Here is a 72089-nt window from a genome sequence, read left to right on the forward strand (position 1 = left end):
ATATTAAAAACCAGCAGGTTGAAGTCATCGTCAGCAATCCCTATGAGATCATGATTAACTTTTTTCTTCTTCTGACATGTGCTGGTCGACCTTGCTACATAGCGCCAAGACGTCAAGAATGTATGAGACGTACGATTTAGTAGACGTCTGGGCGCGAGTGGTGAGAGTCTTCTTGGCAGTGAGCTGAGGACCAGATGAATCGCCAAAAATATCACGGATCTTCGATTTGAAAAGATCCCAGCTTGTGATTTCGGCTTCGTTGGTTTCGAACAATGTCCGCGGCGTGCTGTCGAGGTAGAACACAACATTGGCGAGCATGAGCGTAAGATTCTAGCGGCGGGTAGCACTTACCCGCTCGTACCGGTGCAGCCAGGAGTCAACGTCGATCTTACCGTCAGCGGAGAAAGTTCCAGGATCCTGCAGGGGTGGCAGGGTGACGTAGGTTGTCGACTCGACTCGAGAGGCCGGTGGTGATGAGGCACTAGCAGTTGAAGTAGCCGAAAATCCCCGGTGTTGCGAACGCTGCGCGTCTCCATAGAGGTACGGGAGTCGTCCACCTCCACCAATAATGTTACGAGTAACTTATTTAATAAATTGAATAGGATGCACCGTGCTCGGCAAACAAGATGGCGACAATTCATCAACAACCAGCAATCAACGTCGTCTTTCTCTTTCTTGCTGCAAGGCTGTGTCGGCTGTTGTGTATCAATATTTTATCGGGATCAGGATGAATGCCATCCTTACTAATGATGTGGCCTAAGACCTCGATTGTCTTGCTGGCAAAAGGACACTTCTGTGTATTCAGCTAAAGGCCAGCCGTACCGAGGCACATGAGGACTTCGTCTAAATGGTGGAACTGTTGAGATAATGTTGGCGAGAAAACAATACTGGTGTGCAAATAATTTTCCACGTCAGGCGACGCACAATAGTGTCAATTATGCATTCGAATGTTGCAGGTGCGTTGCAGAGGCTGAAATGCCTTACATTGAAATCGTAAAGTCCGTCTGGTTTCGAAAATGCCTTCTTTTCTTTATCGTCCTCATGCATCGGTATCAGCCAGTATGCTGAACGTTGATCGAGACTCGAGAAGTATTGAGCTCCGTGTAGTGATTCAGACGCGTCATCTATGCGTGGCATAGGGTGTACATCCTTGCGCGTGAGCGCCCGGTTATCTACTCAGAAGAGCACAGCACCGTCTTTCAGGGGCGAAGCTCCTTAAAGCGGCCCCGGTCGTCCTTCGTCGTAGTCGTATAGCGTAGCCAGTCTTACGCTTTGGCCTGCAAGATGGTGCCAGTGAGAGATTTCTTCTGTGCGTTGTTGAACAATAAAAATTCGCAACGTGCGCGTTAAATAAAACCGAATTCTCCTGTCTCTCATTTTCAATAAGCAGCCATTGGCATGTACATTGAGTACTATCTGACAAGAAGGATTTGCAAGGTTATACTCGCTGGGCGTAACTTGGTTTTAGAAAGCTTTAGCGAGCATTGGGGCGCAGTGCCATAAATACAGCGAACTAGTATATACCATGAACTCGAGGTGGTTAAAGGTGGGAAGTAGACACGAAGCGCAAGCCTTAAGAAAGTGTGCGTGTGTCTCCTCTCGTTCAGTCTTTGGAATGTCCACTGGATGGTGGGGCTTCTATATAAGGAATATATGATGAAAAGATGTGAGAAGGTGGTACTTGGAGTGTTGAATAGATGAATGAACTGACACACAGACAGATGCGTGGAAGGACGCACGGATGGCTGCACGGACGGATGGATGCATGGACGGCCGCAGGGATGGATGTATGGACAAACGCAGGAACGGACGCACAGATGGACATGCAGACGCACGAACAGACGCACGCACGGACGGTTCGATAAACGCATGGACGGTCACACAGACGGACGCATATATGGTGAAAAGATGCGAGATGGTGGTACTGGGAGTGTTGACTAGATGGACGAACGGACACACAGACAGTTGCATGGACGGACGCATGGACTGCTGCATGGACGGACGCAGGGGCAGAAGCATGGACGAACGCAGGGACACACGCACGGATGAACGTGCGACGCACGAGCAGACGCACGCACGGATGGGTGGATGGATGCATGGACTGTCACACCGACGGACCCATGGACGGACGGAATCAAGAATGAATGTATGGACCGATGCTTCGCCCCGCTCTCCATCACGCACCGCGTGGATATGCTGCCATTTTTTTTTTCAAACTAAGACGACAGGTGATAACCAAGTGCTAGCAGAGCGGCGTCATATGTTCCGTCTCAACATGTCGTCAACGTTTTCTTCAATAACCTTCCGTTCAGCTACTGATACGCGATATGGCCGACGACGAACGATTGACGTACCCTCAGTGTCGATGCGATACATTGTGACGCACGTCTGTCCCAATACGAGTGCATGGACGTCAAACAAAGCTTCGTGCTTAGTCAGCACTGCAAACAGTTATTGGGATTGCGACGGGGTCAGGTCAGAGCTGATGGTAGTTTTGAGGGTGGAGGTGGATGGGGAACGTTCAACAGGAGGATCTTCAGGAGAAGTGTCTTGAATAGCTACTAAAGAGAAAGACTCCGGTGTAGCGACGCAAGCCAACGTTAAGCCCTTCGGAACCAGAATTTTTTCGGGCATCAGGTTTGTTGCGCAAACGAATGCGAAGCCACTGTCGAAACGTATCAGACCTGATGCGAGGGCTATTTGTCTGGTGAGACAACGTACGGAGGGTTGTACGAGCACATCGCCGTAGTTAATGACATCAGACAGAAGTGTAACAATTTGCTGACTGTGCGGAGGTAGCTCAGTGTCTTCTAAAGCATAAAAAAATGGCAGCATCTCCACGGAGTGAATGATGGAGAATGAGGCGAAGCATCCGTCCATCCATTCGTTCTTGCTTCCGTCCGTCCATGCATGCGTCTGTGTGACAACCCGTGCGTCCATCCACCCGTCCGTGCGTGCGTCTGTTGGTCCGTCCGCACGTCCATCTGTGTGTCCGTTCCTGTGTTCGTCCATGCATCCATCCGTCCGTGCAGCCATTCGTGCGTCCGCCCATGCATATGTCTGTGTGTCCGTTCGTCCACCTATTCAACACTCCAAGTACCACAACCTCGCATCTTTTCATCATATATTTCTCATATACAAGCACGGCCATCCAGCGGACATTCCAAGGACTGAACGAGAGGAAACACACGCACACTTTCTTACGGCTTGCGCTTTGTGTCTACTTCCCACCTTTAACCACCTCGAGTTCATGGTATGTACTAGCTCACTGTATTCACGACACTGCGGCCCAACGCTCGCTAAACCTTTCTATAACCAAAAAGATTACGCCCAGCTAGTATAAAGTAGCAACCCTTTCTTGTCAGATAGCACTCGATGTACATGCCAATGGCTGCTAAGGGGAAATGAGAGACAGAAGAATTCGGCTTTTAGTTAACGCACAGGCTGCAAATTTTTTATTGTTCAACAACGCACAGACGAAATTTCCCACCAGCACTTTGTAGGTCAAAATGTAAGACTGGTTACGCACTAATACTACGAATACGAGGAACGAACGGGTACCGCTATAAGGAGCTTCACCCCTAAAGCGAAATGGTGTGTCGTCTGCGTGAAACGAATAGGCGGTATCGTTCATGTGTAGGACGCGTTGCCGGCTGCAGATGGACGTGGGCGCCGTTGAGAGAAAGTCCCATTCTAATACTAGCTGTTGCGCACACGAATTAAGCACTGCAAATTGCACATAATGCAGAAGTCCATCAACGTAGAGACGAACAGTGCACATGGCGGAAGGTCGGATGGCGTCCCCTTGAGCAGCAAGCGACGTAGGTCGACCGTAGGTCCACCATAGGGTGTAGTAACTTTGCGGAGACGCGTACACAGGTCTCTGGGAATGACTGAGAGACTATCACCAGTGTCTATTAATGCTTCTACTTCTATGGCTTCCACCGAAACACATATCATATTATGAGGATGTTATGGACGATTTTGTTTTTACTTCGATAAATGCAGCATTCCCCCCAGAAGCTGCGTAATTTAGTTTTCAGGGCAACGGTTTTCGAACTGAAAGGCTGGTGGAAGTGGCGGCGCAGAGCGACAGAGAGGAGACCGCGAGCAATGCCTGGCACCACGGTAGCGAGGAGCCATTTCAAGAGTTGAGTGAGTGAAACAACTTCATTGACGATCCGGCATAAAGAGGGATGGGGTAGGGGGATTAAAGCGAGACACTAGTGTGCTCGGACGTCCCGGAGCAGCAACCTACTCGCGTCAAACCCGTGGGGGCGCCGCTTTCGGCCGCTGGCGTTCCAAGATGCTAAGCACGTGCTGGACCACGTCTCTTTGATTGCCTGGCTCTCGGCTGATAATTTCGCTGCTTATGGCAGTTGGCATTACTTCTTGGTTACCTGGCGGTGGTGCACAATCCCGGAGGAGGTGTCTCTGGGTGGCTCGCGCCTTCTTGCAGTGTTGGCATACATCAGTGGTGTAAACCTCCGGGCAAACGTGCTTTGCCCAGACGGGGGTCCATATGGCTTGTACTTGCAACTGCCGTCAAGCGTTGCGTAAGGACGGTGCTGGAAAGTGGTTGCTGTTGCATAGTTATCCTGTTCGTAGGTGTCAAACCCATGGCGCTCGTCTCGCTGACGCTTGCGACAGACACGTGCGATGTTTCCACGATATCCGCAATAGTAGCATGTAGGTCTCGTCGGGTGCCGTGATTGATAGTAGGGTTGGGTGTTTGGGCTGCTGACTATGGAAGCCAGGTGTGCTGGCGCTGATCGTGCAGAGTAAGGCTGGTTTTGCGTTCTGGGCACCACTGTGTGCATGCCGTAGTGTGTGCATGCCGCAGTGTCTGTGGGTTGCATATAAAACTGTCATGTAATCACTATGCAATGATGTACGTAAATAGCTTGCGCCGTAACATCTGATGTACATAGACGTCATGTAAGTTATGTATAGTGTGATAAGTGATTTTTTTACTAACGTTTCGTGTACTTTGTGTTAGGTCTTTTGTGTGTATTCATTATATTCTTTATTGTGTGACACTCTTTGCTATTCTTTGGTCCATATTACGATAGAATATTTTTTTCTCAACAGACTAAAACTACCACAGCTTGTGATTGCCCACTTATAGTATTGTACGTCGTACTCCAAATCTTCGAACAATTTGTTGTGAACCCACACTTAAAACCACGTCGTCATCGCCATAAACGTATAAAGTAGTCCCTATCACATGACACGGACCTTTTATTGAAAAACTGGCAGCTTCGAGTACGAATATATCCTTTGAACGAAGCCTAATTTGGCATTGTAGACTCCATAAACGTTTAAAAGGCCTTGCATGAACTCGAAGATTTTTCAGCTGTACGCGAGGAAGGCAACCACGGTGTTTTTTTTTTACACTGAGAAGCAAACTTGTCCGCCATATAGTGCCGCCATCTCAGTCGTACACTGCACAATAATCATAATTTCAATCTGGTGCCTTCAAATGAGTGAAAAGAGTTGTTTCGATGGTGGTCTGTTTTTTTTTGTCATGCGCTATATATTTTGATGTCATCAAACTACGACTAAGGCATGAAAATATTGCCCCGCCGCGGTGGTCTAGTGGCCAAAGTGCTCGACTGCTGACCCGCAGGACGCGGGTTCAAATCCCGGCTGCGGCGCAAGCATTTCCGATGGAGGCAGAAATGTTGTGGGCCCGTGTGCTCAGATTTGGGTGCACGTTAAAAAACCCCAGGTGGTTGAAAATTCCGGAGCCCTCCACTACGGCGTCTCTAGTAATCATATGGTGGTTTTGAGACGTTAAACCCCACATATCAATCAATCATACCAATCATCAGGCATAAAATTATTACCGAGCAGAACTTCGTTGTTCTCCAAGGGCGAACACTGAATATTACTTGGCGCCGTTTCAGCGCACGAATTTGCATTACATCGTGTCACGTGGGGCTAGTGTACATCTGCACGTTTTTTTTGGTTTTTTTTTCGCGTGGCTGTGCGTTTCTTACCGGTTGAATTCATAAGATGATTCTGGAAGACGTAGCGCCACGAGACGAGGGTAGAGACTATAGTTCACTATAGTATAAACGCCGAAAATAAATTAAAGTCAGCGCTGCCGCTTGCTGAACCAGCACAGGTTCGACCTATTTAATCTTCATGCAAGGACTAGCGTTCGGCGACGATGCCAATGTGTGGAACGTTTTCGGCAAGTGTGCCTGCGAAGCCTGTATACTGGTGGCGTTTTTACAGACAAATGGAGAAACAATGTCTGTGGCACACAAAAAATCACAGCATATCCACGCAGTGATTGATGATGAGTGAGTGAAGCTCCGGAGGTACATCGGAAAGCCGTGAATCCTCTGTTAATTTTGCTTATAAATACGCCATATCCACAAAGTGAATGATGATGAAGGAGCTTGCTCCGTCCGCGCGTTCGTCTGTCTGTCTGTCTGTCTGTCTGTCTGTCTGTCTGTCTGTCTGTCTGTCTGTCTGTCTGTCTGTCTGTTGTGCTCTAGGGGGGGCTACAACGAACAACTACGGTGGACAAGCCTACGCCTTAAAAAGCTTCGCCTCTAAAACGATGTTTTTAAGGCAGGAGAACCTTATCACCGAGGCTTGTCGGTTCACCGTAGTCCATTGGTTGTCAGAGGTAGACGCGTGGATGTGACAAAAAAATGAAATATCTATCAGAATAGCGACAGATCAATACGACAGACCTACAAGCACAAACTCTTTGTGGTAATCGGTGACATCAACGTAGACATTATGGAGCTTAGGACGTTAGCTTCAATCACTCATCAGGATTTTGCACCTTAGTTTTAGCGCGAAATACGTGATTGATTTTTTTTTCTGCGTAGTGTAAGCTGCTGCCTTCTCTGCGCCAATTAGAATTTCTGTCAGCATGACCAAGGAGACCTTGACATTGCAACAACAAGAGTCATCAAATCGAAAGCGTGTAGCTGTTTCCCGAGGTGCGCAGAAATGTTTGCTCAGCGGTGATTTGCTTCCCTGAACATATTCCATAAACAATGCGCTGGATGGTAAAATGTCCCCATGTCAGCGTTCCATCTAACCCTGCGGCTGCGCGCCCTTTTAACATTTGACCAGTGCATAGATGCTTCCAATAACTGCCGTAGGTCTTTGATTTTTACGTGACTGAACGTCTTGAAGGTGACCTAGTTTGAATGAACTCATGGTACCTGCAAGCAGGCCTCCCGATACGGATGCTTGTGAAGTCAGCAAGAAAACTTGACGTTAGTGTTGTCTTTATTTTCTCTCTTACGTTCTTATCTGCAAGGTCACCTCCCGACTTTATTCTATTCGGTTGTTCTCAAGTCCAGTACAGCAGAAAATGTTTCGCCTCATTGCGGCAGCCTACCACAGTTTTCTGTTTATCTTATGCCTACTTTAGTAGAAGAGGATCTAGCTGATGCAAAAGACAGCCACGCAGTGACATACTTTTCCTGCGTGTTGCCAAAGTCTACAAGGTGTAACCGAGTGGCAGAGCACCTCCTTTGCGTGCGAGAAGTCCCACAATCGAACTCACGCTCCTCCCTGTTTTCAGTTTTATTTTTTTCTTGACGACCCACGACGGCACTATGCACTGCTGCTCAGTGACGTTTTTTTGCGTTCTTTTTTTGAAGATTCCAGCAAATTTTTAGGGGCGAAGCTTCTTATAGTGGCACCCGTTCGTCCCTCGTAGCCGTTGTAGTAGTGTATAACAAGTATAACATTTTGACCTCTAAGGTGGTGCCGACGAGGGATTTATTTTGTGCATTGTTGAAGAATAAAAGATAGTGCTCAATGTGGATGTCAATGGCTGCTAAGGGGGAATGAGAGACAGGAGAATTCGGCTTTCAGTTAATGCGCACGCTGCAAACATTTTATTGTTCAACAACACACAGAAAACAAGAAAGGGTTGCTACGTTATACTCACTGGGCGTAACCTCCTAGGTTTTGGAAAGGTTTAGCGAGCGTTGGGCCGCAGTGCCTTGAATACAGTGAAGTAGTATATACCATGAACTCAAGGTGGTTAAAGGTGGGAAGTAGACACGAAGCGCAAGCCTAAGAAAGTGTGCGTGTGCCTCCTCACGTTCAGTCCTTGGAAGGTCCGCTGGATGGTGGTGCTTCTATATTAGGAATATATGATGAAAAGATGCGAGATGGTAGTACTTGGAGTGTTGAATAGGTGGACGAATGGACACACACACAGATGCATGGACGGACGCACGAATGGCTGCACGGACGGATGAACGCATGCACGGACGCAGGAGCGGATGCATGGACGAAAGCAGGGACGGATGCACAGGTGAACATGCGGACGCACGAACAGACGCACGCATGGACGGACGGAAGCAAAAACGAATGGACGGACGGATGCTTCGCCCCACTATCCATCATTCACTCCGTGAATATGTTGTGGTTTTTTCTACAGTTAAAACAGCCGCATTTCGTCAAGACTATGAAAATGTGTGCCAAGAGATTTTGCTGTTACCAAAATGTTAGTGGTGGCCGCCATTGTGTGAATAAAAATTCTGCAAAACGAAGCAACGCAACCAGAAAGCGAATGGTCAGTGTTCTGTTCATGGCAGATGTAAATGAATACGTGACGAAATGAAAACTAAAATACATGGAAACACAAGGAGGTGCACAATACCAGCTTGCCACTCAGTGCTCCTAACCAATGCGATCGTGCGTGATAGATAATTGTATGGGATCGCGACGACTCATTGGACGTGCGAGGTGAGGCTCACGGGACGGCTTTCAGCTCTCCCATAGTAGAGTACGAAGTACTTTAAATCATTAACCACTTTTTCTTAAGACACTTCGTGTAGCAGTTTAGAGACTGCTTTTCGTACTCCCATAGTAAAGTACCAAGTACACTAAACCGGTGAAATCTTTCTTCCACACACACTTTCGACAATCTATATGCCCGGACTGCTCCGTACGGGTAACAAATCAGTATGTTCTGAGGCAATGCGTCATTGCTCATAAATTCTGAATGGCCCTTCATGGTGAATTTTGCAGACTCAGGGCAAACTAGCTCGTTCCATCTGGGCGTTTCTCTCGGGGCCGCTTCGCCTGCCTTCTAATCGTTGCTGGTGCTTACTGTCTTTGGCGCAAACGTTGCGAGATGCTTGCAGCAGGCCGTCGCAGCAACACACCATTCCCGATCTTGGAGGGACTGTACACAGAGCTGCTATCTGTTTTGTCGCAGGAACTATTCTTTCTCGGAGAGGAAGATTTTCTTCGGCATGGGACTTGCCCTTTTGTGTTCGTCTGTGAGAGATGCGTGAAGCTTGTCTTTCAGTTTACCTGGTTATCATAGTCTGATGTCCTTAAAGCACCAGCAGTAATGCCATGTAAATACGGATAATGTATATATCCACCTTTATTTCTACTTTTATTTCCCATTTTGTGTAGAAATGCATACAAGTCCCACCGCTATGGCCTAGTGGCTAAGGTACTCGGCTGCTGATGGGCAGGTCGCGGGATCGAAGCCCGGCTGCGGCAGTTTCATTTTCCATGGAGGCGAAAATGCTGTGAGCTTGTGTGCTCACATCCGGGTGCACGTTAAAAAACCCCAGGTGGTCTAATTTTCGGAGCCCTATACTACAGCGTCTCTCATAACCATATGGTAGTTTTGGGACGGTAAATCTGACATATTATCCTGATGAAAGCTTAGCTGAAAGCTAAGCAGAGAGGAATGGCACGAGGAAAGATAAGCGTCAGTTGCGCTCCGTGGCCTTGAGCACTTTTAAATGCGAGCAGAGAGGAATGGCACGAGGAAAGATAAGCGTCACTTACGCTCCGTGGCCTTGAGCACTTTTAAATGCGAGCAGAGAGGAATGGCACGAGGAAAGATAAGCGTCACTTGCGCTCCGTGGCCTTGAGCACTTTTAAATGCGAGCAGAGAGGAATGGCACAAGGAAAGATAAGCGTCACTTGCGCTCCGTGGCCTTGAGCACTTTTAAATGCGAGCAGAGAGGAATGGCACGAGGAAAGATAAGCGTCACTTGCGCTCCGTGGCCTTGAGCACTTTTAAATGCGATGCAATTCTAGTGAACTTCGGCGACTGAGCGTATCTATCTATCTATCTATCTATCTATCTATATGTCTATCTATCTATATATATGTCTATCTATCTATCTATCTTTCTATCTATCTATCTATCTATCTATCTATCTATCTAACTAGCCACTTACGACTTTTAGCTCTCCTGGCCGTTCCAGCGACGGTATCGATACCAAACTTGGTATGGCATGACATGGCCGTATGATGAGCATACCTGGCTCTTCATAACATGAAAATCATGAAATTTAAATCATGAATGTCATGCTTGATCTTCCATTGTCTTCTTGCTCTTGCGGTGGTTTTGTTAATATGATAGGCTTCAAATCCTTGTGCGGTATAGCATGACTGCATGACTAACACAACCGACACACCCTAACATGAAAATCATGACATGCGTGTCATGTAATGATATGACTACATGCCACACTCACGATGTGCTTCGTAGCCGTTTCGCTAGCTTCGGATATACCAAATTCTGTATTACGGGACGTCAATGAATGACGGTGGTGTGTGACTGGTGCAAACACGATAATCATGAGATGCGTGTCATGTAACACGGCTACATGCTACACTCAGGATGCGCTCGCGGCCGTTTAGCTAACTTCACATGCACATATTTCGGTATTACGTGGCACAAACAGACGCTATAAGCAAATGACACGTCCTAACACGATAATCATGGCATGCATGTCGTGTAACAGCATGACTACATGCCACACTCATGATGTGCTCGTGGCCGTTTCGCTAGCTTCGCCTATCCCAAATGTGGTATTACGTCACGTGAATAGGTAATGAAGGTGTGCGACTGGTGCAAACATGATAATCATGAGATGCGTGTCCTGTGAGAACATGACTACATGCCACACTCAAGGTACCAATATACTTAAACATGACCCGGGGTGCGTGTGCACCGCCGTTTGCTGTGTCGCGTCACGCTGGCGATGCCACGCTAGGCGCAGATCTGCCTGCCATACACTCGCAGACGTGTGCCGCGCTGCGTTGCTTTGACGCAGGTGCGTTTGAGCGTGCCCGGCGTTCCTCTGTCATGAAACTGTCTGGGGAACGTAGTCGCCGCGATATGCAGCATGTCGCATTTCGCGCCGGTTGCTGCCGGGTCGCACCGACGGACGTTGGTCGGGCCGGTTCTCACGTTTTGCTAGTGTTGCGTCGCCTGGCCCTGCACGTGCGTGCGTCAAGGTTACGTTGGTGCATATATGCACCCAGCAGCGCACCTTATGAGACCTGAAGGCAGCGCCACAACACACAGCCTAGCGAGTAGACGCAGCAAAGCCGAGTCTTCCCATGCGTAGCCTAGCGAGACGCAACTAAACAGGACTTGCACGTGCATATCATCTTTTAGGGGCGAAACCCCTTATAGAGACAGCGGTTGGTCCCTCGTAGCCGGTGCAGTATCAAACAAATTTAACGTTTTGACCTCTAAGGTGGTGCCGGTGAGAGAATTCTTCTGTGCGTTGTTGAACAATAAAAAATTGTTCTCAATGTACATGCCAATTGGTGCTAATGGGGAATGAGAAACAGGAGCATTCGGCTTTTAGTTAACGCGCACGCTGCGATCCCCATTAGCAGCTACTGGCATGTACATTGAGCACTATCTGACAAGAAAGGGTTGCTATGTTATAATTGCCGTGTGTAACCTCCTTAGTTTTAGAAAGGTATAGCGAGTGTTGAGCCACAGTGCCATGAATACAGTGAACTAGTATATACCATGTACTCGAGGTGGTTAAAGGTGGGAAGTAGACTCGAAGCAAAAGCCGTAAGAAAGTGTGCGCGTGGCAACTCTCGTTTAGTCCTTGGAATGTCCGCTGGATCGCGGTGTTTCTATATCGGGAATATATGATGAAAAGATGCGAGATGGTGGTACTTGGAGTGTTGAATAGATGGACGAATGGACACACAGACAGATGCATAGATGGACACATGAACGGACGCAGAGGCGGATGCATGGACGAACGCAGGGACGGACGCACGAAAAGACGCACGCACGGACGGGTAGATGGACACATGGACGGTCACACTGACGGACGCATGTACGAACGGAAGCAAGAACGAGTGGACGGAGGAATGCTTCGCCCCACTCTCCATCATTCACTCCGTGGATATGCTGCCAATTTTTTGTTAAGCTTAGAGCAGGGGGGTCACGGCTGATTACGCATGTAAGCGCCCAGGAAGCGTTCTTTGAAAACGTGCCAAAAAGGGCACTGACACTTCTGCGTGTCACTGTGTTCAGCGAGTGTTTCATTTTCTTAGTATCCCTGGCAGTCGGTACCAACAATGCATAGGCGACCCAAAGAGCTTCGTCGCGCCCTCTGGTCCGCTGTAGGGTGGCAGTTGGGCCCTTCATGATGCGCTCGCTGCCGTATCGCAAACTTCGCATACACCAAATTTGGTATTACGGGACGTGAATGAACGACGAAGGTTTGTGACTGGTACAAGCTTGCTAATCATGACGCGCGTGTCATGTAAAACTTCACTACATGCTACGGTCATAGCACGCTCGCAGCCCTTTCGCTAGCTCCACATATACCATATTTAGTATCAGTTGACGTGAATTGATTGCGAAGGCAAGCGACACGTCCAAATATGATAATCGTGACATGGAAGTCATGTACGGCATAATTAACCTCCGCCTCGTGACGTTTTGCTAATTTTGAAGTGGCATATCGACCTTCCTGATTCGTGCTTCGCATATCAATTGCCACTTTACGTGGGATCTGCCAATTTTTTGTTCACTCTTCTATTTTTTTGAAGCGCGGCTTTTCAGTGCGATCGTGCCCGCATGCCACGACAAGTCACGGCTTCCCGAGGCGACCACTATAACGACCGAGCTCGTCATGCTCAGATCACTCAATGGCTGATAATACGGCTGTGTCGAGTGATTTTTGAGCTTCTTGCGTCACTTGTCGAGGGATGAGAAAACAAAGTTTAGGCGATTTTAGGCGCTATATTCCTTGGTTCGCGTGCTCTTGGGAGCTTCTATGCTACCAACCGGCAGATTTTTTTGACTATGCTCAGAACGTGTTGCAGGGCCCTTTTAACATAACTACTTTCCTAAAACTGTGACATCCTCCTCAAATACATTAGAAGTCGCCTAACAAGGATGAAATAAAGCGCATACAGACATTCCTAAATGATCAAGCAACTAGCGTCTCCCCTAAACGAAAAAGTGTGTTAACATTGCGCCGGGTTATCCCGAGATTATGGGCTCCGGAACCCCGTTTCAGAACATTGAAACTTTATTTCATTTCTTTGTTGCAAGTCTGAACTTGAGAAACCGAAACATTGGGTTACAAGAGAACGCGGCGAGGTAAACACAATTTCACTGAAAATGAAAAGCGTAACATTAAGAATATGAGGGTGGCTTAACTTTGAGGACAAACAGGGATTGAAAACATTGCAGTTCATATGAAGAGAAAACATGCTGGCAGGTGACCTTAATGCTTGGTTGAGGCCTCTGACATTGCAAATTGTGCATGAGGGTTCACGTGTTCTGCTGTACTTTTAGGGTAAACACTGGGCTTCACGCGCAGCAGAAGCGGCTCTGAAAGAGCGTTGTATATTGGCCCTTATCTAATGCAATATATGATCGAACACCATATGACATCACGGCTGAACTCGACCAGAAATATCGAAATCTATTTTATACAAGGCTATTTCTGAATACTCACGATACCGGAAGTGCCCAACCCGAAGTGCATGAAAGAGGAATGACAGTGCTTGTCTCATAAAAAAGAAACCGGGTATTGTATGTACAGTCTATTGAAAGATCCCGGGCCACGCTTTCTTGTGCGCTACGCAGGGCAAGTACCTGATGTGAGAGGAAAGATTGAAAATCGTCTCCGCTTTTTCACAAGAATAATGTACTGCGTTATTTCTCGCAGTAGGTTTCATTTTAGTCTAAGTCACTCTTTCTCATTGCAACAGCAATTACATGGGCACCCTCGGCTGGATTTTGGCGCCGGCTACGGCTGCCGTCATTCACCGTATATGTATACGCATCTCTACATATAAAAACGCAAGAAAGAACAATAATTCAAAAATAGCCTAATCATCACGCCCCTTCAGCACGGCTTTTGAAAAAATAAATGAATAAACTTTATATAAAGTCCGGCACTTTTACTGGGTGAGGTGGGGGAAGATGAGATTAACCCCTGTACTTTCTCACTCTCCGTCGATTATGATGGCGGTGCCTCATGTGACTGCTCGAAGTCCTTGCAGCCGGCTTTTGCAAAGTATATTGTACGGTAACCTAGCTTATCAAGACGTTTCTAGACCTGACCGAACAGATTGATGTGAATGGTCAAATAGATGCTATATTATTCAATTTCGAGAGAGCTTTCGATCCTGTAGGTCACCAGAAATTACTACTTAACATCAAACCAATACTGTAAAATGAGAAATTACTTGCGTGTGTAGCTGCTTATCTTTCAATGAGAACCCAATGTGTTGCAAATGATGGTGGTGGTAGAACAGGAGTTTCACCCCTGTGAAATTAGGTGTACCTCAAGGCTCAATTTTAGGGCATTGTATTTCCTGTTATTTATTAATATTACTCTTACAAACTTGCCCGTAAAAATGAACCGTTTTGAGGATGACTGAATACTATATCAGGAAATTCAAAGTTACAGTGATCAAGAATGTTTAAACACTGCATTAGCAACGCTACAAATGTTGTGTGCCAAATAACAGATTACAGCTAATTATAAAAAGACAGTAATAATGTAAGTTACGCAAAAGAAACAGTCGCTTCTGTTTATCTACCCCATAAATGGTCCTGCTTTATCCGAAGTAACCAAACTCTAATATTTGAGAATAATACTCACATCAGACCTAAAACTGAATGAAAGCATTGAATGTATTCGAATAAGGGCAATGAAAAAATTACAGAATATCCATGGAGTGATTGATGATGAGTTGGGCGAAGCACCCATCTGTCCGTCCATGCTTCCATCTGTATGTCCACCCGTGCTTGCGTCTATTCGTCTGTCCATCTATGCTTGCGTTCGTCCACCCATGCTTCCATCCATCTCTGCTTTCGTCCGACCATCTATCCGTCCGTGCTTCCATCGGTCTGAGCATCCGTCCGTGCTTGCGTTAATCCATCCGTCCGCACTTCCGTAGGTCCATCTGTCCATCTATGCTTCCGTCTGTTCACGCTTCCGTCCGTCTGTCCGTCGTTTCACCCGTCCGTCCTCGCTTCCGTTCGTGCTTCTGTCCGTCTCTGCTTTCGTCCATCTATTCGTCCGTGCTTCCGTTTGTCTGTCCATCCGTGCTTCCATACGTTCATACTTTCGTCCGTCCATGCATACGTCCGTCCTTGCGTCTATCCATGCTTCCGTTCGTCTGTCTGTCCGCGCATCCATGCATCCGTCCGTCCATGCTATCGCCCATCTGTCCGACCATGCTTCCGTCCGTCCTTCCGTCAGTGCTTACGTCTGTCTGTCTGTCTGTCTGTCTGTCTGTCTGTCTGTCTGTCTGTCTGTCTGTCTGTCTGTCTGTCCATCCGCCCATCCATCCATTTATCCCCCTGTCTGTCTGTCCATTCGTCTGTCCGCATTTCCATCTGTCTGTATGTCTGTCCATCCGCTCATCCAGTGAACACTCCAAGTACCGCCATTTCACATCTTTTTATCAAATATTCATCGTATACAACTACACCATCATGCCGACATTCCAACGACTAAAACGAGAGGTGGCTACTACATACATGAGACCCCCTGCCCACGCCTTAAGGAGATTCACCCCTAAAAGACACCTGCGCGGCTAGAACATCCGACCTTTCGTTCGTGAGCACGCGGCGTTAGCCACTGAGCCACGAAGGGGCACCTCTTTCATTGTTGAAACAGCAAGCTATTTATATCTACCACTTAGCGCTGACGAAGCCTATCTCGAGGGAAATATTGTGTTTTTGGCATTACCAGCGAGATGGTGCGATGAGCGTGCTTTGAGTAAAGCTCAGAGCCCAGATCGTCGTAATGCGCCAATGCATGCTCATCTTCCGCGCGTGCTTTGCGTGCACGAAAAGAAGGGGCCTTATCCGCGAACTTATCATGTGGTGGGGGAGGATCACACACCTTCGGCTTTCACCGGAATGACTACGCTTACTTGCCGAGCGCACAAAGATCACTTCGCTCGCTGGACAGTCCCCCATTTGCGAAAAGAGCATGCTTTTCAAACACAGCGAAGTAAAGAGTGCGACAGTTGTTAGTTCGCTGTCATATCTGCGCCTGTGATTAGGTTTCGTGCGTCTTTTTTGTTCAAACATCACGTTAATTGTTGAGCTGAAAACATTATTAGTTAGCTCTTGTCCTGTGTGTGTTGTTTTTGTGCGTCATTTCTGTGCGAGCAGCGCTTTTCACGTTTCGATCTGCTTGGAGTTCTCAGCGTTACATTCCTGGTTGGTGCTATCTCAACCATTGTTTCACCATCGCGGCAAAACTGTGAATTTTTTTATAAACGTAAGCATTCATGAAAAAAAAAACGTCGATGAAACCATTCAGTGCAAAGGAGAGTTAGTGAATGCACTACAAAGAGGTTCATCACGTGACAAGCTTATGTAGCGAGAAAGAAAGACGGGACGGCGGCCAACGTGGTCGTGTCGTTCTCTCGCCACTTTATTCTACGCCTGAAGCGGAGCGGCGTTACTTTCCACGTCCGACACACCAAGTGCGCTAGCTTCTTCCAATCCTCGCGCACCTCGAGCTAGCATCAGCTGCGCAAGAGGCGCGGCGCGGTAATTGAGAAATGATGATGGTGATGGTGGCACTACAGGGCTTCCCCCCTAGCGCTTTGTGCGATTTGAAGGCATATTTTTTTTTATTCAGATACCCTAAAGGCCCCGAAGGGCATTACATAGGGGGTGGGGAGAACAATGTGTTGAGTACATTTCAATTCACGAGCAAACACAGTCAAGAGCGGGCATGTAACAGAAAATGGTAGAAAAGCAAACAAACAAACAAAAATAAATGGAAAAGAAATACAAAGCAAGCACACATAGTACATGGTTCAAGGCTCTGATAATAAAAATCGCTTCAAGTGGCTTACAAACAAATCGTTATTATGAATTGAGGTAATATCTTCTGGTAATCGATTCCAATGAAAAATGGCCAAGAACAACGGGGATTGACGAAGAAGATTAGTACGGGCAAACAAGGGGAGGACTTTTAAAGGGTGATCTAGTCGCGGAAAAATGCGATGGGCAGGTTTGATATGCGATGCAGCAAATGACGATGCACTATGATAGAGCCGGTGGAAGTGACATAGTAATGCTAGTATTCTTCGTTTTTCCAGGGAGGGCAGCTGTAGAGATTCTTTAATGGCAGTTATGCTAGATGTGCGGGATTAGTTCTTAGTAATAAGACGTGCTGATTTATTTTGCGAGGCCTCCAGTCTGTTTGTTGTCTGCCGTACCTCCAGTCTGTTTGATGTGTATGAAAAAAGAAAGAGAGCGACAAATGCTATGTACATGAACGACAACCCATAAAGTATTCATTTGGCAAGTCCAGGTTGTCAACGTTTATAGGCCATCGGTAAACACTGTGTCTCCGGTGGGCGACTCTGGGAGAAGCGCAAGGGACGAAGAAGGAAGTGCCGGGTCACTGTGGTTGCAGACAAGCGGGTCTCACAATGACCTGGTCGGACAGGCCGAGAGTGGACCGGGTGTCGCGAGGTCATGCTGCTAACGTCGTTAGATGGTGATGGTGGCACTACAATTACTAACAACGGGGTGCTGTCAGCGCTCTTACTGCGTTGGAATAAAATCCGTGCAGAGGAAAGACAGTCAATGAATGCGCCACGAAGTGGCTGGTCACGTGACAAGATTACTTCAGTTCTTCAGCCAATCACTGCACGCAGGCTGCAAGCGTAGGCGACTTACATCAGTTGAGGTGCCGTCCCAAAACATACCATGAAGGCCCCTAGACAGGGAGCCACGGCCTCCGAATCGCCTCGGGTGAGCGCACCTTGTGAGCGCAGCTGAGCGGCGCAGGACATTTGAGACTACGACTTTATTTGGTTGGTGCGCGTACATATATACCTAGTTGACTGACCATGACGAGCGCGCGCCTAGCGCACTGCTTACCATAAATTCATAAGAGAAATCTGCTGTCTCTGTTTAGTGCGAATACACTGAAGGTCGTCACATAGGCCTGTGCAGACACTTCAAGCGGAGCTTCTAAAGCTTTACCATATGCTACGCGCGTCCACAAAAACTCACCCAGGTTGCCTTTTCCACGTTATATTTGTGCTCTGTGCGTGGAATATATAATCAGCGATAATCCTTTGTTATGATATATTCTGATACCCACGGGATGGCCCAGTCCGGTATTAATATGAACCACTTTGTGATATCACTTTCATTGAAGAAACATTACTGAGACAAACAGCAGTCATTTGCACTAGCCAGGGGACGTAATAAGGCGGAACTTGCCCCCTCCTCGAGTCACACAAGCACCAACCCCTCTGCCGACCCGCCCTCTGCCGACCCGCGCTCGCGCTCTGCCGACCCGAGCATGAGTATCAGAAATCAGAGTTATTCATTCACATTATTGGCCAAACTGCGTTCCGAAACCTGAACACGCCATTGGCAGACCTTGCGGAAATGAGCAGACTGTCACACCATTTGGAAGCGTCAAAACAAAACACTGCATTGCCACCTGTGCGTGCACCTTTTTTAGACTGCTTAACGCCGCACGCAACACTAGCGTTGTCGCCTCAACGGCCCTAAGGTCCCTAGATAAAACAAGTTGTTTTTTTCTAGAGACTTTAAATGACCCTGGCTTGCACGGCACCCACCACCCCTGTCAGCTGTTCAAGCTCTGCAAAGGCGTAATCAAAGCCGTGTCAAAGCATCTAGTTTCATTTCGTCGAAGGGGGTGCTTTCAAGTTCGTGCTGCGATGGTTTTAACACTGCGACCTGATTATCTCCGTTACTCCTCGTTTGCTAGTTTGTAAATGTGCACTGGAGATCGAGTCCTCGCGGAATGTTTTACGAATCTTCTAACTGTTGCGCCCTGCAGTTCACTATGTGTCTCAGAAAAACGAGGTGAATGAGGGTCGCAGAAACAAGATATTGATACGGTGGTGGTGGTGGTAAAAAACATTTATTTAGGATAAAGTCTACTAGAGAGTGCCGACGTGGCGCATCGGCGTGCTGGAGTGGCCACACCCTATTCTGGGACGCCAGTGGAGCTGGAAGCTAGAGTGCAAACCAAAGCACTACAGTACCGATCAGTACTTACCGCGAATTGGCCGCTTTGTCTTGGACAAAGTGGTCGAATGCCACTAATCGCGAAAACATTGAAACACGGGCTGGTATACCATATAATCATAAAATTATGATGACATTGCTATTTGCTTGCAACTGTAACTGCAAACGCTCTTTTCTTTTCTGGTGCGATGTTCGTGGAGCCTTTCCAATGGCACCGGCAAATTGCTGCTCGGACACGTCATCTGCTGCCGTGACACACTTGCAGTTTCGATCCACCTGAGTCAACGCTGCATCCCGCTTGCTTCACGCATTACCGCTCGCTATCTTGCGGAAATTCATACACATTGTGGACTCTCCACGTGAATCTGGTAAGCTACCGACTTCACTGCACCGTTCATCGTTCATTACGCTGTGCGGTTAATTAACTTGAGCAATGACGGATGCTGTACAACGGACATAAAAAAACACTTTCACCACACGAACACGCCCCTTATATATATTCGTGTGCCATTCGGGAAACACAAAAATGGACTGAGCATCAAGAGAAAGAGCAACTCCTCTGTTTTTATCACCTCTCCACCACTGCGCTAAAGCAACATGTTCGGCACACTTAGCCACAACTCACCTAAAAACAAGTTCTAGGCGCTGCCATGCTGTTTGGCAGAATGCGCCGGCGCTCACAATCTTGCTGAACGCAAAAACACAGAATGTTGCCTTTTTTCAGTTAATGTTCTCTCCAAGAGATTGCGCGACCATCTGCTCACTCCCGCTATTTCACCCAATGCTGTGTTCGGATTATGATACATGAAGCAGGGAGTTTCACAACTCCCATGACCTAAGAACTCTGTCTAAAATTTGGTAGTTTGAAAGTTTTTTGTATTTCTAAATACCATGAACTCTCGATTGACTGCCGAAGCAGCAAATTAAACAGCTGTTCTGCAGTATTTATCTCATGCATTGTTTACGAATTCCAGAGGGGCAGAAACCAGCGATTCTCACACATACTCTCGTGTTTACATTGACTGTCGTTGCACCGCAGAGGAAAAAGCGAGAAATTAGCAGATCCTACGTACTGTCGGTATCCATGGTATGCGAAGCTCGAATGAAAAAGGTTGATATGTCACTTTAACTTCAGCACAACGTTACGAGGCGGACGTAAATTATGCCCTACATGACTTCCATGCCATGGTTATCATATTTGTATGTGTCATTTACTTTCCTCATCAATTCACGTTACGTGATACTAAATTGAGTATCAAGTCACGTGACATGTGGAGCTAGCGAAACAGCCGCGACCACGCTATGAGCGTAGCACGTAGCCATGTTTTACATGACACACATGTCATGATTATTATGTTTGGACGTGTCATTTATCTTTGACGTCCATTCATGGCACGTGATACTAAATTTCGCATATAAAGGAGCTAGCGAAACGACTGCGAGTACGCTATGAGCGTAGCCTGTAATAATGTTTCACATCACATACTTATCATGATAATCATGTTTAGACATGTCATTTACTTTCATCGTCTATCTACGTAACGTGATACCGAATTCGGTAAATGTGGAGCAGGCAAAACGGCAGCGAGCGCGCTATAAGCATAGCAAATAATCATAATTTACATTGCACATATGTCATGATAATCATATTTGAAAGCGGCATTTACCTTTATCGTCCATTCACGTCACGTGTTACCGAATTGGTTAAAGCTAGCGAAAGGGCCGCGAGCGTATGGTACATTGTCATGTTATTACATGACATTCATGTTTTCAATATCATGTTTGCACCAGTCATATACCTTCGTCATTCATGGATGTCACTGCACAACATAAGTAGTATATATGAAGCTTGAAACGAACGCGAGCGCACCATGCGCGTGGCGTGTATTCATTAGTCATTACATGAAAGTCTTGACATTCATGACATACATATCATGATTTTTATGTTACGACTACTCAATTATGCTCGTCATGCAGTCATGTTATGCCGTACAAATTTTGGTATTGATACTATTATCAAGACGACCAACAGAGCTAAATGTCCCAGGTAGATAGATAGATAGATAGACAGATAGATAGATAGATAGATAGATAGATAGATAGATAGATAGATAGATAGATAGATAGATAGATAGATAGATAGATAGATAGATAGATAGATAGGTAGATAGATAGATAGATAGATAGGTAGACAGACAGACAGACAGACAGACAGACAGACAGACAGACAGACAGACAGACAGACAGACAGACTATCATCATCAGCAGCAGCAGCAGCTTGACTACGGCCACTGCAGGACAAAGGCCTCCCGCATGTTCTGCCAGTGAACTCGGTCCTGTGCTTGCTGCTGCCATTTTATACCCGCAAACTTCTTAATCTCCTCGGGCTACCTAACTAGATAGATAGATACGCTAAAAGTCGCTGATGTTCGCTAAAAAAGCTTCGCATTTATTATCCTTTAGAGTTGTTTTGAAAGCTAACGTCCTTTTACACGGGTGGACAAAGCACACTGAGAAACATAGTAGTACTTTGAGTAGACTGACCATTGAGTGAACTCGATTGCCACGAGGACGTTATGTGGCGAGCTCGTAAGTCTACGTGTTTGCTGGACCAGAGCCGCGAAGATGATGCGATCTCTGTTATAGCCTCTAAAGTGGACTCAACAAGGTGGCATGCGTCGCACACCACTACACCGTCGATTAGACACCGCGACATTTTACAAGCTGTATCTACATTCTTGTGGATGCTAGAAACAGGCACGCTTATAGAAATTTTGAAACACTCGTACTAGTTAGCATCGAAAGGCGGAAACTGCAGATGAGAAGGGAGAACACTCCCACATAGTTTCACTTTCTTACCAGCAATGCGGTCGGCGGCATCGTCATGCTCGTCGGCCATCTGGGAAGTCTCTTGGCCCTGCGGACCACAAATTCGTATTTGCACTCGAAAACTTTCGTTGCGGGCGTCAGTTGACCCTTCTGAGGCTGTTCTTTAGACGAAGTTCCAGCCAGAAGCAGAAGATCTGTGTGCAATTAAAGGCAGTGACTGCTGCAGCATGGTTGAGAGTGGAGTCCTCGATCTGACGTCTCACGCGAGATATCTTTCGCACATTGTCCCTCGCCCCGTGTTCTCTGTTAGCGAAGCAGGGTGGTACCGCCGTCTGTCAGTGCCCAAGAGAAGTAATGCGACAAGAGGCAGGTGAAGCATGGTATTCGATATTGTACGCTGGGGTGCAGTCTTGCAGGCCATGGTTAAGGCTCTGTGGTTAAGGCTTCTCGGTGGCAATGAAACCTCCTAACAGAGCCAGCATCAGATAGTCGCCGACGCAGTTATGTTCTTCGCTTTTCGCTTCTTGTTAGCACGTGACAGCTCATTGTTGGTCACGCAGCTTTCATATGCACCAACGATCTTTCATCGCCGACTACCTCGAGCGCGATAGAACGAGCTTATTTATTAAACTGCTGTTTCCCACCATGCTGTTTCCCTCCATAGCTGACAATCTTCGAAGACACATATCAAGTGGCACTGTTTACTCCGGGCTTGTTGATATCAGTTCTGTGCGGGACTGACGATATGCTGTGTTTCGGTACATGTTGAAAACTTCAATTCCGTTACAACACTGGTTAAATTAGAGCATCGGTGGTAGTCATCATGATCGAGACATGCCACTAGGCGTCCACGTGGCTGTATCCACGTCAAACGGTGCTATAGCTGCAAAGCACAAATACAAATTGTTCAAGCTGTCTTCTATCATTACACTGTAAAAACACCTTTTGTGAGGACATGTCTCACTTTCGTGTTATACCAATTCGTATGACGGGGTGATCAGTCACGTTTTTTTTTCACCCAATTCATATCTTCATGGTTCATATGTTGGAGTAAGAATGATCATTTCAGTTGCGGTTTGTTTCTTTTGTTTACGTTAAGTATAATGTGTCGTAAAACTACGGCAATGGTGAACACCGTTTGATATTTCTATATGAAGATACATAAAATAATATTTGGTGTCGATTGAGGTTCAATGCTCTTCATTACATTGTGTGAAGCGGAACATGCACTCCTCTGTGGGTTTCTTGTACGGCTGTCGGTCATTTCCGGTGGTATTCACGTGACAACATCGGGAGACGCAACTCTAGGGGACCCGGCGAGAAACGCTGAATATGAAGGGGTATTTTCAGTTCTCTCACACCCCTGTCTCAATCTCTTTATTATCCATGCAAAGACACTGAATCACTGATGTTGGCAACGTGATGTGAAGGGGGACTTTTAGTTCTCTCACACCCCTGGCTCAATCTCTTTATTATTCGTGCAAAGACACTGAATCACTGATGTTGGCAACGTGATGTTTCATTTTGGGCAAGGACCCCTGCGTGGTGTTTATTTCAGTTTTGTTTCTTCAAACTAAGCGATAAACGGCGCTCGAAGAAAATTTTAGGGGCCAGCGCTGCCGTATGCAGTCATCGACTAGTGTAGTGAAGACAAAGCCGACTTCTGCCAGATTGGACAAAGAGACCTTGATGTGCGAACGACTTCACTCGTTGGGTTCAAAGAATGTAGCTATTTTCCACTCTGTGTTGTGTGCTGCCAGGGGCACTGCACCTATTCTGTAAACAAAGCATTGGACTGTAAAACATCTTCATACCGCTCTTACGTGTAACCCTACGGCAGTGCATTCGTAAGGTTCGAACTTCGCGTACATGATTCCAATAACTACCGTACTGGTGCTATAATCGCATGACTTCGAACGACGTGAAGGTGAGCTAGTATAAACGAATACATGGTGAAAGCAGGTAGGTTTACAAGTGGGACGCTAGAAAAGTGGTGATGAAAACGCATCGTCGTTGTAGTCATAATTTTTTCTCTTGTGTGTTTTTTTTCTCGCCACCACTGCTCGGCTTCATCTTTCCTGGTTATTCCTAAGGCCACAAGGAAGGTTCCGCCTCGTTGTGAAAACTTGCCATAGTTTTCTGTTTATCTTATGCCTATTTCTAAACAGGCTGCAGTTGACACAAAAGAATAACCACGCATTCACGTCATTTTTCGGCACATTTTCACTGTGTCGGGGGTGTAGCTCAGTGGTTCGGGTCAAAAAAAAGAAAAGAACGCCTTTTCTTGGGAACAGTGGAAAATGAACTCTAACCTCTTAAGGGATGAGTCGTTTGGCGCATCAGTTATTAAAAAAATAAGTAATATTAACATAGAGTGTATGGACAAAATAGGAGAAGAATGGGAGCTATTCAAGCAGCGAATCAAAATAAAAGCAATAGAGAGATCTAGCGTTTTATCTTTTGAATCTAAGAATGAGAAAGAGCTTAGACGAACACTTGAGAGACTAACAACTCTTGAATGTGAAAAACCTGGAGTATATGGTGACGATTTGCGGAGTATCAAACAGAGGATAGAGGTATATGAGGAGGAACGCTATCGTGGAGCGCTAGTGCGAGCCAGAGCAACATCAATGACTGTGGATGATCGCCCGACAAAGCGAGCGCTTGGATTAGAGAAGAGTCATGCCAGACGAAATCATATAGATGCCATTGAAGTCAACGGTATCGAAGTTTCAGACAATGAGAGCATAGGACGAGCGTTTGGCAAACACTACGAAGGACTCTTCGCTGCCACGCCCATTGATTCAGAGGCATTTAAGCAGGAGTTCCTTAGCAGAATGCCGAAGTTGTCAGATAACACCAACTCAGCTTTAGAGCTATCTATAACGCCAACGGAAGTAGAAAGGGCTATAGATAAAATGAATCCTGGTAAATCTCCATGGTCGGACGGGCTTAGTGCTTCGTTTTATAAGGAGTTCAAAAATGAATTATCCCAAGTACTTGCAGTCGTCTTCAATCAAGCTTATAAACTTAATGGCCTCCCTAGGTCCTTTAGTGAAGCACATACAGTTTTGATACCTAAGACAGAACACTCGGAGAAGTTAAAATTAGTTTCTTCGTATAGACCGATATCACTAACTAATTGTGATTACAAAATTTTAATGAAAGTACTAGCACGGCGACTTCAAAGGGTAATCAAAGAATTGGTAGGGCCTCACCAAACATGCGGGATTATGGGACGCTCCATTGTGACTAATATACACAAGATGCGCTGCGTGCTCGAGTGTAGCGATGCCAATCAAGTAGGGGTAGCCATTCTACATATTGATCTCGAGAAAGCTTTTGATTGTGTTTCCCACAACCTTCTGCTTGCCATTCTTGACCATGTCAACGTTGGTTTTGTAATCAGAGATGGAGTATCTATGGCATACCGGAACTGCACAACCCGACTGGTAATCAATAAGACGCTAGGAAATACAATTAACATAAAGCGTTCTGTCCGTCAGGGCTGTCCTCTGAGTCCCCTACTTTTCAGTTTATATATAGAGTTGTTGTGCTTAGCAATAGCTCAAAACAATTGCATTCGTGGCTTTAGATTACAAGAATCCGAAGTTAAAACTTTGGCATATGCCGACGATGTGGCTGTTTGTTGTATCGATCAAGATAGTGTTACCACTACCATCAGTGTGGTTAAAAGGTTTGGCAAGGCAACTGGCAGTCTAGTAAACTGGGGAAAGTGTCTGGGTTTCTGGCATGGAGAGTGGTCGTCAAAACCAGTCTATTTTGCCAATGTTAAATGGGTGACCACACCTGTCAAGTACTTAGGGGTGCCACTAGAATTTTATAAAGATAATGAAAACTACTGGCAAGAACAAGCGAAAGAAATCCGGACGAAAGCTAATAGATGCAACGGTAATCATCTGTCAGTGTTTGCTAGGGCGACTGTCTGTAACCTTTTCTATGCCTCAAAACTTTGGTATGTGATTCAAGTATTGCATTGTTCAAGGGCAAACATACAGAAGTTTCCTCGCATCTTCGCAGTGTTCGTGTGGGCTTCGAACTGGGAGAGATGCAGTCGAACAAATCTGTTTCGAAAAGTGAAACACGGAGGGCTTGGTTTAACACATCTTTTTATACGCCAAGTCGTAAATTGGTTCTTTTTTTTTTCGCGACACAAGGGACCCTTTCTTACGTACAGTGTGCCAAATGAGACTGATGCGGGCTTTACCTGGATATGTGGTTAGCACGAATGGCATGACCGGTGCTGTGCGCGGGTATCTTAAAGAGGTTATTCTAAGTGTACGGTTTTTATCTGTTAGATTTTCCAATGAATATTTGTTTTCAGTGACTCGAAAGAAGTTGTACAAAGATGTATGCGATGTTGTTTTACCTGAACCGCTGTACCATGCCATGTATGCTGGAGGTGAAGGGAAGGATGTGCTAAAACGAGTGAAGAGAATGCAAGTGGCTCCTGGCGCGAAGTCTTTCTTTTTCAAGCTGCACACAGGTACATTATCAGTCAGGACATTTCAAACTGACCGTGGCTTTTACTTACCTTGGGGGACAAATTGCCTTATCTGTAAAAAACCGGAAAATATTGACCATGTTTTCTTACATTGTTGGGAGGGAGTATATTTTTGGGATGTACTTCAAAGGACATTACAGAAAGAATTAACTTTAAATTCATATGGTATAAGATTTCTGCCAATAGTGGACGAAGAGGGAATGCCTTTTGATTTGATTATGCTGTGTGGACTTCACTGTTTGCGGCGGGCACGTATGGCGGGTTTCTATCGCGATCATGATGCACGGCCTGCACGAATGTATTTTCGTGAATGTATGGCCAAGTATGTTGAACTGCAGAAAACTCAGGAGATTTTACCTGAGTGGTTGTCGAGGATGGAGCCCTTGGCAACACTTAAGGAATTTTAAATTTCTGTCAGACTGTTACTGCTTGTTTTTGTTCTGCTTGTGGTTTGATGTATGCGCCTGTCAACAGGCAATGAAGCAAAAAAAAGGTGTAGCTCAGTGGTAGAGCGCTCGCTTTGCATTCGAGAAGTCCCGGGTTCGAACCCCGGCTCCTCCACGTATTTTTTTTCTGTCTTAACAAACTGCCATTGCACTTACCACTACTGCTCACTGACGTTTTCTTTGTCGTTCTTTTTACCGATTTCTGCAAACTTTTTGTGATGTTAAAACCTCCGCCTTTTGACAAAACATACAAAGCTGAGTGCCAGGTGAATTGCCATCAACAAATTGTTCTCGGTGACCGCTGTCCTGTGAAAAAATATTCCGCGAAACGAAGCAACGAAACTATAAAGCGAGCAGTCAGTGTCCTTCTCATCACAGCCGTAAATTAATATGGATGAAAAAAAAAACACTGGGAAAGCTGAGAAACACGCTAGTCCACCGTACCAGCTTGCTCAGTGTTCTCAACCAAGAAAACAATACGCCATAGGTGATTTTTTTTATTTCTACTCTTGACCACCTCGAAACATGGAGGTTAGTCCAGAGAGCTACGTGCCCGAACTGCTCTTTCGGGGCAGCGAGTCAGCATGTTCTGTGCAAGGTATTTTTGGTCGTGTTTTCCTGGAGAGCCGCGCATGCTGGATTACGCTGTCTCGACGTGAACCACTCTGTTTCATCTGGGTGTGATACTCGAGGGCGCTTTACCTGCCTTCTCATTGTTGCTGGTGCGGACTGTCTTTGATACGATCGCGGCGAGGATACTTTTACCCGTCTTCGAGTGACCGTACACAGACCTGCTATCAGATTTTTTTTTTCGGTAAGAACTCTTCCTCGCTAAGGAGGATTTCCTTCGGCACTAGTCCTACCCTTTTGGTTTCGTCAGAGAGAGACGCCTGAAACGTGTCTTTCGGTCTGCCTTGTTTTGGTAGGCGTATGTCAGTTTTATACTGGCATAGATGCTATGTAAATACGGGATTTGTACATATAAACGTTTTATTTTTGCTTTTTATCATCATGTGATGTACATATGTATAGCAATATTTTTATACCAATCGTTTGTTTGTCTGACGATGTTCTGACGAAATGTTCTGTTCAAACGTTAATAATGTTCACTGTCCGTCAGAACAAAATTTTCTAAACACATAACGCAGTACGCCGTATCCCTAATTGTCAGACATTTATTCTAAACACAGAGCTAGCAAACTCCCTTATTTAAGGTGGCGCTATAAGTCATTTTGCCATCATTCTCATAAGCCTATCCCATGCCTAATGCAGGGCGAGAGCCTCTCTCAGCCTGATAGTAAAGCTCGAAACTTCTAGATAGGATCATGGGCCAGCAACTAATGATGGAGCTCACTCGGAATCCTTCATGAAATATATTTTGCAGTTAGGGCTCACTTGAACTCAGAGTCACGAATCTGCACAATAACCGCACTCGCGAAAATTTCCCTCACCGGACTCACTCGGACTCAAATCCACGAAAATATTACTCACCCGGGCTCACTCAGACTCACGGCTCGATCTTAGTATGAGCGAGTTCGAGTAAAACGACTAGCTCATGAGTGAGTTTGCCAACCTATGCGATCAAGTGTCCTCTCCTTTGCCTGCTTTACACGAGTGTGTTCTATGTTATGCCTGCGCAGCTTTTAACTCTACCATCTTCCTAGCACTGTGTCTGCTTTCACAGTAACACTGTGTAGACACAGTGCTAACACTGTGTCTGCACTGTGTCGGCTGCGTCTGCTATCACCAAGAAGAATGCAATGGAGCGCATACCACAGATACTCTCAAACCATGAAACAATGAGCGCGGCCCATAAACGAAAAAGTGGGTCACGATTGTGCAGGATGAGCCCAAAATTACAGGCTCGAAAAGCCAGTTTCGGGAAATTGAACATTAATTTAGGACATTCATCGCGGATCTGAAGTTATAAATACAAAAAATTGAGCGTTCCAACTTCTAAAAGAACGCCGGAAATTAAATACGCAACTCAACTGATAATGAGAAGCTCATAACATGCGGAGATACGAATGTGGCTTAGAGAAAAATCACAGCATATCCACGGACTGATTGATGATGAGTGGGGTGAAACGTCCGTCAGTTTTCACACCATTCTGTCCGTCCGTCCGTGCGACCATCCGTTCGTCCGTCTGTCTGTGCACTCATCATTCACCCGTTCGTGCATCCGCGCGTTCGTCCATTGCTTGTTTCTCTGTCCATCTATTCATCCGTCCATCCATCTATCTAGTGATCACTCCAAGTACCGCCATCGTGATTCTTTTTTCTCGTTAATTCATCATATTGTCGCGAGCAAAAACAAGACCTGCAGCCAGGAGTTCACCCGAACCAGAGCAACGAAAATGTTCTCTTCTTCTTCGTAGCTCAAAACGGGTATGAGCCACAGTGGCTCTATCATCAATGGTGGCATTACCCCCTCTCCCAAGAAGCATCGTCTCGAGGCTGTACATGAAGGCAAAGGAAAAAAAGAAAAAGAAAATGAGACGAAAATAATACCATGCAAGCAAAATGAATGGCGTAAGGCGGAATAACATAGTTGGTTGTGGAGCCAAGAGTTAAATGAGAAATAAGAAAAATAGGAAAGAATGTAAAGGAGAGACGAATAAAGTCAGTCACTCAATGGCGATTCACAGCGCGAAAAGTATGGTTTCAGCCGTGAAACGTGAACGAATTCAGTTCGCGGGGTGAAACGGGAACGTCTCGAACTGCCATCTGGGAGAACCTCGTATGTGACGTCGCTGAGACGTCGTACGACCTTGTAAGGGCCGAAGTAGCGGCGAAGAAGCTTTTCTGAACAGCCACGTTGTCGGATAGGGGTCCACACCCAGACTTCATCACCGGGCTTGAAAATACCTTCACGGTGACAAAGATTGTAGCGGCGTGCGTCTACGGTTTGGTGATGTTGAATACGGTGACGAGCAATTTGACGGGTCTCTTCTGCACACTGCGCGAATTTGGCGGCATTGGTGCGGTATATTCTTAAGTTGTCGGGCAGGAGCATGGCCTCGAGCATCGTCGTGTCCTCGCGACCATGGACTAAGTGAAAAGGTGTGAAACCGGTACTTTCTTGAACAGCAGTATTATACGCAAAAGTTACGTAGGGAAGTATGGCGTCCCAGTTCTTGTGATTGATGTCCACATACATTGACAGCATGTCTGCAATTGTCTTATTGAGTCGTTCAGTCAGCCCATTTGCTTGCTGGTGGTAAGCCGTTGTTTTACGATGTTCCGTGCCACTTAATCGCAAGACTTCCTGCAGCATCTCTGCGGTGAAAGCTGTCCCACGATCAGTTACGACGACAGCTGGAGCACCGTGACGTAAGACGATGCTGTTCACAAAAAATTGGGCGACATCTGCTGCGGTTGCTTTTGGAAGCGCCTTGGTTTCACAGTAGCGTGTTAAGTAGTCGGTAGCGACCACAATCCACCTGTTTCCAGACGAAGACGTGGGGAATGACCCCAGCAAGTCCATGCCAGTCTGATGAAAGGGCGCCTTTGGTGGGCCTATTGGTTGCAGTAGTCCAGCTGGTCGTAAATGTGGAACCTTACGTCGCTGACAGTCGCGACATGTGCGAACGTAGTGCTTCACAGTCTTTGCGAGACGTGGCCAGTAGTAGGAGCGTTGAATCCATTGCAGCGTGCGCGTATAGCCGAGGTGTCCGGACGATGGCTCATCATAACACGCACGTAAAATGTCACCACGAAGCGTAGTTGGCGCAACAAGCAGATACATAGCTTGGGTAGGATGAAAGTTCTTTTTTTTAAAGCACTCCATCGCGGAAACAAAAGGAGGATAGTGAGCGTGCAAAGCTTCGAGGAGGGTGGGAATTGCGTCCTTCCAGGTAGTCAATGAGCGGAATGAGCTCCGAGTCGTGACGCTGTTGCTCAGTCAAGCGGGTTGCTGATACGGCAGAAAGAAAAGTGTCGTCGTCTTCAAGGTCAGTGTTGGCATTTTCGACCGGTGCATGTGAGAGACAGTCGGCGTCGGTGTTTCCGCCCAGATTTGTGGACGATGGTGAGATCGAAATCTTGTAGCCGAAGGCTCCATCGTGCAAGACGACCTGAGGGATCTTTGAGATTTGCGAGCCAACAAAGGGAATGGTGGTCGCCAACTACTCTCAATGGGCGGCCATACAAGTATGGGCGGAACTTTGTTATGGCCCAGACAACATCGAGGCATTCCTTCTCGGTTGCAGAATAGTTTTTCTCCACTGGGGATAACGTTCTGCTCGCATAAGCGATCACGCGCTCTACACCATTATGCCACTGAACTAATACCGCTCCTAGTCCAACGTTGCTGGCGTCAGTGTGTAATTCCGTGTCAGCGCTTTCGTCAAAATGACCCAGTGCAGGTGGATCCTGGAGGAGGTTTCTGAGGGTGTCGAACGCATGGCACTGATCGGGACCCCAAACAAACGAGACACCGTCTTTTGTAAGCTTGTTGAGGGGTTCCGCAATCTTCGAAAAGATTTTGACAAAGCGCCTGTAATACGCACAGAGCCCCAGAAATCGGCGTAGGTCACGCTTATTTGTGGGCACGGGAAAGGCGGCAACAGCACGGGTTTTCTCCGGATCTGGGCGGATGCCGGCATGGCTCACAACGTGACCAAGGAACTTCAGTTCTTCATATCCAAAATGACATTTCTCGGGTTTGAGAGAAAGCCCCACTGTTCTGATTGCCTGAAGTACTGCATGAAGGCGTTGGACGTGTTGTTCAAACGTGTCTGCAAAGACCACGACGTCATCAAGGTAAACAAGATATGATTGCCATTTGAGCTCTGTGAGAACCGTATCCATCATTCTTTGGAATGTAGCTGGCGCTGAGCATAGACCGAAAGGCAACACTTTAAACTCGTACAGGCCGTCGGTAGTATTAAACGCCGTCTTTTCGCGGTCGCGCTCATCCACTGCGATTTGCCAGTAGCCGCTACGTAAATCCATGAAAGAAAAATATTTAGCGTTGCGTATACGGTCTAACGACTCATCTATCCGGTGTAGAGGATAAACGTCCTTTTTGGTGACCTTGTTCAGTTTACGATAATCAACGCAAAAACACAACGTACCGTCCTTCTTCTTTACTAGCACAACTTTCGAAGCCCAGGGGCTGGTTGATGGCTGGATGACTTCGTCCTGAAGCATCTGCTGGACTTGGTCACGTATAGCGTCTTGCTCTTTTTGCGACACCCTATAGGCGTGTTGTCGGATGGGTCTCTCGGTGGGTTCCGAGATGATACGGTGCTGAGCAAGAGGTGTCTGTTTAACCTTTGACGTAGTGGCAAAGCAGTCTATAAATGAGCCGAGTAAACGCAAAAGGCTTTCTCGTTGAGCCGAAGGTAGTCTCTCGTTTACGTCGAGAGTGCTCAAGAAGGCCTCGTCAGTGTGGTCATTCAATGAAAATAAAGCTAACGTGGGCGAACCATCGGCATCGGCAAGTTCTCCACAATATGCAATGGCAGTGTGTCTCGTTAGGTGGCGATATTTGTCGCTGAAGTTCGTGACCAGCAGGTGAACATGCCTATTGCTAGGCTGAATGATTCCTCGGGCAACACAGATTTGCCGTGAAATAAGGAGAGACAAATTGGCCTCTGCAAAACCGCGTCAGACATGTCCTGTCCCAATTCTACTTCGACAAAGAGGCTGCTTCGAGGTGGGAGAGTCAGAGAATCATCGGTAACACGAAGCGCTCTTTTCCGGAATTGTGTACTGTCAGTTGCAGCGCAAACAGGATCTTCGAACGACACAAGTAATTCACGGAGGTCGATGACGGCACCGTATTCACGAAGGAAGTCCATTCCTAGAATGACTGGCCGAGAGCACACGCGCAATACGAGGAAAGAGCCCGCAAATGTCGACGTACGTATACGAATGCGTGCCGTGCACATACCGGTAGGCCTCACCAGATGGCCCCCTGCCGTGCGCTACTGCGGTCCTTGCCATGGTGTGGTAACGTTCCTCAGTTCAGATGCCAGTGCGGCGCTCATTACGGAATAGTCGGCGCCGGTGTCGACGAGGGCGCTGACAGCATGATTGTCGACGAAGACGGCGATTTCGGCAGAAACAATCTTTCTGTTGTCAGAGAATACTGCAAAACCGGAATGGTCCTCGTCTGGTCGTTGCGTCGAATGAGGGTCTTTTACATTTCGCCGGGCCGCGACTTCGCCCCCAGAAGTCGCCGTTCCTAGTTTCCCCTGCGGGGACTTGGTGACCGCCTCCTGAAAGGAGCGGAAGACGATGAGGGCAAACTGGGTGACGTAGACCGGCGAGGCGACGGTGATCTCGACTGGTGGTGCTGAACAGTCGAATGTATTCGCTGGCCCGTGAGATAGGCTTCGATTTCGCGGGGGCGCTCACCGTAGCACGGGCATCGAGCATCAGGATGGAAGCCGCGGAGACCTAGTTGCCGGTATTGACAGTTCCTGTATACATGACCCGCTTCGCCGCAGTGATAGCAGAGCGGACGGTTATCCGAGGTGCACCACGTGCTTGCCTTGCTACCACTTTGTCTTGAGGTAGACGGCAGAGAGGTGGGTGTGCTCCGGAACCTTGAGCCGAGAGGCGGGCTCGAAGCAGTGGCGTGGAATGACTGCATTGACTGGTACCTGGGCCGCATAGCAGGATCTGTAGCCGGTGGCACAGGGGATTGCAATGCCGCTGCGTATGTCAGGACTGGGGCCTCGGGAATCGGTGGTGCGATTGGGGTCAGGGGTGCGACGGCCTGCCGGACTTCTTGTCTGATTACATCCGCGAGGGCTGACACAGGTTGATGGGATCCCACTGCCTGAAGCTGTCGCAAATCGTCCCGAACAATACTTCAAATGAAGTCTGCGAGGGCCTGTCTCTCGCTGTCAGAACTGATAGAGCATGTGGTGGTCGGAATCTGGCATTCATATTGTGACGACCGCTGCTGCAACGCACGTTCCATAGTGGTCGCTTCACTGATGAACTGGGCGACTGTCGTTGGTGGATTCCGCACGAGCCCAGCGAAAAGCTGTTCTTTTACTCCGCGCATCAAATGCCGCACCTTCTTTTCCTCGGGCATGGCAGGGTCCGCACGCTTGAAGACCCGAAGCATGTCCTCGACAAACATGAATACTCGTTCGTTCGGCCGCTGGTTTCTGCAGGATATGGCTTGTTCTGCCCTCTCCTTTCTCTCGGTGTTCTTAAAGGCGTCACGGAGCTGACGGCTAAACTCTTGCCAGGTTGCGAAGGAGCCCTCGTGGTTCTCGTACCACGTCTTCGCAGAATCCTCCAAGTAGAAGTAAACTCAGCGCTGCTTGCGAACATCGTCGCATTCGTTGATACTGGCAACCCGATCAAAGTGGTCGAGCCAGTCATCAACATCCTCGAAGATGTCTCCATGGAACGGCTTTGGTGTCTGTGGCGCATTAAAAACATGGGCGAGAAGAGAACCATGTACATCGCTGGTTTGGACCGCCTGGCTTGTCATCGGAGTTGCCATCTTTCTGGGTGTCGATGTCAAGGGACAAATTCAGGGGGTAACCCACGCAGGCGGCGGCTGCTTCTTGCTTTGGGAAATGTAGCTGTCTCCGCGATGGCCGTCACAGCCGAAGTACACGTACCCAGCACCTCCACCAGTAATGTCATGAGCAAAAACAAGACCTGCAACCAGGAGCTCACCCGAACCAGAGCAACGTTGTTGTTGTTGTTGTTGCCCCTTCGCACTGGCACATACCCACTATGGGGGATTGGCCATGAAATCTAGAAGTAGCCTATATGAGATCTACTAAAAGGTTTATCCTAAATGAAAAACTAATGATATAATAGAAAAGAATAATTAACTAGAAAAAGAATATTAAACTAAACAAATAATTGAAGATTGAATCAAGAAGAGTAAAGGTGAGGTAATACTACAGTGTAAGACAGAAATTTTGAGTAGACCAGACAATCGAGCTTATCTCACCCGGTCACAATCAAATGAATATGCAAATTTCATTCAAAATTAGACAAGTGTCGTCAGAAATATATTTAAGCAGGCATTATTATGACATGCGCTTTGATTCTCGAATGAAATTGCATACAGCATCGAATACGCTCCTGTGGCAATGTCCCAAGCTAAAGGCACCGAAACTTAGAACATTATCTGCAGTTAAATTTAATCCTACTGCGTGAAACGGAACAATTAAAAGTCTTTTCCTAATTAATGAATAGTTTTTACATGTTATAAAGTAATGCTCTATTGTTTCCGTTTCTTCACAAAATGGACACAGGGGGGATATCGCCAGACCAGCTCTGTGCAAGTAAAAGTTTAATGGAGGGACACGACATCGAAATTTGGTTAAAATAACTTCTAACTTTTTAGATTGACTCCACTGAGGTTTCCAGGGATATGTAAGGTGCTGATAGTCCGTATATTTAGTAATATTTTCCATCATATCCGTATAAATAGCCAATTTTCTATATCTGATCGACACTATGTGTTCCGATTCTGGTAGTACCGAGATCACAGGGCCATCAAGTGTGGCTCGAGATAGTGAATCGGCCATTTCATTCAACCGTATGCCACAGTGTCCCGGGACCCAGACTAACTTCAGGAACTTCACATGAGGTGGAACTAATGTTTGTAATGTCGCTAGAGCTCTTGATTGTTCTGAAGCTGTGAGAGTAGTACACAGCGAAAGAGAATCAGTAATTATCATTGCACTCTCTTCGTTTGAAGGAAGTTTTCGTAGCGCTAAAATAATAGCCAAGAGCTCAGCTTCGAAAACCGGAGTGAAGTCTGGTAGTGACGACCGCTGCTGCAACGCACGTTCCATAGTGGTCGCTTCACTGATGAACTGGGCGACTGTCGTTGGTGGATTCCGCACGAGCCCAGCGAAAAGCTGTTCTTTTACTCCGCGCATCAAATGCCGCACCTTCTTTTCCTCGGGCATGGCAGGGTCCGCACGCTTGAAGACCCGAAGCATGTCCTCGACAAACATGAATACTCGTTCGTTCGGCCGCTGGTTTCTGCAGGATATGGCTTGTTCTGCCCTCTCCTTTCTCTCGGTGTTCTTAAAGGCGTCACGGAGCTGACGGCTAAACTCTTGCCAGGTTGCGAAGGAGCCCTCGTGGTTCTCGTACCACGTCTTCGCAGAATCCTCCAAGTAGAAGTAAACTCAGCGCTGCTTGCGAACATCGTCGCATTCGTTGATACTGGCAACCCGATCAAAGTGGTCGAGCCAGTCATCAACATCCTCGAAGATGTCTCCATGGAACGGCTTTGGTGTCTGTGGCGCATTAAAAACATGGGCGAGAAGAGAACCATGTACATCGCTGGTTTGGACCGCCTGGCTTGTCATCGGAGTTGCCATCTTTCTGGGTGTCGATGTCAAGGGACAAATTCAGGGGGTAACCCACGCAGGCGGCGGCTGCTTCTTGCTTTGGGAAATGTAGCTGTCTCCGCGATGGCCGTCACAGCCGAAGTACACGTACCCAGCACCTCCACCAGTAATGTCATGAGCAAAAACAAGACCTGCAACCAGGAGCTCACCCGAACCAGAGCAACGAAAATGTTCTCTTCTTCTTCGTAGCTCAAAACGGGTATGAGCCACAGCGGCTCGTTCATCAATGGTGGCAATATGAAGGGACAGCAATCCAGCAAACATTCCAAGCCCTAAACGAGAGGTGGCTACCTAGTATTATGACGACGACTAGTATTAGTACTACATACATCGCCGACGCACGACCGGACGGCGTAAGGAGCTTCACCCCGAAAGCAGCGAATGACTACACTCCGGTTCATATTGTTACGGGGTTGGTGACTTCTCACCTATTGGTGACTTCTTGTCTTATTGTTACGCGGTTGGTGCAAAATGCATTTACAGAGGAAAAAGCAAAGGCAAGAGTCACAATTGCTGATTGGCACACTCGAGCGCCTGTCAGCTGCTTGTGTCTTTCCTTTTCCTTTACTTCATCTCGTTAAGAGGACCCCTGGATGTTGGAGCACCGTCTCGGCGCGAGTCCAGAGAAGTGCGACAGAAGTAGGGTTTTATGCGCGAAACATGGACAATATCAGCAAGTGACGAACTTGGTGACGAATTGGACTTCAATGGCGCTACGTCGTAGTTCACGTCGCTAACTACGTAAGACTGGGTAGGGTCCTGCGAATCAGGACAGAAGTTTTTCGGAGAGACCTACATGGCGACACGATGACAAGAGGCGCACGCGGTCATCTGTGGCAAACGTTATATTAAGATGGATGGAAGGTCCTTTATTGAAAAAAAAAGGGGAGGCACACGACCGCTGTTGGGATAAGCAGGACTTTCTAACTACCCTACTAGTTCACAGTGTCACGGATTTTGATTGATGATTTGATTTGTGGGGTTTAACGTCTCAGAACCACCATATGATTATGAAACCTCCGTAGTGGAGGGCTCCGAAAATTTCGACCACCTGGGGTTCTTTATCGTGCACTCAAATCTGAGCACACGGGCATACAACATTTCCGCCTCCATCGGAAATGCAGCCGCCGCAGCTGGGATTTGAACCTGGGACCTGCTGGTCAGCAGCCGAGTACCTTAGCCACTAGACCAGCACGGCGGGGCTGTCACGGGTTTTACACCTATTGTATTCACCATCACTCATACTTAGCTAGTATAGGATCAGTACTGTGGTTTGTCGCACCTCCTAAACCGCTCTGATCAGGCCGCTCTGACTTCCATATCGGGCAAATATTAACTGCTTTTCCGGGTCCGTAAAGAGCGCTTCGCGATAATTTGTGGTTTGCAAAGCTTGTATGGCCATTCGCCCCTTTTCAAATGTGGAACACTGCCACAGTAAGTGGCGAAGGTCTGCGTGGCAACGCAGCCCGCAGTAACTGCACGTCACTATCGCAATGTCCGGTTGTCACCATTTTGCTTAAGAGTATGGAGTATATGTAGAATTTGCGTCGGCTTTATTAATAAAGACTTCTTGGGAGCGTGAAAGCGGACATTTGTTGGGAAATAGGACTGGTGGGGTAACCTGCACAATGTGTTCTTTACTAGCGTGACGCAGGGACGCGCGTACGTAGCGCATTGTCGCTACCGAAGGAGCTATCGGACATTAAAGCTTATACGGGTTCACCCTGAGGGGCGGGGCAGAGAAAGATTCGTCGACCCACCTTCGGAAGCGGCAGCGGCGTGTGCCGCCTTATTGCCCCCGAATACACCCGTATGCCCCGGCGTCCCGATAATTTCTATTGGCCTGTCAGCTTTTTCATGCTTACGAATGATGCTTTGATTAGCAGCAGCTGTAGCATCCTGACTGGGCGAAATATTTCCGAGTATGCAGCGTGCGAGTCAGCAAAGTCACGAAGGGGTTTCTGTAGAGTGTATGGAAGGCTTGCGGTCACTCCCCATATTTTTATTTATTTATTTATTTACAATACTGCTACTCTCCTTCGAGAGCGTGGCAGTTGGGCTATACAGTAATTTTTCACACACAAAAAAGGATGTAGACGTAAAAACATGCAAGCATAATAACAGGACATGAGGATCATATAACCATTGAGCACTACAGAAGTTAAACGTTAATTATGTTGTTAGTACACAATGTATGCAATAATCACAAGATACAAAGCAAGTTATACCCATTATACAGAGCTGAAACCATGCCGAAAGGCAATAGGAATAAAATACATCAGTGAAGAAGGGAACTTATGTTAGCATTGGTATCGTGAGGGAAAACATAAATGAAACAGTTGTGACAGGAATAGCAAGCACTGAAAGCATACTTCAAAAATAGCTATACTACTGTGAAAGGAACATTGAAAAAGGTGTTGCTTTAACTAACGAACAGCAGATCTGGTCCGGTGTGCCTGCATGCGTATAAACTGTTATGCGCGCCCAGTTTTTTCTATCTGTGCAATAAATTCTGATAGCGATTGGGAGTTTGTGATAGTGGCATCAAGTTGGTTCTATTCCGCTATCGCGCGCGGGAAGAATGAGTACTCAAACGTGTCGTTCCTACATGCGTATTCTGACAACATGCGCGCATGTTTATTGCGAGTTTGCCGAGCCTGTGAAAGTGAAAGGTATTTGAATGAATCTATCTTGTAGTTATTTTTTACTAGCTGGAAAAGGAACTTTAAGCGAGCGTGTTTCGCTCTTGTGGATAGCGTTTGTAAACCTGACTGAGTTAAAAGATGTGTTGGGGAATCTGTGCGTCTATATTTGTTGTAAATAAATCTTACAGCTTTCCTTTGTATTGCTTCTAGTTTGGTTATATTAGTCAGCGAATACGGAAACCAGACAGTGTTTGCATATTCTAAAACTGGTCTTACGAATAATGTGTAAGCTATCAGCGTCATTTGCGTTGTTGAGAGCGCTAGAGTTTCTTTTAAGAAGAATAGTTTGCGTAGCGCCTTCGAAGTTATATTAGCGATGTGTTTGTCCCATTTGAGATCAGAAGTCAGTGTAACTCCTAGATATTTATGTTTCTCAACTTTATTAAGAAGTGTGTTATCAATGGTGTATGGGAAGTTGGATGGTTTTGTGTTTCTGCTTACGGTCATTATCCCTGATTTTTGTGTGTTTATTTTCATCTGCCATTTAGAGCACCAATTAGCCACGATAGCTAAGGAATCATGGCAAGTAGTTCGGCATGCATAGGGGTACCGTTCAGTAGATGGCCCCAGTAGGCCCCAGTGTATTCGGTGGTCTGCGCGCAGATCCATGCTATACAAAATTCACCATCGGAGAGAGCAGCGTCCGTGTATATGTCAAGGGTATCTATTCTCGCTTCCCTGAGTTGTCGCATGGCAAGAAACTGGCGGGCACTATTACTGTGGCGTGATATGGGGTGACCGAACAGTTGATAGGCCATTGGAGCTTACCAATGGGGTGAGGACTGTTTTAGAAGAGGTTCATCATCATGTCAGTGACAATCCCAGGGCAGAAGACGACGACCTTGTGGCGTGTTTTCCAGGTAGATGAGGTGTCGAGTGTGGCCTTCATGGAAGATGTCTCGCAGAGAGGGCAGCCCCCTCCGCTTTCAAGGGTGGATATCTTAGTGTGTTTAGAAAGCCCTGTGATGGTACGGAGAGTAGCTCGATGAAGACGTTCCAAACTTTGGATGTCCGTTGGAGAAAACGAGTATAGGAGTGCACCGTACAAAATCTTTCCAGCGGCCGCAGCTCTTGCAAGAGTGTGCCAGGCTTGTTGTCGTGCACCTCCGTATTTGTTGGACAGACGACGTATCATATGCAACGCGTCTTGTCATGCCCGCCACAGTCCACGTACCCACTTGTGTGGGTCGTTGCAGCTGGCTATCGGTAAACCTAAAACTTTAATTTGTCCATTTTTTGTTTTTTAGTGTGTGATTCAATATGGAGGGAGATGCACATTTTCCGTGTGGTGCGATTTTTGCCGTCTATACTTATAAGTTCTGTCTTATGTGGAGCAAGCTGCAGGTCTACTATCTTAAGAGTGAACTCTAAACTAACTACGGCTGCCTGCAGCTCGGTCTGGATTGATTCTTTGTCAGAATAATCCACTGCCTCTGTCCATATAGTAATATAATCAGCGTGGATGGTGAATCTAGCCGTGGTGTCCCGGTAAAGGTTTTAGCTACCCTGATCATGGCCAGATTAAGCAGTGTTGGTCCTAAAATACCTTTGTCCAAGTAGTAAGTCCTCGGGCTCCATCCAGGCGATGCACCGCTTAAGCGAATGGGCCGAGCTGCAAGGAAACTTTGAATCCATGTTTGCGCACGCTGACTTGGGGAGCGCTTAGCTAGTTGTTCAAGAGTGGCCTTATGGTGAACATTATCGAGCCCTTCTGCATGTCGACGGCCAGCAAGTAGTCGGGTAAGATCTTTCGGGAGGTACGACTGATAACGCGCCGTAGCAGCAAAAGACAATCATTGGTGCCCAGGTTAGAGAGAAAACCCGCCTAGGCTGGATGGCATACCGGCTGGGTTATCTCGAGGTAATGGGATATGTGTGTGTGAATCGTGCGTTGAATGAGCTTACAGAAAGTAGATGTTACAGATATTGGCCGAAGGTTCTTTCAGAGGGTCTCCTCTTTTCCATGTTTCGAAACAGGATAAATGAGAGACAGCTTAAGGTTCTCCGGAATATTTCCTGAGGCCCAGAGGTCATTGATTACCACCAAAAGTGCGTCCTGGGCTTCACCTCCGAGGTTGCAGGGTGCTCGCCATGTGCATCGGTCGTGGTCAGGCATCGATAGAGGCGCTCGTGTTTTATGGCTGCTAGCATTTCTGCCATGCTAAATGGGTGATCGAGATTCGGATCAGGTTGCGTTATGGTGCAGGCTTTCGGAGATGCAGATGAAGTGAGTGAAGCGTGAGGAAAGAAAGTGGTAATGCCTTTGTCTTCTACAACTGACGGATCTGCTTTGAGGAACAGCTCGGACGGAGGAGGGTTGCCCTTTTCTTTCCCGCTGAGGCTACATAAAGTGCGCCATAGACCTTGGAGGCCCGGTGCACGGCCAAAGCGCTTGCAGGTGAATTGTCAGGCTTCACTTTGAAGTTGGAGCTGATATTCATTAATAAGCTTAAATTGGCGCTATATTTTCATGATGTAAGAGTTTCGTTTGCCGTGCGAGTGATATTTCTGACTACATAGTCAGCTGCTCTTCATAAATTGCCTAAATAGTTATCTATTGGTTGAGTATGGTCTTCGCATGGCACTGTTTAGCGTGCCAGCTCACGGGCTTCTTGACAAAAGTTTAAAAGGCCCTCAACTGTCAAGGAGGATCCAGTAACATTACTATGAAAAGTATTCCACTCAGTAATCGTTGTGGCTGTTTTGATCCGGAGGAGTTTTCGATGAAGTGCCTCGAATATCGGGAGATGATCACTGTTCCATGACTGGCTGGAGACTGTCTAGGGCCATACTAATTTAGGGTTGGTGAGGGTAGGATTTGGGGTCAAGTCTTTTTGCGCTCTATGTAGTCCCATCCTTGTAGGGGTGTTAGAGGAGTTTCAAATTTCTACAAAAAAAATTAATAATGTCGTAAAGATAATTTCCTCGTTTATTCGGCTTTGTGGCGCCCCAAGCAGGGTGATGAGCACTAAAATCACCTCCAATGACCAGAGGGATGTTCTTAGATGTTGCTTAAACGTCTCGAGCCCTGTGTACGGTCCAATTGAAATATTTCCTGGGCGAAAATACGCAGGCACAGCCACGAAGGGCTTTTGGCTAGGAAGAGAAATTTCAACAGCTACTATTTCGCGAGCATTTGAACTGAGATCAGGAATGTCCAATTGAGTGGCCGGGCAGTCATTACGCACCAGAAGCGCTGCCTGGCCTTTGCGAAGCTGCCACTTATGTTTGATGGTAGCGTTATATTACGATGCCGGTGGTCATAGCGTGCTTTATTCATATCCAGTGACTTAGTGAAACGAGACTGGGCAAGTTGAGGAGCCATGTGAACCCGATCAATGGCTTCGGGAGCGCAGTCGGAAGCAAAAGGCTAGAGAGGCAAGGTGGGTTCAAATCGTAATAGGGGGTCGCGACCATACAAAAGATAAAAAGGTTAGAATCCCATGGTGTCATGCCGAGAGGACTTATATGCGGAAATCACATAGGCCAACGTGTTGTCTCAGTCACGATGATCTTCCGAGACGTACATCGAAAGCAACTCGGTGAGCGTGTGGTTGAAACGTTCAGTTAGGCAATTAGTTTGTGGGTGATAGGCGGTAGAGAGCTCATGCGCTGTGGCGCACAATCGAAGGTGGTCATCGACAACTTTGGACAAGAAAGAGCGGCCGTAAGCAGCTATAGGGGTCCACCGTGGGGTAAAATGACGTCATTGTGAAGAATAAAACGCATCATTGGCAAGAAGCATCGCCACCGCTTGGGTTCTGGGTTCTGGGCTCGTCTCACTAGCCTCGTGCTGATCGTCACCTGCATCTGCCTGAACGTTTCTCTGTACCGATTGTGTTTTTATCGTAGAGCCGCCGTCGCAACACCCGCCAATAAACCCCTTTTCACTTGTGGAGGGTGCTGACATTTCCCGTCACCTAAACATGGAGCTGCGCAACCGAACGCTACCTCCCATCAAGGCCACCAACAACGCGCAACCTGGCTCTTCAACTCCATCCTCCAGCACCCCCGGCGTTTTTCGCTTGCGAGAGCCCAAGGTCTTTAGCGGAGCTGATGACACCAACGTGGAAGACTTGTTCACCCACTACGAATTGGTGAGCGCAAACAACAAGTGGGATGACACGGACAAGTTGACTAACGTCATCTTTTACCTCAGTGATGTTGCCTAAATGTGGTAAAACAACCACAAAACGACATTCCGACGTGGTCCATCTTCAAAACTTCACTTGCTGACATTTTTGCCGACCCGCTGTCCGCAAGTCCACGACCAAACAACGCTAGCGGACTCGGGCACAGAAGTCATCGGAATCGTTGACCGGTTACATCAACGACATTTTTGATCTTTGCAACAGTGTGAACACCGCCATGCCTGAGTCTGAGAAAATTCAGCACATCCTCAAAGGGATAAATGACGGCGCATTTGAGATGCTCCTGGTCCGTAATACTGCCACCATTGCGGAACTTGTCACTTTGTGTCAATGTTTTGACGAGTTGAGGAAGCAGCGCGCCCTGGCTCGGCCATTTTCCTCACACGCCGACTCACTCTCCTGTCTTATTTCTGTTCCCGAGTCTCAGTCACCCCATAACCCAGTACCCAAGCGGTCGCGATGCTGCTTACCCACGATGCGTTCTCCTATTCACAATGAAGAAAATCCGCGACGTCAGTAGCGCAACTGGTTGGCATAGCCTTTGTCATCGCGTAACGGGTCGCATAATATGTGGCGAACGCGATCCATTCCTTTCCCAGTGTCGTCGTCGGAAAATGGCCAAGAAGGTCGAGTCCCACGTGATAAAATGGTTCAGAGGAGACTTCAATTGGGTGAAGATATCCAGCTGGCAGGAAAGAAGGCCTTTCCCGGCGCTGGCAGAGGTTGCAAGTGGCAATATATTGACGCACGCTGTGGTACAGTCCTGCTCAGAAGAATTGTTTTTGGTGTACCCGAGGCTAAATCAGAATCTGAAAATGAACTGAAGGAGAAGGTTAAAGGCAGCATCTTTGATAAACGGCTGGGTGTGAAGGTTGCATCCGTTGGGTGTATCCACAGACTGGGAAAACGCATCAAGGAGACCGGTAACAGTGAAAATGATAGCGGTAGAGGCGAGCAAAAAACCCGACCAGTAATCTTGTACTTCCAAGACTTCAATGAGAAGGTGACTGTTTTCAGTAACGTTAAGAAGCTGAAAGGCTCGAAAATTTACATTCAGAATGATTATTCCAAAGAAACTCTCCGCAAGCGAAAACTTCTTTGGAAATCGGCACGCAAGGATAAGGATGAAGGGCTGGATCCAAAACTTTATGACGATAAACTTAAAATTATTGACGAAACATATGTTTGGGATGATTTAACAGGTAGACGAATGAAGCTCATATTGTCCCCCGCGCAGTCGCAGTCGAAGTGACATGATCCCGGCAGCGATTCTTATCGCAACAGGCTCATTGTATTGAATATGAATGCCCAAGGTGTTGTCAATAAATCCCGATCCCTGGAAATTGCATTACTTGCGCACAACCCCGACGTAGCAATAATAACTGAGACTCGGTTAACCAGCGATATCACTGACGACTGCGTCTTTCCTTTATCGTTTTCGGTCTTCAGACGTGACCGTGGGTCACGAGGGGGGGTGTGGCTGTTCTGTTAAAGAAAAATGTGAAAGCTGTGGTTTTAAATCAAATAGAAGACCACGAAAGCCTGCTTCTCAAAATAACATTTTCTAGTTTCACTTTCGTCCTATGTGCGCTGTACAGACCTATCAGTTCTGATTCTTCTTATTTGCGAAAGCTCCAAGATCATTTGTTTAGTTTCCGCAAAACCAGGCTTATGCTTGTTGGCGATATCAATCTACCAGGTATTGATTGGCCTACTGGATGTGTCGGAGCCGCAGAGCACTCTGATATTCTATCCGACATTATGCTAACTCATAACTTAAACCAGGTTGTTCTTGAGCCCACCAGAATTTGCGGTACAGCTAGGTCCGTACTCGATCTTGTGTTCTTAGATCGCAGTTTTTCTGATTATTCATTACATGTAAGTGATGGGATTTCTGATCACAAGGTTGTAGTTACCTATGTCTTTCTAGAACATAAAAAACATTTGGCGGGAGTTAAGCATATATATGTCAAAGACTACTCTAGGGCGAGGGATGAGTCTGTTTTGGATTACCTTGACATAGCTTACGAAAGCTTTCAAGGTAATGATGTGCGGCATTTGTGGGAAATGTTTAAAGAGCATTGCAAATTTTGTTTAAAGTCTTTTATACCTGATAAGAAAAAACAAACCAAAAGGGTCAATCTATGGATTAACCGAGATATTATTCACCTAAAACGGCGAAATAAACGTATCAAGAAGACTCGCAGTCCCGATTGTGATGTCTTAAATAGGTTAGTCTCCAAACTTTCGAGCAGCGTAAAATCCGCAAGGAAACGGTATTTTTGCGAAAGTTTGCCTCAGTTCATTTTAAACGATCCAGGAAAGTTCTGGAATCACATTCGTAGTGCACGTAAATCGGTCGATCAATTATTGGTTGATGGCAAGATGGAAACATCTCGTCTCTTTATTGCTAATGCTTTCAATTCCTTTTTTCATTCTGTGTTTTCAAACGATCAAGGTGATGAATTTTATATGGAGGCTCATTCGGAACAGATCGAGCTTGTTTCTTTTGAAGGAGTTTTTGAAATGCTTCTGCGATTAGATCCTAAGTGCACTATTGGCCCGGATGAAATCCCGAACGCCTTTCTGCGTCGCTATGCAGAATCTTTAGCTCGGTTTTTGACAGTCATTTTTCGTGAATCTTTTCGGACGTCCGTGCTGCCCCATGATTGGCTTATGGCTAGGGTAATTCCAGTTTTTAAAAAAGGAGACCGTTTTCATGTTGACAATTATCGACCAATTTCCTTAACGTGCTGTTGTTGCAAGGTGATAGAACATATTGTAGCTAACCATATTCTTAATGTACTGGAAAAAAATAAAACATTGAGTCCCTTCCAACATGGTTTTAGAAGGGGATTTTCTACCGTTACGCAGTTGGTCACCGCCGTTCATAAATATAGTTTAATCTTAGATCACTCCGGGCAAATTGATGTTTTGTTTTTAGACTTAAGCAAGGCATTCGACAGGGTTCCTCACGGTAGCCTTCTTTTAAAACTTAAACAAGCAGGAATTCCTTCTACACTTGTAAATTGGGTTAATTCATATTTGAAAGATCGAACGCAATTTGTAGACATCGATGGTACTTGTTCCTCTGCTCTAACAGTGACATCAGGTGTGCCCCAGGGAAGTGTGCTGGGGCCCCTGCTTTTTTTGTTGTATGTTAATGATTTAGTGTCTGTGGTTGGTGATACTGTGAATATTGGAATGTTCGCGGATGATATCATGATTTAAACTGAAGTGCAGTCTGCTTCTGATCAACATCGGCTAGATAGGGCTTTATGTGACATATCATCTTGGTGCGACAAATGGGGCATGAAAATTAGCACTACAAAAACAGTTCTTTTACGTATAACCAGGAATTGAAACCCCATACCATTCCGGTACAAAATTAAAAATACCTTAATCGAGGAGGTTAGTAAGTTTAAATACCTAGGTATCGTATTGAACTCCAGATTAGATTGGAACGACCACGTTCAGCAGGTAACTTCTTCAGCGCTAAAAAAACTTGGTCTTTTACGGCATAAACTTCGAGGTACACCTAGTAACGTTAAGCTTTTAGCGTATAATTCCATAATTAGGCCTACACTGGAGTATGCAGCGGTTGTTTGGGACCCGCACACGAACAAAAACATTAACGAATTGGAGAAGGTTCAGAGGAGGGCTGTACATTTTATTTATAATACATATAAAAGAAGTTATTCTCCGTCAGGTATCATGGTACTCAATAAAATCCAACCACTACACATTAGACGCCAAATTGCCCGCTTAGCTTTTATGGAATCCCTAACTAAGTGTAAGACTGGATTATCAACCACTCCATTCATTAGTCCGTCCACCACGAGGAAAACACGACACACACATAGCCACAGTTTATCCCTATTCTTTGCCCGAACAAATACCTTTAAGTTTTCATATTTTCCACGCGTGGCAGATGACTGGAATAAATTGCCAGAAAGAATTTTTAGTGGAAATTTTATGACAGCCCTACACGACCATTTTAGAAACTTTTAATTACTGACGTTCGGGTTTTTAGCAATGTTTCTTGAAGTTGTGCATGATTTTCTAGTTTTATTTGGATTGGAAACCCTGCTATGTTTGTGCGAAAAGTCGGTTTTACCATGGCTTATTTTGTAGTTCCAAGTGAATTCTGCGTTTTGTTGCTTCATTGTTTTTGTTACATTGCATTGCATTGTATGTGCGTGAACATTCTTTTTTTCTGCCCGTCCTGCTTAGACCATAAAATTAGTCTGCAGTATTGTATAAATAAATAAAATAAATAAATAAATAAATAAATAATCAACGTCGCACGCGGTCGTGTGGGCGGGAAATGCCAAGGTGTCCCGCTGTTGGTGCGTCGTTAATTTGTTCAAGTATGGCAGGCGGTAGATGACTAGGAATGACAAGCAGAAGCTCAGGGCCTTCAGTGCTGACGTTGCGGCAGTAGAGGATGCCGTCATGTAGCACGAACATATGGGATTCAGCATCATGGCTGTCAGACTGGATGGCGTCGATTATAGTGCGCACTGACTCATCCCGTCGTTGTGCAATGCGCATATCGCTGTCAGTAAATGCCATTACGCTGCTCTCCTGGCCAGGTGCAACTGGATCAGGAGGGTCCACTGGACGACGAGAAAGACAGTCTGCGTCCTTGTGCAAACAGCCTGACTTGTAGCTGACTCTAAACGAAAATTCCTGAAGCCTCAGAGCCGGTGACCCAGATGTCCAGTCGGGTCCTTCAGAGAAGTCAGCCAGCAGTAAGCGTGGTGGTCCGTAACGATGGAGGATATGCGACCATAAAAATATCGCGGGAACTTGGCGACGGTCCAAACTAAGGCTAAACACTCTCTCTTGCTGATGGAATAATGCCTATCAGGAGGAGGATCAGGCGACTAGCGTAAGCTGTCACGCACTGTCTGCCGTAGCGCCGCTTAGCGAGAACTGCGCCGATAATGCGGCCACTTTAATCCGTCTGTGGTAGCAGACGGATTAAAGTAGACAAGTATGGGGGGCGTAATTAAGTAGTTCATGAGAACGGTGAACGCTTGGGCCTGCTCAGGACGCTATGAGAACGTGGTAGTCTTCTTCAGCAAATCTGAGAGTGGCATGGCAACTTCGGCGAAGTTTTTCACAAAACGACGAAAGTACGAATACAAGCAGATGAAGCTCTGGATGTCAGATGTAAAACGGGGCACCGGAAAGCTACGGATGGCGCGGATCTTATCGGGATGTAGTTGGAAGCCATCGGAGTTTAAAAGATGGCCCTGAACGGCTATCTGATGGCGGTCAAATTGACGTTTCTTGGAATTGAGTTGGAATTGGCCTAGCTACTCAGAAGACTGCGATCACTGCAGCGAGATGAGTCAGGTGGCTATCGAAAGTAAATGAAAAGACTATCACATCGTCTAAGTAACTGAGACGAGTAGACCACTTATAACCACGTAGGAGAGAGTCCATCACTCGTTCAAATGTGGCAGGGGCGTTGCATAGTCCAAAAGACATGACCTGACCTTAAACCGGTACAAACCATCCGATGTAATGAAGGCCGTCTTCTCACGATCCATCTCATCGACACAAATCTGTCAGTAGCCAAACCGAAGATCAATAGACGAGAAGTATGTAGCACCGTGCAGGCAGTCCAACGTGTCATCGATGCGTGGTAGCGGGTATACGTCTTTTCGCGTTATCTTGTTCAAGTGGTGATAGTCAACGTAGAAGCGCCAGGTACCGTCATTTTTCTTAACAAGGACCACAAGGGAGGCCCAAGGGCTACTTGATGGTTCTATGGCACCTTTGTTGAGCATTTTGTCAACTTCTCCTGGGATAATTCTGCGCTCCGTGCGGGAGCCACGACAGGGGCGTCGGTGAATACGACCGGTGTCACCAGTGTTTATACGGTGCTGAACGGTGGAGGTTTGCCCTAGAGGTATGTCATCGAAATGAAAAATGTCCGTGTATGACGCGAGAAGGCAATGGTTGTTGTTCGATTGCGCAGGATTGAGGTCGGGTGCAATCATCTTCGAGAAACAATTTGGCAGAGAACAGGTGCTGTTAGCTAAAGGAGACCGAAGTAAATCAATCTCGTTAGAGAGAGTTGCTATTTCAAATTCGTCAGCATTGGATACGCTGGAAAAGAACATGCCCCGAGGAAGCACTTGAGCGTACAAGCTGAAATGGAGAAGTGGGAGTGAGGTAGAGTTGTCAGGGACAGTCACAAGCGTATGGGGAATGGCGTGATGTTGCAGCCCAAAGGTAGTCGGCGAGAGAAATGAGGACATATTGAGCATCGAGAACCTGTGGCTGTGTGGTCAAAACGACGTAGGTGGCAGCCTGAGGTGACAGTCGCACATCCTGAAGAGAGCACAGGCGTGGCAGGGCATTGTGCGGTTCAGCGACTATCTGAGGCAGCTAGCTGAATGACGCTGGTAGCACAATCAAAAAGAGCAGAATGATTCGACAAGAAGTCCAGACCTAAGATAACGTCATAATGGCAGTGGTCAATCACGGCAAAAATGACAGAAGTGGTGTGGTTCTTTATACTTTTAGCGGGCAGTGCGCAGACTGAGAACTATCGGCATGTCGCCATGGGCCACACAGAGCATTTTCGCAGCCGCATGGTGTCGGAAACTTCTTTAAACGTGTGCGTAGGCTTGAACATGACCGAAATGCTTGCGCCAGTGTCTCCAAGTGCTACTACAGGTACGCCGTCTACTTCAAAGTCTATTTAACTTCGTGTGGTGGGAACGGAGATAGAATTTCTTGCGGAAGTTGTCTATGCAGCGCCACCTCTGGGGGCTACATTTCTCAGTTTTCCGAGAAGATGCGGCGGGAAGCCACGGGGGACGAGAAGCGCCGTGGCTGTAGTGAACGGGACGATTGGTGATGTATTTGCGGCGAACAAGACTGGTGCCCACGTGGTAAAGGCGAGCGGCTGTACCAAGTGTTTCGAAAAATGGTCAATGGCATTGGACTCCTGGGCAGGTGATAAGGTGCAGGCGGTAACGCGTCTAAACAGATCGTATTGGTCGTTTCACTATGTGCCGAGGACCATGGGTTGTGGCAGTAACGAGCAATATGTCCAACGCGGTAGCATTTGAAACATACAGGGTGGTCATCTGCAGTTCACCACTTATCCGGGTTGCCAGTACGTGAAGAAAACCGTCGGTCGGACGAGGCCATTGCGAAAGAGTGTTCGCTGATTTTGAGCGCAGTAAAATGGCACACGGAATGCACTCCGATGTTTTTAAGCTCCTGGCGCACGATGGCTTGAACAAGAGGAACAGTAACAGAAGTGTTATTGGCACTTCGCGAATAGAACGCCGAGGGCGCCATTGCTTCAAGTTCGCGACGAACAATTCAAGTCAGGTCTCCCGGCGGTAACGGACGTTGTGGTGTGGATTGGTCCTCTCAAGTCGATGTTGCAGTGGTGTTTGGAAGTCGAGCGAATATTTGCAGAATGTGGCGACATTTCACTTGCTCGAACTGACGACACTCTTTGATGATCTTGTCCACGGTGGAACAGCCCTTGCACATCAGGAGATTGATGTATCGCCGGAAATCTTTTCATGACATGCCCGTTCTTGTCACCTTCTGTCATGTCCGTTTCGGCCTTTCGGCAGAGGACCAGCAAGTCTTGAGTGTATGCGAAGTGTTATTTCGTGGGGGATTGGGCCTGGCAGGCCAATTCATTTATGGCGGCGATCTTACGAGTGGCGGTTTTGCCAAACACCTCTCGCATCTTTTCTTTGCATTAGCCCCAGCTTTTGAGTTGTTCTTTGTTTTCATACCACACCTTTGCCTTGCCTCTCAAGTATAAAACAGCACATCAGCCTACTGAAGTGTGCGATTCCATCTGTTCGGCACACTCGCTCGTTCGAACATGGCCAACCAATCGTCGACGTCGACGCCATAGGTCTCGCAGAATCTACCGATCCTTACGTGGCGTGAAAACGTATGGTTACGACGCCGTGTGAGCATACAACGACACATCGAAACTGATAATCATGACACAGAAGTCATATACGGCATCATTTACCTCCACCTGGTAACGTTTTGCTGATTTAAAGTGACATATCAACATTTCTTAATAATGCTTCGCATATCATCGATTCCCACTGTACGTGGGATCTGCCAATTTTGTAGTTTCTTTTTCAACATACTTTTGACTTTCATGCACCGGTGGCGCCGTAGTGCCTCGACCGAAAGACGCTTGGCTCAAACAAACAACGCGCGTTGTGCTCCGGTAACGTTGACCGTTTGAGCGCTATATGGGAACGGACCACAGAATCGGTCAGCTAAAAGTGCCATTATATTCCACGTACATTAGAGGCGTTTGCCTCAAATTTGCGTCGTCCGCCTTTCCTACCTTCTTTTGTGTACACGTCTGACCATCGTCCGATCCCCTGAGAGCTCGAAACGCCATCTTATCTTTCGGAGGAATCATATAGCCTCGATGTTCACGTCCAACGGGATGCGCTCTGAAGGCGAGACTTGTCGCAGTAGTAGTCGTAGTAATAGAAGTAGTAGTAGTCGTAGTGGTAGTTGTAGTAGTAGGTAGATACCTCTCATTTTGTTCTTGAAAAATCCGTTGGATGGCGGTACTTTTATATGATGAATACATATTGAAAATATTCGAGATGGTGGTACTTACAGTGTTCACTAGCACCGACGGACGAACGCTGGGTCGGACGCACAGATGAACAGACTGATGCACGGACGCACGGACAGTCTGCCGTGAGAGGGGCGTGTTGGCGCACGGATTATCGTTATGAATGGAACACTTATGGTATCCTTACAACGCAATTCACTTGTTTTAAAGGGGATATGGTGGTGAACCTCGTGTGAAATGCACAACAGTGTTGTTCGTTTACAGTTTTACGTTCACATGTATGAAATAAAAGCTGTATTGAAGGTAATATGATGGAATTCCTAAAAAAACTAATACTGACTGTAATACGTTTTGAGTATGAAATAATATACCGGGTGTCACTGCCTATTCCTCATAGTCATTTAAGCGAACAGATATCAATTGTGAAATTTTACATAGCAATTGCGTTTTTTGCACGTGTTCGCTTACAACAGAGCAAAATAGCTGAGTCAGTGTTTCTTCTTTTTTTTGCTCCCACGCCACGCATATGCTGGTCGGCCATAAATATTCCTGGGCACTAGACCCCGCGCACTTCTCCAGTATGACGAAAGGGACACTACTAGCAAATGCTAAAAGCCCCATGGGCAATTCTCTGCTGTCAATTGGCGAATAATTTCTTCCGCTACCTTGTGTTGCGCCTATTACGACTTTTTTGCGCACAAATGCTACATTTCTTCTCTATTATAGACTCGAAAAAATCCAGCTTCTTTTTATTCTGATGTGGCGTGTCAGTCAAGATTAGATAGAAAGAACTTTTTCTGCTCAGGCGTTTCAGATCTGAAGTGCCAAGATCCTGTTGGCTCCAGTGACGAGCACTGACAAATAGCATACACCAGCAGCATCCCCGAACGCTAGCACATTATTCCAAAAGCTTGAAGAGGAATCATTTTTAATTGAAGCGAATACAGAGTGGAGCAGTTGCTACAAAAAAAAGACATGACATGCGCAGCCTTCTTTAGGATGAAATTTAAAAATTTCACTGCAGTGGAACAATACGTCCAATAGTCGAAAAATAATCACGAAATAACGCAAATAACTTCTTGGAAGGTACTGCGTGACGTTCCCATGCGCACACCACACAATCAAACTTCCTGTGCGTTCAAGAACACGTTCACCTTGAGGTAGTTTTTGAAGGGTTCTCAAAGGCGACTTCTTGGTAAACCCGAAAAGCACGTTAAAACAACAATACCCTCTCTCTGTTAAATTTTAAAGGGTACTGCAGCAGTGACGACATTGACAAGCTATTCAGAACAGTTGTAGTTAAGGACGCAGCACGCAACCTGTACCCGTCGTCTAGCCACTTCGGAAGCGAAACATCAGAAAAGCTTAAAGCACTTAAAGAACTTAGTGTGAGGACTAACCTATCACTAGTAGTTTGCTGGGGAATGCACCGGCAGGTCTGTGATTTACGTTAGTTGAGGCAATACACGCGAGAAACAGTATGGACGGACTAGATCACGCATCAAGAGCACATTTTACTGGTGGGATAAAAAACAAGGAAGTAGAAAAAAAATTGCACCATCTCCCACTAAAAGGAACCGTGTATAGATGTGAAACAACGGACGCTAACGCTTACACTGGCCAGACGTTGCCACTGTCGCTAATTGTGGTGATGCGCAGGAGAGAAACTGGAAAGACACAAAGCACGCAGTGGTGTACTCGGGTTTTCTACTGAAACTTCCAATCGGGGCTAATGGGTAATGAGAAGCAGAAAAGACCGATCAGACACAGAGAGTCACAGTCCACTGATCGATGCGTGTTTACAAGCCAGGCTCTCTTAAAAGACGAAGACGACCCCTTTTAATATCTTGGCGTAAAAGTTTCTGTTTAACAGGAAAATAAGTTATTTTAGGGGCGAAGCTTCTGAAGCCCCATGCATGTCTTTTGTGACCAGTTTGTGACCACCTAGCTGTATTACTCACTCAGCAGGTGGTGCTGGTCTTAGTGACAGACAGACAGACAGACAGACAGACAGACAGACAGACAGACAGACAGACAGACAGACAGACAGACAGACAGACAGACAGACAGACAGACAGATGAACGGACCGACGGATGGACGCACAGAAGCACAGACGGAAGTGCGCTTGGACGAAAGCAAGGACGGACAGACAGACGGATGGATGCAAGAACGGATGGACAGACTCACGAACAGAAGCATGGACGAACGGACTGACAGACAGGCACTTGGATGGACACGTGACTAGGGGCACAGACAGATGGACGGATGGGTGGGCCGAAGCAAGAACGAACGGCTGGACAGAAGCACGGACGCATGGGCACCTCGCCCCACTCATCATCATTCACTCGTGGATATGTTGTGATCTTTGGGAGCTTGCTGTTCTTGCGGGGGGCTTGGCTCTCGTCGTTTCGCTGGTGTGTACGCTAGTGCTCATTGCTCTCACTGAAGCGTAGCTGTGTTCTTTGTTTCAAGAACGCTTGCTATTTGTTGCAAGGCGACGCTCGCTCGTCTGAGTCCGGCGGGTGAGGCTCCACGCAACGGGCGAAGACCGCGATGACTTCGCGTCGCTATGAGCAGCGAGCAAAGAAGAGAAGCGCATTCGAAATGCTGGCGGTGGAAGCGGTGTGAACACTCAACGCCTCCTAGGAGGCGTTGGAGCACCGAGGTCGACGCCGCTCCAAGCGTCGCGTGCTGTGCTTCTTGAGCGCTGATACTGGCACGTCTGCCGACAGCCCAATGTATGTTTGACACAGACGACGAGTCACGCGTTGTGATTGTAACTGGTACAGCCCGCCATCAAATGGCAACAAGATGATGAATGCGTAAGGAAGTACATTCCAAGACAGCGGACGGTATCATGCTTGTGGGCTGGGACCAGGGCATGTGGAGTGGTTCTTCAAAAAAAAACACTGTGTATAGAACGTGTATATAAAACATAACACCAAAACAACTCTCGTCTCACGTCTTTATACGATGATGATTGAGCAAATTTACAAAGTCGCGCTGTCGCGTTCCGAAATTAAACTATTATATGCTCATAGCTCGTATAGCTTCTTCCCCTGTTTGCTTGTTTCGTAACGAGGACGAAACAACCGAGCAATATTTGTTAGTATGCAATCGCTACAATTTTGGAGGAGAAACATTCTGTTTTTCGGAGCTTCCTCATTCGTCATTGTCACTGAGATTTTCGTTTTGCGGTAGGATTTTTTTAATGAAGGCAGTTAACATAATTTTTCTAACTATTTTAAAATTTATTAGCCATACAAATCTTTAGTGGTGACTTTTCCTTATAAATAACTCATTTCTTAGCCAACCTCCCAGTGTGAGTGTGAGCCACACATGTGTATAGGCAATCATCATCATCTTCTCGCAATGACCATGCGCGAGAAGGGTGCCATTGCTATTGTTTAAATTGTTGAAGTTCATTGCGAGCCAAGGAGGTACGAGCTACCTGAAATACGTCCTCTCATATACATCGCGAAGAAGCCATGGCACAAAAACCACGAGATCTCCCGCGGCGTCCACAGCAAGCTTTCGACAACGTCATTTATGTCAGGTTTGTACATCACCTCGCCGACCAAGACAACTACTACAACAACCCTCTGTTCGAGCAATGTCAAGGGTTCGAACTTGTCGGCTCGTTCGACGGACAAAATGCGCCGATGCCTAATTACAACTCTGATGTGGATCTAGACGCCACGAGAGCTGCTTGGCTGGCATCACAGCGGGGTATCCCGGTAAGCGGCGAAGGAATAGGGCCCGTGACACCGGAGCAAATGCAGGCCCCACAGCTACAGTCGAGTCATCAGACACCTGCAGTTTTTGGCAGCGAGGGGACGTCTTCGGCGAGGGACGACTCTTGCACAAGCAGGACAAATTCGTCGACGAGCAGCGCCCAGAGCAGCCTTGATTGCAGTGATAGTAGTAAGAGCACCAGTAGGAAAAGCGCACACGTTTTCAGCACGATGAGCCGTGACCACGCAGACTCCGATCGGCACAACAGCCGCATTAACCGTGGTAGCCGAGATCTTCGCTCACCGTCCCCCAAGAGCCAGGAACGCGAGATGTCCTGGGGTACGACGTGCGCTCCCGTACTTATGATGGCGCTGCTGATGGCGTTCCTGATCCTAGTCTCCCTGCTAATCATGGCGCACTCGAACCGCACGATGGCTGTTATCTCAGGTGCCGTCCATGCGAACGCCGCCAACCAGATACCGCATATGGTGATGTCGTCTTCGGCAACCATAAGTACCGTCCACTCACCAGCGTGGCCCGTCGGCGCGTCAAAAGCGGCCAAGAGCACAGGCGCTCTCGAAGTCTCGCGGAACGTGTCCAGTTTTCGAGTCACACGTAGAGCGGCTGCGACACCGAGGTTCGCGGCCGAAGCGACTGTTCGGAAGAGGAGCACCGTCAAAAAATACGCGAGGCACGTCAAGCCAAAAAGGCGGACCACTGCTCCCTCAAATTTCGGAGCTACCGAAGACAGCGTGAACCTCATGGCATTCCCGTTCCAGCGCCCCGTGAGTCCATAGTAGTCAGTGCATACGTCTACTCGACAAGTGGTTTACCGATGCTGCAACTTGGGCTTGTTGCTAGATTGTAAACTTGCTGGTAAAAATATCGCTCTTCATGATGATGGGTAAGTGGGTTTGTCGGTGAGGACACTAAGTTTTTCATAAAGTGCTGCAGACAAGGGACAATGCGCATAGATAGCACAACAAAGTCGCTGATGACAGAACACAGCACTTAGTGCTGCATGGTGTATTGTCAGTTTCCTATTTCTGTTCCGTTAGAAAAACAGTTTGGCACTCCTCCAACGAGAATACAAGAAGACACACGACGCATCGAAACACCGTCTGTGTCGCGTGTCTTTTTTTGTTCATGTTCACCATTTTTAGCAGAAGTTGCCAGCCAGCAGCACGGGCAATCGCGTGGATTCGGTGCTGGAATGTAATATTCGTGTACAACAATATAATTTGCACATTGTACTGCAAACTTTCTTTCGCACAAACCTGAGGTTGCAAACCTCTATAGGTCATTGGCAAGAGCCTAGCTTCAGCATTGTCGTCATTGCCCAAAACTCGCTCACTTTGAACCTTACCCGTCGGGTTTACTAGGCACCTTAGGTGTTCTGCTAAACTTTTGGACGAAGGCTCAATAGCCCATCATGGCAACCGCATTTCAGTCGGGGCGCTATTTCGGTGCACGCTAATTTAGGTGCACGCTAAGAAACTGTTAAAAATTTAAATATAAAAGTATCCCCCTATTGCATGTCTTGTTGATCTTGTAGTTTTTACCCGTAAAACCACGGAACAGTCCTGCTTTCTTTGTTTCAAGATAGTACTGAAACGCATATCTCCTCTGCGCTTTTCTCTGTGCAGACTCGTCCCATGTGCGGGGACGTGTTCTACGCACTTTGCCACCCGAACCGTGATCAGCCCGAGTTTCACTACCGTCGCTCGGTGAATGCCTGCGTGGAGACGGCCACAGACGCCGTGCACTCTTGCAACCGGGGCGCCAACAGGTTCGCGTCAATTGCCCTGTGCCGCCGAAGCTGCATGCGCCCGGGGCATCAGCCGGCCGAGGAGTGCTACGGCAAGCCGCTATTCACCAGCTGCACCAGGTATACACATGCATGTGAGCGTGTGGTTTGCGATTGTGCGCTTAAGGATAGGAACTTACAGGGTGTGTACCATTTGGCGAACCATTATATCAATGAAGCAGTGCACAAAAGAAAATGTCGCACACAAAATAATAATGCACAATCAGGTGTTGGAATGTTTGTTAAATGACCAAACTCTTTAGCCGGGCGCTGATGGCTGTGTTCTATCAAACGCGTAGCGATTTCTTTTCCTTGTAGCGATTGTGATTGCGATCCCTCTCTGGCACGACCAGATGTTAAGAACAAGGAAAGCAAAGAAATGAACGTATAAAATACTCGAACCAATGAAAATTTATAATTGGAAAAATGAATGTATCAGCTGGCCATTAGTATCATTCTCCAAAAGAAGCGTGGTAATGTCTTTGGCTATAATAGCATAATATTGCAATATAGAGGCAACCAACCTTATGTCAGAGCACTTTTTTCTTGTAGTCTTGATCGCACATCACTGCTGACACTGCACTCGTGCTTGCTGCTTTACATTGGTGGGTCATTAGGCAATAAAGCAGGAAAAAACAAAGGCGATTGCTTGTGTTCTTCACAGGGAGATTGATTTGATTTGTGGGGTTTAACGTCCCAAAACCACCATATGATTATGAGAGACGCCGTAGTGGAGGGCTCCGGAAATTTTGACCACCTGGGATTCTTTAACGTGCACCCAAATCTGAGCACACGGGCGTTGACATTTCCGCCTCCATCGGAAATGCAGCCGCCGCAGCCGGGATTTGAACCCGCGACCTGCGGGTCAGCAACCGAGTACCTTAGCCACTGGACCACCGCGGCGCGGTTCCTTCACAGGGAGAGTCGAACTCAGTTTTACGCATGGTTGTGGCTTTATAGCTATGGCTTTCAGCAAATAAGCCGAGAGTATTCAGCGCGGTACTTTTTCCTTGACAGCACAGCAGAGCTAGAGAGCAAGACAGCCCATCGACTACGCATAAAATAACTATTAGTCTTACATTTGGCTCGTACGAAGTTGCAGCCAGCAAATACAATCTTGAGGTCTTCACTACATTTAATTACATAGTCAGAACGTGGTTTTTATGATTTCAAACTGAGCCGATTGGTTTTCGAATTTCCTTTTGCATAGGCTTTCATTGGCGTTGTAAGTTCTACATTGGAATCTAACACCCTGTAAGTAACAGATATAGCATATTCAAAAACTTAATAGCCTTATGCGATTAATCTATTTTGGCAATAGGTACACGTTTCACACAGCGACAAGTTCCACGTATGACATAGGACACCATTTTCTTTATTTTTTGGCTTCTATATTTGTGCATCCCAACTTCTACATCTGAAGGATGAAACAAAATTATTCTTTTTGTTTCAGAGAGCAGCGCACATATTGTTTGCTGTGCACTCATTTACATAGGCGTGCGTAGGTTTCCCCTATTGAAATGGGGGGGGGGCGAATATTCGTTGCGGAACCTCCTCTCTGTCGTGTCATTGGCCGTTTTCTCACGCCCCTCTCCCCCTTGCCGCCCCCCCGCCCCTTCGGCTGCACACCTCCGGACAAACTTAAATTGGTCTGGAGTCACCCCCTTCTAGATTATTGCATTTCCAGGTACCATCAACAGCGCTCTCTATGGCTTTCATGTCTTGATGGCAGCGTGTTCATCATTCATGTAACCAGCACTCATTTATGCTCCTAATGATCGATGCCCCGCCGTGGTGGTCTAGTGACTAAGGTACTCGGCTGCTGACCCGCAGGTTGCGGGATCCAATCTAGGCTGCGGCGGCTGCATTTCCGATGGAGGCGGAAATGAAGGAGGCACTTGTGCTCAGATTTGGGAGCACGTTAAAGAACCCCAGGTGGTAGAAATTTTCGGAGCCCTCCACTACAGCGTCTCTCATAATCATATGGAGGTTTTGGGACGTTAGACCCCACATATCGATCAATCCTAAAGATTGAATTCATACAATTTTCGACGGGGCGTCGTAAGCAGAGAGAGAGAGTTAGTATTCTGCTAGCCTTCTGTGACCATGAAGAGTATGCGTGCCACTCAACATAAGCACCGGCATGCGACATTATTACTTTGGGTGTCCTATGTGTCACAGCCATGAGTTACACGGGCTGTCGTGAATGTTTCACAAGCAAATTGTTTTTGCTTTCGGGAAAACTGAAAGAGCGCAGCGAAAACATGAAAGATTACATTAATAGAGCAAATTAACAAAGTCAGTTATCGCAAATAAAAAGGAAATCATCGCGCAATACAAATGAGAACTTCAGCTGTGCACGTGCAGTATTTCTCACAGCTGTTTCGTTAAGGTTTTCTTAAAGGTACAGCTGAGTAAATGAGGCAAACCGTTTACGAAATGCCTAGAACATTCCGCCTTCAAGTGAATAGAACCAACAACTACACCTGTAACTGGCACTGGGCTGGCAAATGAAAATACTTATTTTAGTCTTTTTGGCGATATGTGTGTGAAGGCAGAACAAAGTGGACCAGTAATGTTTATTGGTATTTTATTTAAAGGTTAACAAGATCTTTAGGAGGCTTTCGTTTTGCCGTGTACTTCTGTTGAAAACCTCTGTAGGCAATAAGTTAGAGAGAAATGTTCCTGTCGGTGATGTTCGAACTGAAACCATATTTTGGTACTTTTATTAAACCGGTAATTAGTTGATCACTGTCTTGAGTATGTGCGTGCTCCTGCTATCTCTAAGTGATGCCGGGAATTCACAGAGGGCACTGTTTCTGGCACGAGGCGATATATGCGACGTATCTCATTAGTCTGCTCCAGCCACGTAATATCTGATCATCGTATAAGTGGTTTAATAACCACTCCTGGAATGATTGCTTCCTTACTCTGCTATCATTGGTAATGTATTGTTAGTACACAATGTGGAGCCGTTTGGTTCGCTTAGTAGCGTGTTCGCTGCGGCAGTAATATGTGCGCAATAAACGTGTTATTCAATGTCAGGTGTCATTAAGGCACATTTGTGTATTGTGTTGGGTGACAGCTGTGTTTTTTGAAGTCGGTACAGCCGTACCTACATAATAACGGCAAATAGGGGATAAAGCAATGGCTCATTGACTTTGGGCGAATGCAGGCAAGACGTGCTCTCCAGCTGGTGGTTCTTTGATGGGCGCAAGTGTGTCCCATGGAACTTTCCGTCGGGCGGGTGTCCTGCCGCTGACAGTGCCGTATTCCGTACGGTCCACGAGTGCCGAACGCAGTGCATGGGCCAACTTGGGCGTTCTCCGTGCGGTCCACCTCGGGCTATAGCGTGCGACCAGCGCCACCTCAAGTACCCATTCTTTGCCGATTCGTTCACCTCAGATGGCCGCCTCCGGTGCCTGCGCTCATCGTTTAGCGTGCTGCGAGATCGCCGGTGCCTGACCGGCGCTAACCGGTTTGACACCCGTGAAGCCTGCATGGTCACGTGCGAAAACAGGCCGACGATCTGAGCACTGGCTAAGAATCTGCTTTGTCCAGCTTGCATTATAATGTTTACAACGGTTGCACTGGATAAGAGTGCAACCACATTACATGGTCTACAGAAAATATACTTCGAAAATTTTTCACGCATGTGACCATTTTCGAACGCTGAGCTTAAACCAACGCTCAAATACTCGAATTGTCTTTACTTCTCTCATCAATTTCGTCACGCTGACGACGAGGACAAAGCCTCATCAACCAGTTGCCGTATCGTCTTCTCGTCAGGCCTAACTATCACTGCTAGGCTGGCGTTGCTGGCTTGGCGTAGACAGGTTCGATGTGGGGAAAGCAATCACGTTGATATGAGTGATAAAACGTTTTAAATCAGCAAAAAACAACGAGACGTCACCCAATGCGAATAGCGTAACGAGTGGGTCGTCCAATGCTCCAACCAATTACAAGGGCTTGTTCTTTCTCGGCTATTAACTGTGGCACATACCCACTTTAGGCATCATCCCTCATCATTGTCAGCCATTGCTGAACAACTGGCACAAAATTCCTTAGAAGTGTTTAGCGGACACCACATTTCTCAGAATAATGACGAAAATTGGCATAGCGAATGCCGACCTACTACCCAAAAGTGTATTAATAATGCCCTAGCGGGTACCAAGCAAGTCTGCTTGCTGTAGTTACCCAATGAGTGTTTTGAAAAGGTCCTGAAATGCCGCTCTTCTAGCTTTCGCTGTGACTGAGCTCCACCTTTTGCGCAGGCCTGGCGTTTTTTATGGTGGTGTTCCTCTTTCCATCATCCTTCTCTTCATCGTCCAGGGTTTATGTACGTACGTACACAATCGGTATATGGTGTCAGTAGAGCGGTTAATGTTTTCACGTGTTATTTGAATATGTCAGGACTCTTACAACTGCCATTTTGTGTGGCTATCTTACATGTCTTGTTCTATGTATGTTTTTCCTACTTCTTTCTTTTTCATCAATTTTTCTGCCATTTTTTCTTCCATCCTATTAGGGCCATTTTTTTCTAACGAGGCGAGAACGAAAACTCGTACAGTCCCTTATCCGTTCACCTGAGACGGCTCGAAGGGGAAATGCATCCGCTGTGAATATTTAGTCGCGTGCCTGGTATCAACGACCACCGTACTGCATATAACTGCCACTAATGTTACTTTCACTAATCACCTCGGTACTCATCTCACACAAATTATCCGGGACTTCCACTCGGTATTCAATTCACTTTATTATTACATTAGCCTTCCCCGAGTAGTTCTGCTCGGTTCACTTCGATTGCTACTCTTGTGTGTGAACTGCCATGCTCTCCTATATCCTGAATAGAACTAGGTTGCCTATGCACAGATGCGCTAACGCCATTTTATGCCCTTTGCGGCACTTAGCGGAAACTTTTCAATACGCTTATTTCTCCATTGAAGGAAGTTTCAGTTTGCTTTTCAATCTTTCGAAAAAAATACATTGAGAATCAAGCAAACACCTTTTTTACGGCTAGAGAGAGACGGAGAAGTGTATTCACAGGATTGAGAATAATAATGATAATAATGATAATAATGTAAAGGCGTTTACGTCCCAAAACTACAATGCGATTATGATAGATGTCGTTGAGGAGGACTCCTAAAAGTTTGCCCATCTGGTGTTTTCTATCCTGCACCGACATCGCACAGTACACGGGCTTCTACCACTTAGCCGCAATCGAAATGCAACCACCGACCCTGGAACCGAACCCGTGGCTTTCTGGTCAGCTGCCAAACACTGTTCTACCGAGTTGACCTTAAACAAAGGCCTTCGCACAGGTAATAAACGAGCTATTTACAGGTCGGCATGAACAATAGTACACTTGAGAATTAAAAATGAGAGAAAGACAACGAAATTAACCTAGTTTGTAGCCTGTACACCGGGGAAGGGGAACGTGTAGGAGGACCAAATCGTGGCGGTAAAGGAGCATAACGCAGGCGTGCGCACGAGGCGGGCAGGGTAGTCGCCCTCCCCAACTTCCTGGTGACCTGAAAAGGGAAGGGCTCAAGGCCAGCCCTTTAGATTACTTTCTAGAGTGGGAATCAGTGCAAAGAGCCATCGCCCCACCCCTCCACTTTCTTTAATGGAAACCATGTGCATGCCTGTGTTAACATGAACGTTCTGTCTAGTTGGCATAATGTTGGAGCTTACCGCTCTTACGACCAGAGTTGCAGCGTTGGCGCCAGAGAGTGTGTCCAGCGCATCATCAGCCAATGATTTATTATAAAATACCTCAAGGATTAATTGTAAAACAAATACAATCATAAAACTGCGAGCTTCGCAATTGCGCTCTTGTTGCGCAGTTATGTGTCACAGAAGTATAGGTGAACCCAACTTTGCATCATTGCGGAACAAAAGTAATGGAGAGCAATACTTCGTTGCAGACAAGTTTCTAGACGCGAAAAGAAAGGAGACGGGATAGTTCGCCTGAGTAACAATTTATTTTGAGATCAAGAATTGATTTTATGGTCATGCATATCACGATCGCCAACATTGTTCACGCATAGTAACAGTGCTTGAGAGGGATTCACGAAAAGGCATATGGGTAGGACAGCACGAATTAATTTCATATACAAATATGGTAACTCTTGCTCGGATTATGCTCGTATAAAATGCGGTCATGTTACAGTTAGGAAACAGGGCCTGTTCACCATTGGTAAAACATGGCGAACTTTGCTTCCAGGCCCGACGCCAAGTTTAAACTATATCACAAGAGTGGAAACTTGGGCTAGTTGGTGCGTAGTCATATTGCAAGATGTTTCAGCGCGCGAACATAGGAAAAAGGACATGGTAGACAGAAAGAGCGCTGACTTCCAACTAACTTTATTTGACAGAGTGCCAAGAATATATACTGCTAAAAAGGATGATAACAGATCATGAATGTAAAGGTACGCCTAATCTACACATCAGTAACAAACACGTGTGACAGGTCCTCTATTGCCTCAAAGCCCAGCTAGGTAATCACGTTCAGCCTGTGATAAAGCAATCGATGATGTGCTTACACATTTATCTCCTAGCAAGTGTATTTTTTTGGCTTCAATAATTTCTCGGGTAAGCTGATCCCTGTGCCTTGCCAATATTGAGCACTGATCAAAGAGAGGGGTGCACCCACAATCTCGGCAATGAATGCCAAGCTGCCCTTGTACCACTTTGTGCACATTGTTTCGGTGTTCTCGGAGGCGGTCATTTATGCACCTGCCGGTTTGCCCGACATAGATGCACCCACATGTCAGTGGAATCAAGTAAACGACTCCCACTGCGCATGGGATGTAGCGTGTCCTGTGCGCGACAGAGCACGAGGCAGAATTTGCAAGAGGCGCATTGACCCGTTTGCAAAGCCTCTGCAATTTTTCCGGGGCAGAAAAAACCACAAAAACGTTGGCGTCTCGAGCAATCTTTTTTAGCCTGTGTGATACGTCGTGCACGTAAGGCAGTACGACAGGCCGGCTCTTTCTGACACTGTTTCGCTTATCCGGTTTGTCGCCTCGCTTCAAGACAGTGACCAGCTTTTTCGGCACCGAAACGAGAACATGCGCGGGGTAACCAGCTTTGGTAAGCCGCTCTACTTGTAGAGCAAAGCTGTGGTGTACCATGTGGGGACATGACTTCTCTAAGGCATTGACAAGGCAGAGGTTAGCGATGCCCCGCTTGACCAATTTAGAGTGAGCCGAGCTGAAAGGCAGAAGAGGCTTGCCGCTTCTTGGTTCATACATCCAGCAAACATGTCGGGAGTCTAACAAAAGCTTCAAATCTAGAAACTTCAGGTTGTTATCAGTGGGTGATTCATGGGTTAGAACTAGTGGTTTCAGGCACTCTCGGAAAACAGTCAACACGTCAGAGGAAATGGTCTGAAAATTTTGACTATCACATTTCAACAACACTAAGTAATCATCAACAAAACGGCAAACTTTAAAAACTACAGAGTCGTCAAGCTTGTTTGACAAGACACGATCATGATGTGCTAGAAATATGTCACTAAGAATGGGTGCCAAACATGAACCAATACATATTCCACTTTTTTGTAAATAGTTTTTGTCCTCCCATGATACAAAAGTGGCCTTCAAATAAAAACTGAGTAATTCTAATAAGCTGCTGTTGTGAATTCCAGTACGCGTTTGAAACGCTGATGATCCTAACCTGTCTATGGATTCCTCTACACATTTAAGTAGTTGGTCATGTGGCAAAGAGGGGTTTCAAAAGCTTTCGAAGGCGATAGATAGTTGCAAAAAGCTTAGCCTTGACCTGTTCTTTTCTGCGAAAACTCACAAAATTGACTGCCCATTGAGGGTCATTGTAACAGAAAGGGGGACCTGGCAAAAGTCTGTAGCGCTTTTCTTGCAGGAAAAGCTAAAACATATAATAATAGACGATCCTTTTTTGGTCAAGAACTCTGACGCTGCTATTGACATTATTGGACGAACTAACACAGGACTCCAGGCAATGTCTGTGGATATTAAGGACTTGTATTACTCTTTGCCACATGACCAACTACTTAAATGTGTGGAGGAATCCATAGACAGGTTAGGATCATCAGCGTTTCAAACGCGTACTGGAATTCACAACAGCAGCTTATTAGAATTACTCAGTTTTTATTTGAAGGCCACTTTTGTATCATGGGAGGACAAAAACTATTTACAAAAAAGTGGAATATGTATTGGTTCATGTTTGGCACCCATTCTTAGTGACATATTTCTAGCACATCATGATCGTGTCTTGTCAAACAAGCTTGACGACTCTGTAGTTTTTAAAGTTTGCCGTTTTGTTGATGATTACTTAGTGTTGTTGAAATGTGATAGTCAAAATTTTCAGACCATTTCCTCTGACGTGTTGACTGTTTTCCGAGAGTGCCTGAAACCACTAGTTCTAACCCATGAATCACCCACTGATAACAACCTGAAGTTTCTAGATTTGAAGCTTTTGTTAGACTCCCGACATGTTTGCTGGATGTATGAACCAAGAAGCGGCAAGCCTCTTCTGCCTTTCAGCTCGGCTCACTCTAAATTGGTCAAGCGGGGCATCGCTAACCTCTGCCTTGTCAATGCCTTAAAGAAGTCATGTCCCCACATGGTACACCACAGCTTTGCTCTACAAGTAGAGCGGCTTACCAAAGCTGGTTACCCCGCGCATGTTCTCGTTTCGGTGGCGGAAAAGCTGGTCACTGTCTTGAAGCGAGGCGACAAACCGGATAAGCGAAACAGTGCCAGAAAGAGCTGGCCTGTCGTACTGCCTTACGTGCACGACGTTTCACACAGGCTAAAAAAGATTGCTCGAGACGCCAACGTTTTTGTGGTTTTTTCTGCCCCGGAAAAATTGCAGAGGCTTTGCAAACGGGTCAATGCACCTCGTGCAAATTCTGCCTCGTGCTCTGTCGCGCACAGGACACGCTACATCCCATGCGCAGTGGAAGTCGTTTACTCGATTCCACTGACGTGTGGGTGCATCTATGTCGGGCATACCGGCAGGTGCATAAATGACCGCCTCCGAGAACACCGAAACAATGTGCACAATGTGGTACAAGGGCATCTTGGCATTCATTGCCGAGATTGTGGGTGCACCCCTCTCTTTGATCAGTGCTCAATATTGGCAAGACACAGGGATCAGCTTACCCGAGAAATTATTGAAGCCAAAAAAATACACTTGCTAGGAGATAAATGTGTAAGCACATCATCGATTGCTTTATCACAGGCTGAACGTGATTACCTAGCTGGGCTTTGAGGCAATAGAGGACCTGTCACACGTGTTTGTTACTGATGTGTAGATTAGGCGTGCCTTTACATTCATGATCTGTTATCATCCTTTTTAGCAGTATATATTCTTGGCACTCTGTCAAATAAAGTTAGTTGGAAGTCAGCGCTCTTTCTGTCTACCCTGTCCTTTTTCCTATGTTCGCGCGCTGAAACATCTTGCAATTAAACTATATCGTTTTAAGCTCGTGCAATATAATTTTACGGCTTCCAAGCCTTGCACCCATGCACTGATCTACGCCACGTTCACTTGTAGAAGAAAGATAAAAAAGGACCGAATCGTGAAATGCAAATTATTATAGGCTATTTGTATTAGCCAGCGCGTGCGGCTGCTCGGGACGCCACGCGAATGGCAAAGTCCGGCTACCAGACAATGCACTTCTGGTCCGGGTTCATGATGGTGCCGACTTTGCAGCTGAAGATGGCCGAGAACCGCTCGAAATTCATCAGCGGGATGATGGTCCTGCGAAGCACAAGAGTGCGACTTTTGAGAATACGAAATCGTATATAAGCAGCTCTTCTCAGGCTAACAACAGCTGGGGCTTGCAACACAAGAAGTCGTTTAGGACAGTCCTTTTGGTGACCTCCAGCCCTTTCAACCCGTATATTTTGAAAGTAATTGTTAATCACCCTACTATTATTACGAAGGAATGAGCCCCAACAGTTTTAAACCAAGTTCCCTTGTCCAAGATGTCCGTAAGTCCAAGATGTCTAATTACGTTTTAGAACTTTGCTACACTATATGAAAATGAACGGAGTGCATTTAGAAAAGACATTTGTATATTCGTTTATTCGTATTCGCCTTCTGTGTATTCGTTTCAGCGTGGAAAAAAACAGACTCCATTGTAACTGAACTAGGCGGATTTACTTTAGGAATCAATACTTTAAAAAAAACCTTTTGGGCAACCTTAATATGTTTCTAACTGCGGGAGCCACTTGTATTTCGCAGACTCTTGGTTCACTTCAGTCGACTTTGATATGAAACAAAATTTAGTAGTACGTATTGTCAAAGTACATTCTATAAGATAAACCTAACCAATTAACTTAGGTGCACTTGGCGAGTTTCCTCGTGTTTATGTCTGCGTGGCCTTTGCAGATAACGTACAGAGCCCATGTGAAAATAAGGGCGTGGTCTAGATGTGCTTGGTTAGGTGGCACTGTAGTTCAATTAGGTTCAATTTTATTTCATGTCAAGGATGAGGGCAGGCCCAGAAGAAAGAAGGGTTTGTCACTTGAGGTAAACCTGAGCCTTTCTAAGGCATGACAAGCAAAGAGGACATGGGTGAACATAGACCACAGAACATAAACCATTAACATAGACAAAGAACATAGACCATCAAACGTTTGGTGCAGTAAGTGTGTAAACATGCATGTAAAATAATACTATGCGCAGAATCTCTTATACGTAAGTAGCTTCTTACTGCATAAGTTCCAAAGTACAATGCAAAATATGACCAGCTGGTCCATGTAACCACATATTCCATCTAGTCACAGGGATCCTGTCTTACCTTTCGATGTAAACATAGAATTGTTTTGCTTATTTATCAAGACAGTTTACTGGTGTTCACTTTAAAACTTCTGTTATGGTTTTATAAGCATCATTCTGATTTCATAATCCTTCTGATTTCATAACAAAGCAGCACGATTCATCTTATCATCGTACTCGCGATTTCAAAGCGTTTCATTTATGAAAGCAAAGCAGAGCATGCCGCCGCTTGCTGTGCGCTGGCTAATTTCCAGATTACATTTTTAGATGCGGAGCATCTAATACTCGAGGCTTGTAGTGCGGCGCCGTCCGCAAGCTTCCTCCTCCTTCTTCCACCATCTGTGCATCCCTTCCTCCTCTACACACCGCGCGCGCTTCACTCCTCCACCATCTGTGCACCCTTCCTCCTCTACACACCGCGTGCGCTTCTCCTCTTCACGAACATTCGCTAGCTGTATAATGTAGCGCGCATGCGCCGTCACGCTTCGAGAACATCGGCAGCTGACGCGCGCGCATGCGCCGTCGCGCTTCGAGAACATCGGCAGCTGACGCGCGCGCATGCGCCGTTGCGCTTCTCCCCCTTCTCGAACATTCGACAGCTGACAGTGCATGCGCCGTCGCGCTGTATATATACTCAAGGTCGGCGCTCGCTCGCTCAGTTGCCGCTCGTCGGTTGGTTTGTACGGTGCGTCGACGTCCAAGGTCGCGGTGAAATGAATTCCAACGAATCCACAAACACAATGATCGACGTCCCTTCGACCAGCGCCGCCCTTTCGCATACGTGTGTACGTGTTCACTCATTTAACACCCCCTCCTACAACCACGTTAACCAATTTAGCCATCGACCCAAGTAAGTCGCAATTTAACACCCCATTTCACAACCACGTTAACCAATTTAGCCATCGACCCAAGTAAGTCGCACTTTAACACCCCGTTAACCAATTATATGTTCCGCATCCTCCTCAGTGTTCCCCCGAGGGAAGCTGCGGGCAATTTTTTTCCACATCTGTATTCTAACACGTCATTTGCCCGGACGCATATTTTACCGCCGTCGCCTATACCTCTTGTCGCACCGATCACGCTTTGAAAATCAACCTTGTTTTCACCCGTCTGGAAAAATACAAAAATTTGCCATTAACGTTATCAGTAAAAGAATAAAATGCATTAACTTCCAGAATTGCCAACATAACTGAACTTTGTTTAATTCAGAATTGCTCACGTATTTAGAGCCATGTAACTTTCACTAACGATTGTGCTTTATCCCACGTTGTATTGGTTGTTGTATTGCTTGCCTTGATGTTTATGAATTTGTGTACCGCAGAATTGTGTTAACCTACAAATATTCATTCTCTGCAAAAATTCTTTATTTATGCCCCCCCCCCCATAAAATGCACCTATAGTAGGGCCATATAGTACTTGAATAAATAAAAAAATTGAAATATGCAAATGTTCAGGGGGGACACAGCAATTAAATAACCTTTATTTCTAGATCAATTTCGATGAAACTTGACAAGTGTATGTATATATGTGTGCCGATTTCAAATCTGTAATTACTTTCCTTGTGTTAAATGTAGTTCTCAAAATAGAAAATATGTTATGTGCCTTTCGGAGAGCAGGCTTTTGTCTAAACTAAAAAAAGTTATTAAGTACATGAGCATATCAAAATAATCTGGAATCAGCTTTGATTGCAATGCTACAAAATATGAATGTTCCAAACCAACTAGAAGAAATCTTAAGCAATGTTGACCACTTGCCAGTGAAATTCTAGCTTGAAATTGACTCGCACACAAGTGTTCAACGTACCATAACGTTTGTTCAAATTGATTTAGAACATACATTTTCGCACCATTGCACACAGTCCTGATCCAGAATATTGTGATATGTCAACTCACTTTGTAGTTTTTTTAGTTTCAAAACAACCTCTCTACCTAAAAGCCACAGGAAAGATTTTGTGTTTTACAAACTAGACCTTATACAAGAAAATTAATTGCATATTTAAAATGAACTCACATATATAAATAATCTCAACAAGTTTCATCATAATCAATAAAAAACTCTTTCAAGAGCAGTGTCTCCTCTTAATTAGTAGTTCTTAGGAGGTGGGGGAGGGTGCGTTCTTATTGAAGCCAACCTTAAGCTTCGTGCTGTGTGAATGTGCATATCGGTGTACTCCTTATGGGTCATGACGTCGCTAAGTGCTAAGCCAGAAGTAGATCGAGAAGCAGAAGAATAACGATGAAAAAACAATCTTAAGTGAAGTATCAGTGGGCAGAAACACTGGCGATTAAAAGTTGTCTCTGTTCACTAAACAGCTATCGCGTCGAACAATGTGCACAAGATAACGCTAAATGGACAGGCAACTTGTGTTACGTGCATGTCGCCTATGAATGACCATCACGGCTATTCATGCCGTGACGGTCATGCAGCCATAATATCTTACACCAACGTGATTTGTGAGCGCGCAAACGTCCGACAGTGAGATAACGAAAAATGATGCGTAAAAGAGACTTCACCTTTGTGAGTACTGATATGTACAATGTAGTCCTGGAGTTGGGCATATAAAGCATTTGCATGTTGACTGCAAGCGATAAAGTTTTATAAAGAACAAGCATAAGTGTACTGTTGTAGTCCCGCGAGAAAAGTCGTTAGATTTTACCGTGGGAGTAAAATAAATGCTCAGTGTATTTGACTCGGGTGACTACTCACCGGAAGCGGTTGGATATCTGGTCACGGGGGCGCAGGTAGAAGTACATGGAGCGCTTCCGGGAGACCTCACATCGCGACTGCAGTAAAAATATCAAGAGTGAAGAAAGTTGTTCGTAATTGAAGATGTCTTATACTATATAGATTGGCATAAAAGCAAGAAATTCAGCTATCGGACAATGATTCATTAGTCGACTGACCTTTACACAGTATTGGGGGGGGGGGAGGGCTCACTTCGGTAAAAACTACGGATGCAAGCAGAAAGACAAACAGTGGTGTCATTGTCACCACTTTTACAATAGTACGTTTAGGGTCCTCTTGGAACACAAATGTTGTGGTTGTTTATTATTTAGAGTTATTTAAAGTTAAAAGGAATCACTCATCATTACTATGGTGATAATTAGCTAAGAGAATACGAAGTGTGCAAACAAGGAAGATTATACGTTTCACTGCGTTTAAATGCCGGATAAATACACGCGAACAGGCTTTTAAACTGTAATTATGCCCCACGTCATCGTTCCATTATGATAAAAGCAATCAATCATGATGTTTAATCGTGCATAGCATGAAAGAAAGTTGAAGCAATTGAGTTCACAGAACAATCTGCGCGCGTTTTTTTTTCGAATAGGTTAGTAAAAAAATGAACTTGCAAGAACAGCAGGACTTATCTTTTGCCCACATACAAGAGCCCAGAGGTAGTGTGCTCTCGTGTATCTCAAGAATAGTTGCGGGCTGTAAACTTTGACAATGCTTACCAGGGCGTACGCGATGAAGAAGACCTGCTCCATGGTCCAAGGCTCCATTCCGGGTATGGAGTACATGCCGTAGCGCTCCTCGTACTTGGTCATGTACACCCAGAAGGCCTGTATCGGGAAGGGGAATTCAATAGGCGGTTAGATGAATAATTTTTTTTAAGTCCGCAAATTTCCTACGGGTCAGGTGGAAGAATAGTAGATGAAACCCTGCCCCATGGCAACCACATAAATTGAAAAATTTCGACATACATGAAGGTCAGCAACTACCAAACCATGGCTCCTCCTGGGACACTTACCTTGAAGGCGAGTCGCAGGCCCGCGTTGTCGGCAATGCTCGTCTCCAGGGTGTTGTTGACGCTCAACTGAGGTGGAGAAAAGACCAGGATCAAATCATATACAAACAA

General features: G+C 46.3%; 1 protein-coding gene and 1 non-coding gene across 2 annotated transcripts in view; one reads left to right on the forward strand and one right to left on the reverse strand.

Annotated features, from left to right (window-relative positions):
• Window positions 1-27137: 27137 nt before the first annotated feature.
• TRNAA-UGC (transfer RNA alanine (anticodon UGC)) lies at window positions 27138-27209 on the forward strand. Its single transcript has one exon. It is a non-coding gene; the product is annotated as a tRNA-Ala (tRNA).
• A 39895-nt stretch (window positions 27210-67104) lies between these two features.
• The window catches only part of LOC142803011 (neprilysin-1-like), an 11311-nt gene continuing 6326 nt past the window's right edge, over window positions 67105-72089 (reverse strand). Inside the window, exons 8-11 of the mRNA XM_075888108.1 lie at window positions 71982-72047; window positions 71686-71793; window positions 70934-71010; window positions 67105-67204 (exon numbers count right to left, since the gene is read on the reverse strand). Coding sequence (XP_075744223.1) covers window positions 67105-67204; window positions 70934-71010; window positions 71686-71793; window positions 71982-72047 — 351 coding nt within the window. The remainder of the gene's footprint in view (window positions 67205-70933; window positions 71011-71685; window positions 71794-71981; window positions 72048-72089) is intronic.

The sequence above is a fragment of the Rhipicephalus microplus genome, chromosome 3 (genome assembly GCF_043290135.1).
Source record: "Rhipicephalus microplus isolate Deutch F79 chromosome 3, USDA_Rmic, whole genome shotgun sequence".
NCBI lineage: Eukaryota > Metazoa > Arthropoda > Arachnida > Ixodida > Ixodidae > Rhipicephalus > Rhipicephalus microplus.